Genomic DNA, 72,089 nt, shown 5'->3' with positions numbered 1-72,089 from the left:
GAGATAAAATGTTGTCTACATTTGTTAGCCATTTTTGTTTTCTACGTTGTGAGCTCGATGTCCTGTCCGTGTCTTTGGAAATGATATCCATATTTAACTTTTGGAATTATGGACTTTTTTTCTTTTCTATTAGCATGAATTTCCTCTATAACATAGATAGTAATTCTCTTTCTGCCATATTTAATGCAAGTGTGTCTCCAATGTGCTGTGGTATTTTTATTTTGCTTCTTATCCTTGGAATATATATTCTGACAGAACATTTTTTGAGGGCTTTAAATTTAAGTATGTTAAAATGCTTATGTTATTTAGTCTAGGACAGATTTTTCTTATAAAATATAATTATTTAATTAGTCTATAATTTAGTATTTGGGGATAAGGTATTAAGTGAGGATTTATATATACATAATATATATATAGAGAGAGTATAATATATAATTCTACATATGAGCATGCGTGCAGGGGAAAATGTCTTATTAGAGAGTTATTCTCCAGCTATCAGAGTCCAGAAATTGGTTTAACCAAGGGCCCTAGAGATATGACTGGATAAAACAGTCAAGAGGGGAGATTTGGTCTTACTCTCTCTACCCTTTCTCAAGGCTGTACCGAATGGAGCTGCAGACTGTCACCTACACTCCTGCATGTCCCTTACCTGTCCTATTCTCCCTCTCCTTTCTCCCCTGGTTTTCAGTAGTATCTGTCTCCTACAGTCACCTACAAGTTCTATGAAAGTAGAAAGCCTTTCTGACTTCTTTCCAACGGCATCCTTGATGTCTAATATGATCTCTAAATTATCGTAGACTCCCCACAATGAAATTATTGAATTAGGGACTGTTTACCACACTAGACGGTAAACTGCTGTCTTTGCCTAGAATGTTCTTCTCTCTCCCATTACCTGGTTAAAGTACAGCTATGGTTAAGAACACAACCTCTAGGCCCAAACTGCCTGGGTTCAAATCCGGGCATACCACTCATCCTTCTTGGGCCTCAATCTCCTCTTCCGTGAACTAAGAGTAAAACTGGTGCCTACATCACTGGGTTATTTGAGGATGAAATGAGTTATGAGCACAAAATCCTTACAAAAGTACCAGACATCTCATTACTGTCCTCAGGATTCCACTTTAAAGGACATCTCCCAGAAAGGCCTCCTCCACCCTCCCCTGACTACGTTAGGTCACCTGTAACTCTTCCAATTCCCTGTCCTTCGTGTCATGCATTTATCACAGTAGTCACTTGTGAATTGCTTTTCTATGTCTTCCGTTAAACGTTAAGTTCCATGATGGAGAGATGGTTTCTCTCTTGTTTGCCATTGCATCTCCTGTTCTTAGTCCAGCTCTACCATGCAGAGGTCTGTCATACAATGGAAAAATAAAGTGAATTATTGGATAGATGAATAAATGAATGGACGTCTTCTGATGGAGGAGGGAGCTCATCTTAAGAGAAGAAATTGTGATCCTACATGTGACTCTACCAGAGACTGACAAACTATAGCCTGCCTGTTGTTGTAAAAAGCTTTATTGGAGCACAGCCACACCCATTCATTTACATACTGTCTATGGCTGCCTTTGCACTATAACAGCGTAGTTGAAGAGTTGTGACACAGACTGAATGCAATGGGCTTAAATGCCTTAACTGTTGTCTGGCCCTTTATGGAAAAATGTGTTGATTCCTTGTCTATAACACTGATTCTCAACATGATGTTTGATTCTTAAATTTGTTCAAATATAAGCAAGCATCAGGAGGAACATGCAGGCATGGAGGTCTTATTAAAATACAGATAGCTGGGCTCCTCCCCAAAGTTTCTGTAGGTCTGTGGTAAAGCCCCAAAATTTTCATTTCTAACAAATTTTCATGTTACACTACTCTGCTAGTACAGGGATGCATTTTGAGAACCACTGGTCTTCAATATTCAAACACACCTGTATGATTCCATGTGCATCTCTGGGCACATGCACAGCTGAAACTCCAGGGGCTAACATTGACATTTCCTGACAATGGAGTGACCCATGAGTCCCTTCAGTTTCAGTCAAGTAGACTACCCATTGCCAAGACAACTTGGAGGCTGATTTTATGGCCTCAGTCATCTCCAGGATTTCAAGAGGAGCTGACCCCAGAGACTCTATTGTAATACATGTATGACCTTAGCAAGACCTCTACCCACAAAATGCAGGCCAAGATATCTGCTGTCATCATGCTAACATCAAGATTGGAAAAGGTGAATGAGTGCTTCTCCTCCGTTCTCTGGCCTACTACTTATAACACAAATAACAATAATGTTTGCTAACTTTGTTGCATGCTCAAGGAAAAAGCTTCATATATATGAGGTATGCACAATAATAATTCCCATTTTACAGGAGATAAAATGCAGGTTTGGAGAGTTCAAGCCATTGTTCTAAGGTTGGGCATCTGGGAAGGGGCTTAGCCACCCTTGGAAGTCAGTTAGTCTAGCTTCAGAGCACATATCAAACACAGTGCCACTCTCTATACAGACTCCTCAAGCTTATAGGAAGGTGGAAGATTCCATAGCAGTCCGGGTGGTTAAGAGGTGTTGTGTGTGCTGATTCTCACCCACATTTCTGGGAAAGCAAGGAGTTACTGAATCTATTAACAACTAGAGCTTATTTAGAAAAATCTAGTAGATAACCCACAGTCAAACTTCCAACCAACCACACATAGACTGGCATTCCCAGTCCCCCAGCAAGACCACTGTGGGCACTGTGATGTGCCCCCACCACCACATTTCAGTTCCCCCACTACTGGGAGTGCCGTTGGCCACACCCTTCATCTGTCTGCCCCTCAACAGTTGCCTCAACTGCCCAGCTGACCCATCTCACTCAAGCTCACCCTGAAGCCAATGACTGACTGATGTCATATTGTAAAAGCCCAGCCCCTTACCCCAACTGGGCACAATTCTGAAGGGCCACTCTAGCTTCAGATTTTCCCACGTCATCAACCAAGGTTGTCCCTAGGGCTGCATCACAGTTGGACTTTTCTCTTGTCCTACATCTGTTTCCCCCTCACCTCCTGTCCACAGGTGCAAACCCCAAAGGCATTGCTAGTAAACATCCTCCTTGCTAACCTCTGTCTCAGTCTGCATCCCAGGGAAGCCAACTGGCAATGGACACCCCCTGTCTAAAGCCACTCTAGGCATCGCCTTGCCTTCTACGAGTGACAATCCATGTTCCACCTGCAGACTTCCCTGTGGCCAATCAGCATATTCAGTCACTCCCTGAATTCACCAGAGCTTTCCAGTTGAAACTGCCTCCTCCTCCCCTCTTCAGAATATTCACCCAGTCATCACCATTTATGTCCTCCTGTTACAGCGAGCAGCCCTGAGGGAGGTTAGTTCAAATGGTGCCCTGCCATGGAATCTCAGTCATAGATCAAGGCAAAAACTATCTGGAGTTTGCAGCTAAATATAGTAAAAAATGTTGAATATATCACTTTCCCACACCAAAATGGTCCTGCTTTAGCAAGTCTATTTCTTTCTCTGCTTCTTGATTTAGTGGCTTCCTCTGGTTTATGAAATATTTTTTACCCAGGGCCCACTGAAAACAGCTTTATAAAATAGAGTTCATCTTTGAACAGGTCACATTCCTATTGAATTTTAACATTTCAAGAAGGAAAAGGGGAGTATTTCTGACCCAGATATTCTTTGAACAAGTATTTAAGTGAGTTCCTAGATGCCAGGATTTAAGCTTCATTGACAGCCAATATAATCACCAGCTTGTAAAGCAAAATCTTAAGTTCATGCCTGTATATTGAGCACAGTGAACAGGCTCTGCTTAAATCACTCCAGTGACGTGGCACAAACAATTTCATTTCTGGCTATGGCCACAGTGCCAGTCTTGACTGCACACAGGTAGGAAATGACAAAGCCAAGATTTGAAAAGACCGGCCTGAATTCTGAGTCCACACTCTTTCAGCCATACTGTGCAATTCAACATGTATTTACTGGACATCGTTTATGTGTGTATCAGCATATTATTACAGAAATACCTGTGTGTGCTACCCCACAGATGATTCAGTTTCCCTCTCTCTTTGTTTTGTCTACTATTGTCACTCTAGGAAAAGGGGCAAAGGATGCCTCCTTGGGAAGAGGAAGGAGAGTCTCCCTCCAGAGTAAAGAGAAAGGGGAACCAGCCCATTCTTCCTTGGAAATTAGAGATAAAGGAGCCCTTGGCCCTGGAGGATTTTGGAAGAAGCAGAGAGGACTGTGGGAGGCAGGGATTTTTCCTTTTCTTCTCTGCGCCACAGTCTAAGTGGGGAAGCTGGGAAGCTGAGAAGGAGCGGTGACCCTGCTCCCCATTTGGTACACCTGCCGGAGGGAACCCCACAGGTTGCCCCACAACAGCATGAAGTGTAGCAGAGAAGTACAGGTGAGCGAAGAGAGAGCTACTGTTGGTACTCAAGACCACCTTGGGTCCCCTGTCCTGTAGCAGAAATCCAGAAGCTTCTCCATAGCCCAGGAGGGGAGAAGCAGCTGAGAGCCCACCAGGAAGGTGTGGTCAGAGGAGTTATATTTGGAGGGGTCCTTCCTGCTGGTACAGCCCCACCCTCATTCCCCCTAGTGCTACGGTCCCGCCAAAGAAGACGGTGGTTTTCATTTATTTCCCAGCCCAAGGAGCCCACCTGGAGCCCTCGGACCACCCCACTAGGGACCAGTCTGTCTATCACCCCAACAGGCTACCAGCAAAGTATTACTGTGCTGGATCAGTCCCGAATTTCTTTTAGAAACGCTTATGATGTTTATACATTATTTATGTATTTTATGTACATATCATTCCTAAGTATTTTATGTATATATAAATTACTTAATGCTTAACAACCTCATGAGTTGGGCACTGTTATCAACATCCCCATTTCATGGGTGGGGAATCAAGACACTGCAGGGGTGGTGCGTAAAGTGTCTTGGCCAAGGTCACGTATTGGCAAGAGGCAGACTTGGGATTCAAACACTAGAGTCTGTGAACTTGACCACCATGTTATGTCGTAGGCGCTGCTCATGAATGCCAAGTATGCCAAATACCAAAGTCTTCTATACATTTGACATTTTACCTTTGCTCTGCATTAAGAACTGCTTGGATAGCTTATTAAAATTCATATTCCTGGGACCTTCCCAGACAGCCTGGGTGAATCAGAATCAAGGCAGGTGAGCCTCAGGCAGAAGCTCCAAGTAATGCACTTGGAGTAGCTCCTCCCCAAACCTATGTCTCTCTGCGTCTCCTCGCTAAGTGTTGGGGGGTTGATGACGGGCATCTAGGGCACGGGCTCAGTCCCCAAGCTGCTCTACAGACAAGCAGACCTCTGAAGATGGGGACACGGAGCCTGGATAAGCATCTGTGCACAAAGAACCAATCTGTTCCAGCAAGTGTCTTATGGCTGTCGTGGAGGAGGCTGGGGTCCCTGGGGAATTCCTGACTCTGTGGGGATGTTCTCAAGAGCCCCAAGGAGACATCACCCTTCCCTGCCCAGGTGATGAGCAGCATTCTTGGGGGTCACAGTCACAGCCACTGGGCTCCAGACCCATATTTCCACTCAATTCCGTGGACCCTTTGGCTGTGCAAGCAAACATCTCTGCCTACATTCCCTTGGCATCTATATTCCCAAAGCATCTTCTGCTGATGCTTATTACCAGTCACTGTCTCCCTGACTATTTGTTTAGTGAACCACCTTCCCAGCTACCCTCAGAAAGGCAGCATCAGAAAACCAAGTGGTTTGGGAAAGAGGGGAGCCTGGGACTCCAGATGACAGTTTGGGTGCCTGGGCCACCCTGGCTCAGCCTGTGCTGAGTGCAGAGGGCTGAGGAAGTGGATTAGGAGTGGCATTGCCTGATGCCAGTAGAGGCTTCTGGAGTTCCTCATTCACCCCATAACCTCCCGAAGCAGGAGGCCCTCCCCACAGTCTTCTTCCCACTCTCTCCCACTTTCTCCAGGAGAGACCCCAAATAGTAAATGCCAGAAGATGACAGAGACCCTGGGAAAATGCAAAGGTATCCTGAGGAAGCCCCGCCTCCTTGAGTAAAAGAGTAAACTGAGGCCCAGAAAGAAGAGAAACTTGCATGCATTTTGCAACCAAAGTCAGGAAAGATCCCAGAGCTCCTTGCCTGTGTCCTACTGTGTGGAGGACACTTTTAAAAGAGGACAGGCTCCACAAATGGCAGGAGTTCAGCATGAGTGGAGGCAACAAGGAGAAGGATGGACCCATCTAACAGAATATTTCCACAGGAAAGTCACAGGCCTGAGAACACAATGCTAGGCCACCCAGGCACACAGCCGGACGAGACATCCATCAGCATCTGCTGGTGGTGACCAAGGCCAGAGTGGGTCAGAGGCTGGGACCTCTTGTGTACAGGGCCAGGAAGGCAATCTGCAAGACATGTCCCTGGGAAAAAACAAAGCAAATGCCAGGAGCTGTTGACCCAGAGCTGTAAGGCTGACAGGAGGCACAAGCAAGGAAGACTTGGAGGTGTCTGCAGTGGGTGGGGCTGGAGCAGACAGTGGGCCTCCCTGAGCCAGTAAGGGCAGGTTTCTACAGGGTTCATGGCCTTGGGTTTTGGTTAGCAAGAAGTGTCAACAGTGCCAACCTCAGAGAGATTAAAAAAACTTCCAGTGTTAACAGGGAAAAGTTAAAGCTAAAGCAAGACAAGGATAAGGAGAGATCTGGCTGAGAGGGAGGAACGAAAGGAATTTAATAAAAGCCACCTTGGCCATGGCTAGCCCTGAAATGCCCCACTTGGATTCGGCAATCTTATTTGGACTTGTATCCACAATAGGAAGAAAGAGCTGGGTAGGGCTTGGGCCAGAGGTGGGAGGGAATGCCCCAGCTACAAAGGCCGACCCATGCGCCCCCTCTAGAAGCAAGAGGATGAAGCCAAAGACACACTGCAGGCCTGGGAATGGTCAGTGTAGGTGCAGGGATAGCCCTGAGGGTGAGGTCTGCAACTCATCTGGGGACTGGCAAGAGACAAGGAGGGCACTGGATCCAGAAAAGGCCTCAGAACTGAGCTGGAGGAATCGGTGGATAAGGTGGTGGTCCACATTCAGGAGGGGCTACGGTTCTGTGCCAACCCAGGTACGTGGCAAGTGCCAAAGCAGCACCCTTCTCCACTTCAGGGTTATCTCGCTGTCCTCATCATCCTTGTGAGCATTTGCTGAGTGCTCACTGTTGCCAAAATTGTAACAACTGCTTCAATGACACTACTTCACGCTAAACGTGAGAAACAAGTACAAAGATGCTTGAAACCCTAATGTACTTGGATCCCGTGTGGAGACCGGGAGTGCGGATGAGGGACACCCATTTTCTGTTCCCGAGATGCACGTCTAACAAGGATGGGGGTGTTCAGGCTGCTTGAAAGCTGAGCAGGAGGAGGATGGGATCAGAACAGGGCATCCGTGGGGGAGTAGTAACTGGGAAAAGCAGCCGCTGAGAACATGGGCTGGGGGCTGAGGACAAGGTGCAGCCTGATCTTTGTCTGGCTTTCCTTTGCAGCACCAAGTACATATTGAAGCATCTCTGACTGCACATATCCCAGGCCTGCCAACATCCCAGCTCTTAAAACCATCGTCCACTTCCAGCCAGCCCCCACGGATGAACGGAGGCAGAAATACTCTTCCGACTGGCAGAATCCATCAAAATGAATCGGCAACACCGATCAGCCTGAAACAGCAGTTTGCGACTTGCCCAGTAACAAATCTTCCCTGGGACATTATCTCACTGGAAACAACACAGGATAAATTCTGCGCACGATATGATGTCTCCCTCTCTTTACCTCCTCCCCACTTCAAAAAGATTTAACATCTAATTCATGTTTTGACGAGCTGCTTCATCTCTGTAGAAACACTGTTGATCTCTGTCGGACCCCAACGGCCTTGAGCAGAAGCAGCTGAAGGAAAGGGGGAAGCACGGCCCACAGGCAGTGATAATACATTACCGCCGCCTCTGATGGAGCGCCGTGACCTCCAACACAGCTGCGGAGTTGCAGCTGTTTAACAAAAGTCACCCTACTTTCCTGCAACCTCAGGGTCTTAAAGTACCAGAGCGACAGAAAGATGCCCAAGCAAGCAACCCCATTCTGTCAGGCCCCAGGGACGGCTGGGCTTGCGGGCTCCTGCCAGAGCCTCTGCTTGGGATTCCACAACAAGACAAAACACCTTACAGGAGACAAAGCACCGGGGCAAGGATGTGCTGGGAAAGCTCTTTTCCCAGTGAGGAAATAGAGACTCCAAAGTACGTAAAACGGCCAAGGCCACATTGCTGGAAAGCGGTAGAGTGAGAAATAGAACGTCAATTTAAAAAAAAAATAATTCCTTGGGAGGAATGGGTTGGGGTTCCAGACAATCGGGGTTATTGTTGCCTTAAAGAAAATAGCAAAATTTTTTTCTAGTGAACCTGATCCAAGATACACCATTTCTTGAGTTTCAGTCTTTGCATACATGTGAAATTGTGTAACACTAACTGTAGGAAGAAAGGGATGAATATTAACTATTTAAATTGATTAAAGCACAGAGACATTCAGAGTCGACCCACATAACTGTCCCAGTCTTAGGGTTAATAACACGGCCTTAATGGAAGAAGGAAAAATACCCATTTTTTAATATGACCTTATGAACTGATAAAACATAGAGACTTTGAACGCCACAGGAAAGCCAGCATTTCTGTGCAGTTACCTGGGAGCTGGGAGAGATCAGGCCAAAATTCCACCCCATCTGATAAACTGAGAATGGAGAACTAGGGGAAAAGCGTGAGCTGCCCAAGGTTGGTGAGCTTGCTCGCAGCAGAGCTGGAAGGAAGCAATGGTCCCGTGACTCTGTGCTGAAGACTTTTCATTTGATCACTTCACATTGCCCTGTGTTCCCAGAAGAAAATGAAACACGAAGAACATGAGCTGCAGAATGCTTTCGTCAACAAGTGAAGCACCGACAGGTTTGTGACAAGCGCTGTTTTAACAAAGAGCCAAATGGGTCTGGGAAAATGTCCAGAAGGAAGGCCTTTGTCTATGGTCTTGACTAAGAACTCAATTAATCTAACAGCACCATGCCTGGCACACAATAAATGATCCACAAATATGTGTGGAATGCATAAATTACCCTTCACCTTGGACAAAAGAACAGGGCATGGAATCCCCCAGCAGTTCTCATTCTAGACAGTTCTCTGATACTGAATCTTGTGTATCCCCTACAAGTGTCTACCATTGTGTATTTCCCTGATTTTCTCCCCTATCTCCACTTGAATATTGCTCTAGAAGGACGGAACTGTATCACTGGTTCACCACCCTACCCGAAGCACCAGCAGTCTCTGGATACTCAAACATATGAGTTAAATGAGTGAGCATGCCCATTGCTCTTCCTTGCTGGGACTGTCCACTGATACTGTCTTTCTCGCCTGCTTTTGTTTGTAAGAGCAATCCATTAATCATACAATGCTAGCATCGAAAGAGATTTGAGTGGTGCCTCTAATTTTATAGTTGTAAAAAGTTAAGTTCATGAAAGGAATTTTTTTCAAGGTCATTTATCTTGTCCTTTGAAGATTTTAGACTAGAATCTGGTTCAGTGCTTATTCCATGATATACCGTATGTATGTGAATCTATGCGTGCTTTGTTTCTGCTTGTCTGTATACTCATGTATGCATACCAAGGAAATGTGTGTGTGTGTTCATTGGAAAGTGGGACCACTGGCTTTGTCACAGACACCTTCATGATCGAGGCTTCTGGAGAGAAATCATCTCCAGACGTGGAGCTGCCCTGCTCAGACCTCCTTTCCTGGGGACCTGCTGCAGGGAGCATAGATGATTGACAGCTCCCCTCTGCCACACCTTTGAGTCCATCTTGATGTTAATGTGAGACTCAGCAACCCAGCTGCTCCCAGCCAGTGACTGAGCCCAGCAGGGAGGATCAAAATAGGGTTTTCCTGGGTACCTGTAATGGGCAACTTTGGTACTGAAACTCCCCATCGACTGGCCTGGCTGGAGCTGGGGTTCCTCCTGCCACTCCTTCCCTCCCTCCATCCTTTCTTACGTGTCAGATCTGCATCATGCTCTGAAGACCCCCTCTGCCTGATTTTACTTCCTCACCTTTAATCTTGCACAGATGTTCCCTCCAATAAATCTCTTGCATGTCTAGTGCCCTCTTGGTGTTCTTCTCTGCAAGGACCCAAACTGACCCAGCGATATTAGCAGTCTTTCAGCTGAGCTCTGTCCTGGTCTCCCTGTTACTTGGTTCTCTGAGGCTCACAGGCCACCCTGCACACTAAGCCTGGGTGTGGGAACGTCCTTGCTCCCATGCTTGCTCTGTCAGTGTGAGGTGCCCTCACTCCTCCCCTCCTCCCCACCCACTGTGCCAGGCATCCCCCGTGGGCTCCCTGCCCTGGCACTGGGAACTGGGTGTGTCCTAGGCCCTCAGCCACAGTCTCCATGTCCTGCCTCATGACATGGTTCCTGGGACTTTGAAGGGATTCAGAGGCTGTACACTGGAAGCTGGTGAAATGATGGGAGGATGTCCCTCCCACACAGATATGGAGGGGTCCCCTCTCCATGGGGCTGAAAGCACCATGGGGCCCCTGGACCCCTCGCATCTTAGTCCACCAGTGACTGTTGGTGAAGGCTCATGTCTCTGTATGAGAGGAGGAAGGCAGGACATTGCTAAGCCTGGAACATCTGATAGGTAGTGCCAAGCACTGAGTGGTGATGGAATAAGAGACTGGCATATCCCTCGGGGATCTTATAGGCTGGTGGAGAAGAAAGAAAGTGAACTGGCATTCAAGTGCACAGCAACAGAAGTTCTGAAAAGAGCTAAACCCAGTCATTTATTTAAACAGCCCATCTTGAGCATCTACAATGAGCAAGGTACTAAGTTAAAGGTTTTGCCTGCATTTTCATCTTTAATTATTGCATCCACCTTATGAAGGAAAGTGTTATTATTATCCCACCTGATAAATAAAAAAGTTTAACTTGCAGACACTAAATTCTTTGCCCACAGACACCCACTAAGAGCTCTCCACATGTGACCCCAATACTTGTGCATTTGACTGCTACATCAAATTGATGTGTTCCTAATACAAGCCAGGAATAGGTCCAAAGGGGCCAACAGAGGCAGAGGGACCTAAGCTGGGTGACACCAGGCCTCATGTGGCTCCCTAAAAGGACAGGGAGTACAGGAAGTAGGGAGCAGAGCCTTAGGCCTGGAGAAGAGAGGCCCTCCATGACAAGGCTAAGGTGATGCAGGGCCTGACCCAGACCCCATGAGGCAAACATGGAAACATCTGCAGTCAGAGCCACAGATTGACATTGACACAGCCCTGGCCCGTGCATTACTGCAGCGATGGAGACACTGAGACCAGGAAGGGGAAGGGACGCCTCCCCAGGGACACACAGCTGAGCAGTGGCTGAACTCAGGACAGAGCTGAAAGGCTAACCCATTCAAAGTGTCCTTAGTGTCCTTCCAGCCCATATAGACTGACGCTGTGAGTCAGGATAAGTCTTTAGGGGAGAGCTTGACAACAGAAAACCTTCCTTCAGCCTGACAGTCCCCTGAAAATGTTTATGGCTCTGGGAGATTAAGTTAGACCCTGAGTAGCTTATTTCCCTCTGCTTCCTGGGCTTGTCACAGAAGGGCTCTAATGCTTCTCAGTTGTTTATAGGTCTTCCAGGGGCTTCTGTGCTGCCTCACTGCAGGACCCAGCCCCAGAGGGGGAGCTCACACCCCCTTGTCACTCCTGACTTGAGACATTCCTATCCTGGCTTTGATGCATTCAGAGCTTTTCCCCATTTGTCAGAGCAGAAGCCAATGGCTGAATCCTCTTTCTGAATCTGAACTGTGCTACCCAATACTGACCCCTCCTTGCCCACCCACACACACATGCATGTGCACATACCCATGTATATGCATAGACACACGCACACACCCACATACATACCACACCCACACAAACTCCAGGGCTCAGTGGTCCAGCCTAGCATGGCCCAACTCTAACAAAGTTATTTGTGAAGATCCTAGCTGCAGATCTCCTGGTTCACCTTGCCTCCTAGGTGAATGTATGTACCCTAGCACTCCCTTCAAGGCTGAGGGGACAGAAACCTGAGCCACAGTTACCAGGGAGCACTGTGCACTCAGTGTGAATTCCTTATATAAACTGTCTTGATCAGGTAGCACAAAGAAACCTTGGGGGCTGATGTGATTACTTCACTTTTGCAGGTGAAGAAATCAAGTCTCAGAGAGGTTAAGTAACTGACTCAGCATCACAGAGCTAGGAAGGAGAGGAGCTGGGTTTGGCTTCTTAACCCCAAGACAATGAGGCTGGAGATTTAGGAAGACTCATAGCTATGACAGGCTCCTGATAAAATTAGAGGATAGAGGAGTCTGGTTTCAAGGGTTTCTTTCTAAGAGAACGTTTTTCTGAAAAGATCAGTGAAACATGTATTTTCTCCAAAACCCAACACCGTAAGGAATTAGGTGGGCAAAGAGCATGGCCTCTGTGCCACAGCACACAAGGGACAGAAACCTGGCCCTCCTTGGGCTTTAAGGACAAGTTCCCAGTGATGTGAGATCCAGCCTGAATCTTGGAAAATAAATAAACACTTGATGGGAAAATTCAAAACAGGCGGCATACTCCAGGCAGAGGAAATGTCATGAGCAAAGGCTCTGAGGGGTGCCACGGACCAATATATTAGGGAAATAGCCTAAAGTGAGTAGAGCCAAAGGAGGGACAGAGCAAATCATAAGGGTTTAGGGTGCGCGGCCTGGGAGGCATGATAGGAAATATGACTTTTGTTCTGTAAGCAGGCACTGGGGCCCTGAGGCAAGACTCGGCATGAGATAATCTGTTCAGATTGTCGCTTTCAGTTCACTCCGGCAGAGATTCTGACTGAAACAGGGAGACTGGAGATCCAGACGATCGTGGTAGAAGATGATGAAGCCTAAGGAAGGGCAGCAGGATCAGTGATAGAGAAAGGATCCCGGGGTTAAAGAAGTCCATGACCTTGCAAAAATCTACACCGCTCTGGGAAATAAATTCAGGTTGACTGTATATATCAAACCCAAACTTTCCAAAACAAAGATGCTTCGATCCTGGGACAGGCATAACAGCAGACATTAATTGAATACTTATTATTACATAAGGATCATGTTCCACACAACAAGCCAATGAGAACTATTGTTATCTCCCTTTTACAGATGAGAAAACTGAGACTTGGAAATGTAAAGTGATTTTCCCAGAGTCCTATACTTACTGAACTGAAGTGCACAATTTCAAGGTAAGGTATCCTGACTCCAGAGCCCAGATACCAGCTCTCATCATTTTGTTAAGGCCAGAACTTGGAGGCCAAAGGAATGGGGAGTATTCAGGGTCCCTCTGCACTCGGGAAGAGTGGCCAGATGAAGACTCACCTTCTGCCGGGCTGTCTGGAGCTCCTCTGTCTCAGCACTACTGACGTTCTGGGCTGGATCCTTGGGAGGCTGGCCTTGCGTTCCTGGCCTCTACCCACTAGGTGCCAGTAGCACCTGCCCCCCGCCCCCCAAGCTGGGACTACCAAAACCATCTCCAAACTGTTCCAAATGCCCCTCTACCCACAGCATAGGGGAGTGAAATCCCCCCCAACCCCAACCCCAACCCCACCCCCCAACGCTGAGAGTCACTGATCTAATCTTATCTCAAGAGCTCCTGGCAGGAGAGAGCTGCATTTGACATCCATTAAAAGCAGAGGCTGGTGCGGAGCTCCCAGAGGTAACTGATAATTTCTTCTCTCACCAAGAGAGCCCTCTGCTCTGCATGTTATTACTGGAGAGTTTCTGGAAGGGGAGAACCACTCTACCAGTTCTCCCTCAGCCCTCTACCCTGGCCATCAGAGAGCACCAGACTTCAAAGGAAAAAAAAAAAAAAAAGTCATCTCCTGAGAAGCACGTTCTGGAAAGTATTTCTGTGAATTACAGGGTCAGAGTTTAAGTGGGCAATTCTGTGTTAGCCACCTGAGAGCCCGAATGAGCTTTGCTTCTCTGTGTTTTAACTCCCCTCGGGTGTCCTGTTTAATGATTTAATGATGTTCCACTCAGAAGTTCTTCAAAGCTGAGGAATTTGTACACCCCCTAAGGCAGTTTCTACCTCCCTGGAGCTGGAAGTCCACTGAAGCACCATTCTGAGCCCCACTCCCTCCTGCAGGCCTTGCCTTTGGGGCCTCCACAGGCAGAGTTAGGGAAGCCCAAGGCTGTGGGTTAGGTCTCAGGGAGTCGGTCTGTAATTGAGAAGGAGGGCTTAGCAGAAGAGATGGAGGAGAAAGGGCAACATGCCTAATGAGATTCCCCTGCTCCGTTTGTCTGCTCACAGAAAGATTTTCATTTTATATGTGATTATTTCTGTAATGAGGATTTATTTTAGATTTAACATTTACATTTAAAGCGGCAGTATTTTCTTTGGCCTCTAAAGACCTGCTGTTGCATTGATGGTGGGTGCTACAAATAACAGCACCTTCGAATTGAAGACACATGGTATAAACCAGATAAATGCTTGTAGCATGTATAAAGATATATGTAAACATGCTTTTTACATTTATAGAGATAAATGGTTTTTACATGTAAGTGCTCTTACACATTTGCTATACCTGGAGGTTGGTCGGTTTGTCTCCATTTTACAGATGAGGAGATGGAAGCTCAAGGAACTTAAGTTATACTCCCATGTTCACTCAGTAGGTAGAAAAAAGGGGATTGGATTGTAGCCCCAGACATTCTTTGGTCACTGTATCCCATTATTTGGGAGCTATCTTTATTCCTCAACCAGTCCCTGGCTACCTAATATCATCCCTCTGCCCACACACATTGGACTCTTCGTCTTCACATATGCCATACATGCCAAGTTCATTCCCACCAACACACAGCATCTTTGATCTTCAGCCTCTCCTCGTCTGAGTCTGCCCTTCCCACATAGATAAAGTAGTTCTGACAAGATGGCATGAAAGGAAAATTAAATAACTCTGTGAAGGCCCCCGGCACAGTGCATGGCATCTGATAAAAATAGCAATGACTTTACATAGCCCTTGATATGTGCCAGTCTCTGTTTTAGGTGCTTTGAGCATATAAACTCATTTATTTTCAAAAGAAACTTCTGATGTAGGTATTTCATTATGACCATTTGACAGATGAGAAAACTGAAGCATAGAGAGGTTAAATGACTTGCCAAAGGTGATGTGGCTTCCAGGTGGCAGAGTTGGGATCTGAGCCCAGACCGTCTGGTCCCAGCATTCACACCCTTATCAGCTCTACAGGTCTACTCGGTAAGTGCTATACTCCTCCTTGCCCCTCTCCTTCTCAACCTCCTCTGGAATTTCTTGTCCTTAAGAGTAATTTGACATCTGCTGTACAAAGCCTGATACAACAGCTCCATGTGTTTGTCTCCTTTACCAACTCCTCCACAATATTTATATTGACAGCAGCCTAACCATGTTCTGTACACCATGTTCTGTACCTGAGTTGGGCACTAAGATGTTAGATGCAGAAGTACTCAGGTTGGGCTTCAAGAGCCTCAGGCCCAGGGAGGATGGTCCCTCTGCTGAAGTCCCTGGGAGCCTTCCCTCTGGGAATGTTTTGCCCCAGCTTCCAGCAGGGAGTTCTCTTCCTTGCCAAATAGTGGGAGTTCTTATAGCCAGAAAGCAGGGGCTCACTGAGGTGAATGCTGGGAAGAGAGCCGCCCCAGCATGAAGCCACCAAGGTATAAAGTATACAGAGTAAAGGCAAGGAAAACAAGAACAAGTACGACACTGCTTAGATACTCAGCATAAGCATGTGTTACAAGGCTCTGCCCAGCCCACCCCAGGTGGGTTCGCTCTCCGAAGATTTGTCTGTACTTACAAGGCAACCCAGATGCATTGAGATTTCAAACACCTCATCTCTGGATGGAAGTCATCTCTGGCCACTTCTACATTGTAGCGTGTAGCTCAAATATTGACTCCCAGTTCTAATGTTATGCTGTTGCTACATAGATAGCTATTATCTGGGGAGGCTTGGGAAGTTTGTATTCCGTGCAGTTAAACAATAGCTAACATGTACTGAGTTTATACCCCATGCCAGGATCTGCTCCAAGTGCTTGTATACATTATCTCCTTCAATTGCCTCTTCAACTCCATGATGTAGGGGATGTGAGCAGTACTGTTCTTGGACCTGGGCAAGAGAGGACCGACCCCTGGGCCCTGCTCTTTAGACCCTGCATTCCACAAACATACACCCAAAAATAGTTGTATTAAAATCTCGAGGTGGGGCTCCTTAGAAAACCAGCTGATTCTAGGTCAGGGGCAGAAAATATACAAGATGAGTCTGTAGCATCATATAGTGCCAGAAAGTAAGAGCTCCAAAAAGGTTAAAAAAAAAAAGACAAAAACAACCCACAATAGTGGTTTTGTATGTTTAAGGAATACAGGAGTCAATTGAAAGGGCTCCCAATGACCAAAACTAGAACTACTTGAGCAAAATATTTTTAAAAGTAGTATTGGACTATAACCCAAAATATAAGATAAATATCCATGAGTCCACACGGATATAAGTAAATGATATAACATATTTTAAAAATGGAAGTGAAGAGACTTATCTCCCATGCAGAAGAATCCCAAATAATTTAAGTAGATACTTAGCCCTTAAGGACGTAAAGTATAACTTCCCACATCTAAAGTGTGGGCTGCTCAAGGTGACTTCCTTCCAAAGAGCACAGTACAGAAAGGGACACCAGTGAGTACCTTTGCACAGAGAAAGCTGCAAACACTACCCCAGCCAGGTGACCAAGTTCAACATGAATGGTGATGAGACCGGTTAATAGCATGTCCTCTTGACATGACAAGAATGAGATGGCATTTCACCTCTGTGGTCTTCCTTCCAAAACCTGTAAGCTGAGTAAAAGCATAAGAAAACATCAGACAAATCCCAATTTTATTTCAAAATTCAAATCTCAAATTCTTCTAGGCCATCAAAAGCATGGAAAGTCTGAGAAGCTGCCACAGGCAAGAGGATGCTAAAGAGAAAGATTAGTAAATATATGTGATATTCTGGAGAGGATCCTGGAACGGAAATAGGATATTAGGAAAAAACAGGAAATCTGAATGAAGTATGGACTTCAGTTGATAATCATGTACTAATATTGGGTCATCAATTGCAGCAAGAATGCCATGTTAATGAAAGATGTTAAAAATAGGGCAAACTGGATGGCTAGGAATAGTCGGTATTAGCTTCACAGTTGTTCTGCGAACTTAAAACTATTCTAAAATTAGAAGTTCATTTAAAATTTTTAAAAATACCTCACAGTGCCTGTGTCATGTGGGAACCAGTACCTCCATGGCCACTGTCATGATTAACACTGTTAAGATCCCAGGGAAATGCCTGTCCCTGCTCCTGTCCAACAGATGACTTTGAAACCAGGGGAGACTGTGTCTGAATGTCATGAGGTCTGTGGGTTGTACTGACACTGTCTTCAGAGATGAGCACTCCTCTGGAGTTTGGGAGGATTTGAGAGGCTCAAAATGATAAGTTAATCAGCTATCAAATCTTTCTTCTCCGCCTGAATGCAATAGATCCTTCTATAACAAAATATTATTTCCTGGTGGTGACAAGCATCCGTTTTCTTGCTTCTTTCAGTGTTCCAATTTAGAGTTCCCGAGTTATTCACAAATCAGCACAGTATTCACAACAGTCACACATAGCAGCTTTGGAAGGTTGCAATGTTAAGCAATTGGTATTACTCTGAAATCTGAATTTACATGACTCTAGACATAATATGTATAAGGCATAATATCACTTTGTTTACAAAGACAACTGGAAGGATATTAAATCCCAGAGTGGAAAATTTTTTTTTCCACAAAATTTTAATTAAATTTTCAATCAATAAAAGAAATGCAGCTTTATTTAAATGTTACTAAGTTATTGAAACTTATTTATTTTTATTGTTTGCCTTTTGCTTTTTAAATAAACTTTTATTTTGCCTTTTGCCTTTAATAAGTACTTTTCAATATTTTAGAATACTAAATTTTTAAAAAACATTTCTTATACTTTTTTACCTTTGCTTTTTTATTTTTTGCATTTATATTTACATTCCCAGCATTGACTTTAGTTTGCATTTTGACAGACATGAAATATAAATGTAAGAAAATATATACACACTTTGAATGAATTACATTTTATGTTATAATCATTTATATCATTATTGCCAATAGAACAAAAATTATGTGAAAATCTTATTATAATAATACCATTAGCAATTTCTCTGACAAATCAAAGCATAAATTTTGCAGAATCAATATAAAATAATTATGAATCACATATGCCTTTATTTTATTACTTATCTGATATCTCTGCTCCATGCACAGCATATCCAGACCCATGCAAATAATTAAATTCAGCCATCTTTTATATTTTGATGTCTTTCAGTAATATAAATATAACTTTACATACCTTCATTTTTAAGATGTATTTGTCAAAGTAGGAGGACAGAGGATATTTGCTTTAAGAGTTTCCTAGCTCAATGTACAGCTTTAAATATTTAGTCATTGGTAGAAGGGTCTCTGTTTGTCTCCATGCCCTGGCCTTGCAAACATCATGGGCCCAGACTGTGAGTCCATTTTACAGAGCAGAGCACTGAGGTACAGAGCAGTTACACTACTTGCCCAATGTCCTCCATCTGGGAACCCAAACAAGAGGACATGAGGTTCTTAACCACCAGAGAAGAGCCTCTCCGGCGCTTTGAAGCACTTGCTGTTTGGAGATATTGCACCTGCTCTCTGACTCCCGTTAAAACATCTGCCTCCTTGAGAAGGTTCTCAAGGCTTCCTTTTTAATAGGAATCCTGGGTCCAAGGAAAAACACACAAAGATATCCTGGGGCTGGAGCAGAGAGTGAGGAGCCTCCCTGGCACCCCAAACAACAGCCACCCTTACTTTTACAAAGTTTAGAATCTGTCCCAAATAGCTGTAGAGAAAAAGAACATATAAAAGCCCCCAAGATCACCCTTGAAGTAAGAAAAAAAAACTCTATTCAAAAAGTGAAAACATACATATTTTGTCCTTCCTCTCCCCATGTGAGGGCCTTTTGCCATCTCCATTCTCCCAGACCCGTCTCTCCTGGCTATGCACAGGAGAGGCAGAAGACCCCGTCTCCTTCCCCACCCCCTCTACTCCCAGTTTCATTCCCTGACAGCCCTGGCAGTAGCAGGTGCTGTCAGGCTGTAATTTAAAGCAAACCAGTGCAAACTTGAACCAACTTTATGTGGGTGACTGATGGGTTGAACTGGATTTTTTTTTCCCCACTTGCATGAGATTCTTGCAAGTAGGTATTGTGATCCAAACACATCTAATATGATTCCTTAATCCACTCAATAGCAATGTTTGGCGTCTAGCTTTATAATAAAAGGTATCAATTAGGCGCTGTCGATGTTTTCAGAGGCAATATCTAATTACAGTCACTTGCTATAGGCTATCTTGTTAAAAAATTTGAGCAGAATGAGTAAGTACGCCTGACAACTTCAATGCATTATTAAAGGTGTAATTACTCAGTTATTGCTCATGTAATCCTGAGTTAATTATGTGACTTCAAAATTCATCACTTTTATGTTTATTGAACTTTGATAAGTTCACCAAATCTGATTTATCCCGATGATCCATTCCCTTTCTTATTTCATACTAAATCTTTCAGATCAGTTGGTTAGAAAGTGAGCAGACTTTGGAACACTTGAGACCCAGAACTGTCAGCAATGGTTACCTTGCAGAAAAGGAAAGCATCCAAAATGGCTATTTGCAGGGGACCCCAATACAGAGGAAAGGTAGAGGTGACCTTAAGAATATTTTCAGGTAGCCCCAAAGCCAGTCATGCCTCATTTCCAGAAAGTGGACACATATGTCCTTTACCACATATTTCTAATCTGTTGGCACTTTTGGACCATGGATGCTCTAGCCAAGAAGGGGCCAACCTGTGGTCATGGCTTTGCTTCTGAAAGAATGCAAATGCTGAAGCACTGTTAGGTAAAATCCGCAATTCTGAGTTACACACACCTTGAGAAAGGGGGCTCTAAGCAGCTTTTGCATCAATGCCAAAGGGAGGAGCATGGCCCAGAAGGAGCTGGGTAAGACTGGCCTCCTCATATGCCACGTTCCCCCTGGCCTGCCCTTGGGTGTAGCTTAAGAACTTTCTATCCTTCTTCCTCCACCTTTTATTGTCATCACACTCCCAGTGAGCATGTCATCTGAGAGTCCCTTCCGCCCTGGAGCAGAATCCTGCCTGGTAGCCTATCTGAGCCTGAGTTTGCACACCTGCAAGTGGGGTTGGGCATCCTGCCTTGCCTGCCTCTGACAGTCCTTGCGAGCAGAGGTCTTTGCAAATGCGGCTGATGAATGAGGAAAATCTTCCCCATTCTGTGGGAGGTCCATGCCTTTCGGGTCCTCAGTGACTGGCAGCTTCACATTCACATCCCATCCCCAAATACTCTGCTGCCTATTCTAGAGCACAGAGAGCTAATTGGGGATGAGAGGCAGCCCCTAAAGTGGCTCCCATGACCCCCACCTCCAGATACTCCTGTCCTTATACAGTCCTCCCCTTGAGTGTGCTGGACCTCAAGTCTCCCTTCTAATAGAAGTGACAGGATGCCATTTCTGCCACTAAGTTACACAAAGATTGTGACTCCTGCCTTGTTCAAGTTCCCTTGTTCTCTCTTACTCTAGCCACTGATCACAGCTGCATAACATGAGTTTTCCTATGGAGAGACCCATGTGACAGAGAACTGATGTCTCTGGCCAACAGCCTCATAAATAGGCTTGGAAGTGGGTCCTTTCCCACTCGAGGCTTCAGATGAAACCGTAGTCCCAGCCCCAGCATGACCGCAACCTCATGAGAGAACTTAGAGCAGAGACACTCAGCTAAACCATTCCCAGTGACCTGCCACACAGAAATTGTGAGATAATGTTTTTCTTTTTTTAAGACACTATATGTTGGTTTAATTTCTTAGACAGAAATAGATAACTAATCCATGGCCCCATCCAAGAGGCAGGTTTCTGAAGCCACCTTGGATGGCCTAGGGAGATATTATCACATGGTGCTGAAGAAAGTGACACTTCATGGCTGATCTGGGTTTGAACCCACATGACAACACCTTAATGGTTGTGTGGCTATGAAAGTAAACTCTGTGAGCCTTCATCTTCTACTTTATAAAACAGGAATAGAAGGCCTTATCCCATTGTATTGTGAGCATTAAACTGTATCTGTCAAAGCACTTAATTAGGTAGTTGTCACCATGTTTGCCTTAATTAAACGGTATTTATTCTTTGTTATTTCATCTCCCAGTCTTCACAAAGCACCCCAGGCTCTTTTACAGCTCTTGATCTGCCTTGGCAACCACAGTTGATGTCCCTTGGGCAAATCTAAAGTCCCTTTAACTCTTCTCCTTGATATTTAGCTCTCCCCTACTTAACTCCCCAATGTGTAACTCATGATATAAGCTAATTTCTACTCATGTATTTCTAGGCACAAACGTCCTGCAAATAAGACCTACCCCTCCAAGCAGGCCTTGTAGACTTGTTTCCAAACAAATAGTAAGACAGGATAATTTTCTTGAATAGAATCTTATTCCAGTGACACATAAATAAAAACCCACAGCATAATACAATGAAGATCATCAGAATGGTGTTCTGGGTGCACAAAGGTAAAATAATGAGCCTTTAAGGATGAATGGCTTTTTCCCAAGGTAGATGGGAGAAGGAATCTCTGAGCTGAAGGAGCGGGTCGGCAGAGGCAGGCTGATGAGAAAAGGCTCAGCAGCCTTGGGGAGGGACTCTGTGTCACTGTGTGTGTCTGTGGAGACATCTTGTAGGAGAAAGAAGGGAAGGACATGACCCTGAGGGGAAGGCTAGAGCTCTTGACAGTTGTTCCTCTGGTTCTGTAGTTTCTAGATGAGCCGTGATTCTGGTCACTATTCCTGGGATGTCAGGGCCCCAGCGGGTTCCCGCAATTGCTGATGGAACTCCAGATTTGTCCCAGCAGATGCTAGAGATCTTGGCTCAGCACTTTCCAGGAGTCTCAATGGAGTAGGCAATAGAAGATGCTTTAGATAAATAAGCAGTCCAACAGAGAAGTTGCTTGAAATTGCCTACTGGAAGAGAGAGACCAGCAGGTCAGAGTCTCCTTTAGCCTATCCTACATTCTGAGCATTTATTTCTCACCATCCTTTAGTGGAGCAACTTCTGCCTGCATCCTGAGTGGATTCATCATCCAAGTTAGTGCCTTCCTGAGGATCCCCAGACCCTCCAAAATCAGCACATGTGGTGCTGCTAACCTTAGATGCTGGAGACATCTTACCTACCCTGGAAACCCAGGCAGACAAAAATGTGGTACCCAGGCTGCAAGGCAACTGAGGTGATAAATCCCACTTGCTTCCTGTTTGGAGAAAGAATCTTCAATGAAGTAAAAATTGATTTTCTAATGATTTTTTTTCTCCCACTGGCCATTGGTAGAGTGCTTGAACCAGCTCCAGCCCAGCCTTGCAGGAGGATAATTAAGTCGCTACTGCTGACAAAAGAGCTGGCCTCAAGTGTGAGCAACAACCTAACTCTTTTATTTTGGGCAAAACAGAGGACAGTGCCCATGATGGAGGTGGAATGGCTCCCCTGCCAGGCCCTCAGTTTACAAACATGAAGCTCCTTGGGCGCTCAGGGTCCTTTTGTCACCTGGTGGCGTTGGTAGCACTGCTGGTCTCTGGACACCGAATTATCAGGTGCACCTAACACAGCATGCAGAGGCAAAGGAAACAAGGCAACGCAGGGAGAACTGGGTGAAAAGCATGACACTGTGACTTGTCATAAGCCATTTCCCACCCTGCTTTCTAAAGGAAGATGCCCTGCATCACTAGGGCAACCATCCGGTCTGGATTTTGATGTTCAGGCTTAGTGAAGGGTGGAGAGGGCAGCTGAGAGGGAGTCCTGCCCGGGAGGCTAGCTGATCCGCGTGAGGAGGGACCGGTGGGCCATGGGCCATGTGACCGGGATCCGCTGTAGAAAGCTCTTCCAGCCTGCAGTACGTGCCGGCAGAGTGGGGCTAGCGGAGCAGCTCTGGGGCAAAGACGCACAGCTGCTGATGGGTGGAAATCTTTGAAAGTCTCCAAACAGGTAAGGCCCAGAGAGTGAGGGGACCACTGACAGCACATGCTGCCCTGGACTAAGTCGAAAATAGAGCACTAGGCAAGCACGACATTGCCGAGAAAATAAGGACCATTCTGACACATGGAGTTCAAGTGCATGTAAGGCACTAGGTCGGGAAGTGACTTGGGAACAAGAAAATGTGTTGAGAATTCAGTTTTAATGAGTATTAGGGTATATACCTTAATATTACACATATATATGTGTATATATATATATATAATTATCTATTTGCATTATATGTTACAGAGGTTAAATATGTAAGTATACGTAATACATTGATATATAACATAGAAATTAATTTAACCAATATAATGTATAATGTTAACATATAATTTAAATATTAATGTGTCCTTTTATTAACACGTTGTATTAACGTATAAGTTAATATACAGCCAGACCATGTGAGGAAAACTTACTTAAGCTCCTCTGCAGAGAGAACTGGCAACAGCAAATAGGAGGTCCCTGCTTCCGGCAGGTCACACCCCCCGAGAGACTGCCGCTGGCCGGGACCTGGGCTTTAGCCTCCTTCGGTTAAGGAACCTCTGAGTTTCCCTCCAGAATGTGAGACTTCCCTCTCCCTTTCCCTCCACTCTTCCCTTTTGAGACACCCTACATTTCCTTGATGGTTTTGCTGTTAATTAAGAGTTAACATCCCAGACTTCAGGGACCTTACTGGCACTCAATCATGCAGGTGAATGTAACCTCCTGAAAAACATAATTGTATTGCCAAGGTCAAGTTCAGCCACCAAGCCCCAACATCTCACGGTAAGCACACCTAGCCTGGGAACAGCTCTCTGTAGGTGGGTTCAGGTGAGCAGATGGCCCTCAGGAAATACAGAATCTCATGCTCACTGCCTTTCCCATGGGGTTCTGAAAATGTCACTTCCTGTGTCTCTCCTCGGAGTTAAGAGCCAGCAGGAAATGGACTGTGGTATCCACTCGCCAGCATTTCCTGAGCACCTGCTGTGCGGCAGCTCCCATGGTGGCTTGATCTTGCTTCATGTCTTCTCACAGCTCACAGCCTCACTCAGGAGTCCAGACTTGAACTTTAAAAGCAGGGTTCCATCACAGATGAATGCAATGGCCTCTAAGCTGGTTGACAAAACAGACATGTCCTTACTCGATCCTCCCACCAATCGCTCTGATAATCTGCTTCTCATGTTTCCTAATCTACCTCCTCTAACCTCAGGTTCCAACCACACCCATCCCTCATGGCCTGCTTCTCGTGCTAGATGGTTATTACAATGCCCTCAACATGCTCCCCTGTCCCATGCCCCATGCAGTGGGATTTTAGCTCCTCCCATTATTTCTCTACCTCCTGAACCTGGGTTGGCCTCGGGATTTGACTTGACCAATAGAATGTAGCAGAAGGGACCTCGTGTGTGTTCCAGGGCTTAGTCCTTAGGAGGTCTTGCAACTTCCACTCTTACCCTCTTGGAACCCTCAAACTGCTATGCTCTGAAGAAGCCTGGGATGAAAGGCAACACCCAGACAGATGCATCCTATGTAGCAGTCCTGGCTGACCCATCAGCTGGAGGAGAGGAAGTCATGGCATGTCGTAAGCTGCTATTTTGTGAAATGGCTTGTTATGCAGCAAAAGGTAACTTACTTGCCCAACTGTGCAACTCAGACTTAGAATGGAAAAACCTCCTCCAGCTAACATGCCCTCTAGCCCACATGAGTCTCCCTACAGCAAAATGAGTCCCAGACCTTCACCCATCCTCTCCCATGCCCAGGAAAAGATGCCCCTCTTTGCCAAGGTAACTGGTCCTTGTGTTTCTATCATCTGCTCCTTGCTCTGAGACCTGCACCCTAGGTTATCTTTGCCTTTGTGAGTCTCTCTCTTCGTGTCTTTCCACTCCAAATGTGCCTATTAGTTCTCCTTAAATCATCTCTTGACTTCTCTAAGCCCTTGTCATACTCATTGTCTTCTCCTCACCTTGAATGTGGGCTCCAGCAGCTCGAGTTGGAGCTGAAGTTCTTCCAGCTTCTCTCTGAGTGCCCTTGGGTACTTGGTTGTTTAACTTCTCTAAACTCAGTTTTCTGGCACATACAATGGGGATCACAATAGGCCTAGGTCATAGCATTTTGCTTGTTTCTTTGTAATATGCATTGAGAGGAAAAAGCCATGTGCCTGACTTCTGTGGTCACACCTGCTCCCAGACACCAGCACTGTTCTCTTGCCACCAATGGCAGCAGTGACCTTCTTTTCTGAAGAACTAAGGTTGAAAAATAAAATAGGGCTGGACCATGGTGTGCCTTGGGTATCTGCTACCGCCTTCATCCTTGATAGCACAGGCTGCCCTATTAGCCCAGCCCAGTGCTCCCAACACCTCCTGTGAATCTTTTGTGTGTGAGCCTACCTTTAGCCAATGTTTCCCTAGCTTGGCTTCAGAGTGGAAGCCTCCCTCTTTCTCTCATCTTTACTAGAACTTATAAGGCACAAGGCCTTGCAGAAGTGGCGAGAAGATGGAATGGATCATTTGTAGATGTAAATGAACCCTTGTTGATTGAGTGAATAACTGGCATGGCATGTGCTTAGTCTCCCATGACAGATGTAAGCATTTAGAACATATAAATAAGTCAGGTGAATATCTCTGCTTCACAGATGTGCTTTTTTTTACCTGAATTATTCAGTCTTTTAGGGAAAGGATTCCTAATCTTGACCATATGTTGTTTGAGGGCCTTGAGACACATGATTCCCCATAGAGAGAAAATGGGAGTGAAGGCAGAAATGGGAATCCCATTGCCTGTGCCTGTTTTTCCACATTTTGCTCAAGAATGGGGCTCAAGAGGGTAGGACTACCCTGGAAAGGTGGGGCGCCTGGAGTGTTCTCTGCACAGCTGTGTACCACGTGTAAGTCAGGAGCGGGAGATGGTTCTGACCACCCACAGGGCAGAGCAGAATAAGTATAGGAACGCTGAGCACCTGGGCTGGTTGAGGAACAGCCGGTTCCCAGGGTTTGGCTCTCACCCCCACTAAACAAGCATTGAGCCACAGCTCCTTACAGTAGGTGAACGGAAAGAGGGAAAGTTGAAGTTAAAGAGGAAAGTACACAAATTTTATTTCAGCTACAAAGACACTATTTAATTCCCCTCTTTTTACTCTGAAACTTGGTATCTGGAGTAAGTCAAGCAATAGTGACAATCTTAGGTATTTCTTCTAATTACTCCAGTTACCTCACTGCCCAACCCAAAGGCCTGAGCTACTCCAAGCAAAGCCATTCTGACGATTTCGATTAAATCCTGGACTCCTCCCAATTGCACACAAATTAAAAGCATCACTGGGCGATCCTAGTTCCAGCCCTTGGAAGTGTTGTTATATAAACAAGGAGGAAGTTTGCCAAAGGCTCGTTGGCATTTCCTCTGTCACAAGAGAGGATTAATACCTTGGGTTTCTGGGATGGAGAGATTTATTTGTCCTTCTCCCAATTTCAAGTCTTTTTTTGAACTTTTCCTTCCAGCATGCTTTAAACAGATTGGTGGTGTGGAAGACACGGATGAGTGTTTAAATAATGCACACTCTCCCCAAAGCCTTAGGGATGCTAGCTTCATGTTTCTAAGATGATGTCTTGCCTGGTCACAAGTTGATCTGTCCCATTTTGTAGGGGAAAGGCCTGTCTCATTTGTCCGGATACTTAATATGGGACTCAGGGTCTGCCATGACTCCTCGGCCAGCCTCCCTTAGCGACATCCTAGAGAAATCTAGAGTCATTGCTCAAGCGTCTGCTCCCCAGAGCTACCTGATGCCACAAGCCCACAACCCCACCTCTCTCTATGCTTGCAGGCAGCAGGCTGACAAGAGGAATTAGGGGAGAAGGAAGGGACCCAAGGAGAGACCCAGTCCCAGTTGCCAGTCCCAGGTGAGGGAACTGGAGCTGGGAGAAGGCATGTGGCTTGCTTGAGGACACACCTGCAGCAAAACCTGAACCCAAGTCCAGGTCTTGACTCCTCTTCCAATTCTTTTTCCACTTCACTGCATCACTTCTGCACAGGAGAAATGCCTGTTGCAGGTCACACGAGCTGAGAGGGCGAAGGTGCAAGCAGAGGTGAGCAGAGGCAGGGAGTCAGGATGACGGGAATTCACACTGGCCGATAGAGACTTTGCACCCTTTTTACTGAAGTGCTCTTACCACAAATGTACAGCTGGAGGTGTTTTTCCAAAACTGGATACACCCACCAACTAGCACCCATTCAGACCACAAAACATCTCCACCTTCCAAAAGGCTTCCCCACATCCCCTCCCAGTCACGGCCTTGCCCCAGGGCGACCCCATCCTCTATCTAACACAGAGAAGTTCCACCTTCTGTTGCGCCTAATTTCATGGAACCACACAATACACCCTCCGGTGTGTGTCTGCTTTCACTTAACAGCATCCTGTCCAATTTGTCCTCACTTACGAGCGCGGTTGTGGGCTGCTCAGTCTCTGAATTGTAGTATTCCCTCGTTTAAACGGGACACACCATACGCATGTAAAATTTATCTGCTCACTGTTGATGGGCACTTGCTACCCCAAGTACTTTTTATTGGCTTGATCCTCATTTTGGGCCATCACAAGGTATTTCTTAAAGCCTGAACCACCTCCACATGGTGTCAGGGAAATGCCGTTGTGACAAATCCTTCCCCTCCCATTCTGGGCTGTCGTGGCCAGTTTGGTTTCCCAGTAATTCTCTTATTTCTGAAGGGAGTTCACTTGGGTGATATGGGTGATTTTATTTTTTTTCCATCCATCATGAGAGGAAAGCTTAAGGCTGAAAAAGATCACTGATTCCAGGGATGCAGAAAAGGTTTCAATTCTCCTGTACAACCCTCAGCTACTGGAAATGGCCTCCCGGGCATTGGGATGAGAAGACGCCTTCATAGGTCAGCAGCTGTGATCGATTAGCAGCGTCTGCCGCTGGTGAGGGGTGAGGGGAGCCGTTGCCATATAATGTTTTGTCCGACCTCCATTGTACAAACAAATAGCTGAAACCTGGTCAAGTCAGGGGCAGAAATGTGCACGGGCCTGTTCTCTCTGTATGTTGATGAAAAATCATTGGAAGTGTTGGTTCATTATATGACAACATGGAGATCTGTTAGAATCTGTTAGGAAAAGACTTCTGGAGGCATAAATTATCCTTTCTTCTAAAAGAAGTTAGGAAATAGAAAAAAAGAAAAAGGAAAGAGGGTGAGCCTGTGGGCTGGCACCACAGCCACCCCATTGTCACTCCCGCTCCAACTCAGTGCCCACGTCTAGCCTGGCTGCTCTTGCAGGGGAACTCAGCTCTGTGGCCCAGGTCCAGAGGCAAAATCGCTGCCTGCCTCACTTCAGCAAACACTCTCCTGTCTCCATCAATCAGTGGGCTCCCACTCAGAGCCCCTCTCAGCCCCCGCACCCTCCCCGCAAGGCCCAGATGCTTTATTTATGGGCTGGTCTCTTTAGCGGGGAGCAAGTCAGATGCACATCTTGCTTCCTGTTATTCACGAGCCTTAGGTAGAGGGAGGCCACAGAGGCAGATGAGAAAAGCCTTCAATCAAATCTTGATGAAATAAACTAATTAGGGAGATTACACCTCCATAATGATGTTAATTGTACAGACAGGAAATCACAGCCTTCTCGGCTGACTCTGGCTTTGCCTCCACAAAAGCATCTTTCAGCATCTCCAGAATTCAATGGCAGCCCTTGTCTGATGTGTGAAGGGGGCAGCCACTGCCAGGAGCCCAGGGCTTCCATCTAGGAAGACCAAGAGCCTTGGTTCTGGCCTCTCATGCTAGTTCTGTGGCAAGGAATAGGAGTGTGCCCCGGGAACTTAAGATGGATTTACTACTTTTGTTGTCATTGTTAATAGTCCACTGGGAGCAGAGTATCAGATGACTTAGTAAGAGTCAGGTTTACAGAAAGTTCCCCAAAGTGGACACAGGGTTTCTACCCTCCTTCCTCTGTTCCCTGCCCACCCCAAGACTCACTGAAGCCAGCAGGTGTCCATACAAAGTCCCTAAGTGGGAATTAGAATAAAATCCATTCATTCATTGATCCGTTCATTGTTTCATTCAACAAATACTTATTAGGGGGCTACTCCATGCCAGGCACCATTCCTAGGGGTGAACAAATCAGAGCTCCTGCCTTTGCAGATCTTACAAGGACTGAAGGAAAGAAACAATAAGCAAATATGTACATGAGTAATATGTTGGATGGTCATAAGTGAGTGCTATGGAGGAAAATAAAGCTGGGACGCTGGCTAGAAGTGGAGCCTGGTAATATTTCATACATGGTTCTCACAGCTTTCCCTGATAAGGTGAGATCTGAGCACAGCTGGCTGAAGTGGAGGAGCTAACCATGGGGAGAGCCGGGAGAAGGGCTCCAGGTAGCTGGAACAGCATGCATGGATTCCCTGAGGCAGAAGGGAGTTGGGTGGGCAAAGACCACTGGGGGGGTAGGACAGAGCGAGTGGTGCATGGTTATATGTGGTTACAACAACTTCCTCTTCGGTTGGGCTGTCGGATCCATGCAGGTAAGGTCTTTTTGGTCGCTTATTTTTTCCCCCTCAGTACTGTACCCCTGCCCAAGCACATTGCCTGGCATATATATGGTAGATGTTCAATAAATACCTGTTGACTGAATGAATTGTTAATTAACTAATTAGGGACATGAGTGACACGGAAGGCTCCCTCTACCAAGGTGAGGGTTGATACAGATGCTTACTGTCAGTGAGGCTGAGACAAGGGCCTGAGTGGAGAGATGTAAGAGGTAAATGTGCCAGGACCTAACCCAGGCCCTAGACTGGGGAGCAGAAAGGTCTGTTCTTCTAGCTCCCCCAGCTTCATCAGAGCCTTGCCAGCCCCAGTCCTCGGGATGGCAGCCTTTAACAGAACACAGCTGGCTTGGGAGAGCAGCAATGGTGTTCTCCTCACCTGAGGTGCTTCCTAACGTAGACCCCGTACCGTTATTCCAAAGAACAAAAGTCTATGTGTGTCAAACTGGTGATAATACTACCCATGGGAAGTTTATGCAGCATGCAGGTGGTATATATGTTTAAAGTACACTTTGAAATGCAGTACAGTGACTATGAAGCACCACATTTAACTATTAAATTAGTAAAAATACAAAATAAAATATTTACACTCGATGCTAGCAAGAAGGTGATGAAACCCTCTTAATTACAAGTTGGCAGAGTATATATTGGTGAAGATTTTTCAGAAAAAACCTGGCAGTAGATCTCCAGAACAATAAAAAGAGTTTGTGAATATAACTCGGAGACAAGTCTGGGAATGTACTCAAAGTAAAATTCCTAAATATAGAGAAGCTATATGTTTGAAGATAGACATTCCAGCATTATTTGTAACAGTGAAAAAAACTTATAAGCAACCAGAATATCCAAAAATAGCCATATGGATAATTTCATTTAATTTATAGGCAATTACAATAATTATTAACATTTGCTCACTACAGTGGAAACACAGACACATGCTTATAAAACAAGAAACAATTAATTTATGTATGTAGCCATTCGTGCATTATATTTCAAGTATATGTCTGCATACGGACAAAGACACAAAGTGAATGACCAAAGATAAGAATTGTTTTGTTTGACTAATGGGAATACATTTATTTAAGAAATGCAAATGCAAATAAACTTCCAGTTAAGCATTGGAGTCACCAAAAGGCTCTACCTTATCCTGATACAAAATAGCAATAAGGCCAGGTGACATTAGGTAAAGGAGGAAGAGCTGAGGTACAGAGAGTAAGCTGCTTGCCTGTCTCCCAGTGAGATTTAAAACAGATTCCAGACTGAAACCCCTGAGTAATTTTGATTCAGTGAGGCCAGAGAATTAAAAAGCTTCCCATGTGATTTGATACCAGCCAGGACTGGTGACCAGGAACAGGAGGAGCAGGCCACAGTGGAAGTCCGGTGCCCCTGGAGGCGTTTTACACAGGGAGCCCTGAATGCAGCAGTTACTGTGTACTGGCACGGTTCCCTATTAATCCTTCCAATTGCCTGAGATGTAGGAGCCACTGTCATCCCATTTTACAGATGAGAAGACTGAGGCATAAAGAAGCACAGAAACATGCAGACTATAGACCCCAACAGCTACTTTACCTTTATGTAACCGGACCTTCCTTCAAGAAGGGCCTACCACACTCAGGATGTGTTGCCTCCCCACAAACCAACCCAGGGACACCGGCTGCCATTCAGGCCACCATCTCAGCATGTCTGGGACCCTCCCCCTATTTGCACAACCCTTGACTAGGCCCCTTCCTTCCTATGCCTTACATCTTCCCCTTACCCAATCCCGGCACAGACCCATTGGATTCTGAGTGAACAAAGGGAGAATAACACACACCAGCCCCTTGGGGAAGGGCAGGCAGGGACTGTGCACTCGGAGGTGTGGGGGAAGAGGCCCCAGCCAGTGTGTAGGGTTTATAGCAGCCAGCGTGACATGCCTTCCCGGACCAGACAGCACTCTGTGGCTGAAGATTGATTACGTGCAAACAGTTTTCGTAGCAATCAGCACCTGTTTTAACAAAATCCAATGCAGCCCAAATCAGACTAATTGTTTCAGAGCACAAGCCACCACTCTTGGTGACCTAGAGGCCCCATGGAGCCCCACGGTGAGTTTGAGCTATTCATGGCTTTTTGTCACACAAATCCTAGGACTCACTTTGCAAGACCCAGAGAGGGGATTTCAGTTTCCAACCCAGGCAGCAAACTGTTTTCACTAGGAAGTTACTCTTTTATTCATCCATTAGGTGCATTCAGTAGAAACAGAATGATCACCCTCTCTGAGCTTGTCACAGTGACGGCCACAGGGCCAAAAGGAGGACAAAATTAAACAGGGTCTCTGCCCTCCTGGAGCTCACAGTCGGGTTAGAGGAGACAGGCAATAATTCAAGAACTGCATGAAAAACGCAGAAGCATGGACAGAGGTGAGAGCTATAAAGTGCTACAAGCACTTAACAAGGATTTCTGACCAGTTGGAAGGCCAGCAAACTTCCCCAAAGGAAAGGTTACCTGAAGAGATCTGAAGAATAAGCAAGACACTGACCAGAGGAAGGGAGAGAAGAAGCAAGTTTTCTAGAAACAGGAAAACACCTGACTGGCAAGAAATACACAGAAATGCACAGTTCATGGGAAAGGGAGCTTTGTAAGCGTTACAGATTCTCGATGGGGCTTTTGCTGGGAATGACATCATCAAATTTGCAGTTTGGAGAAGGTGGCTCTGGCTGCTTGTGGGTGACAGATCTAGGGGTGGGGAGCAAAAAATAAAGTGGACAGAAAGAGGAGACTGTTTCATTCAAATCACGCTCAGGGGAGGAAACCTGTACCAGAATGGGCATTGAGGATGTAGAGAGGCGCAGATGGAGTCAAGAGGAAAGTAGAAAGTGAAACTATCAGGACTTGGTCACAGAAGAGTGTCAAGAAGAGGGACATGTGCATAATCTCCAGCGATTACAGTTCGTCGTTCGTGAGGCTCCACCCGGAATAAATAAATTATCAGTGTTTGGCTTCTATTTGTGATTATTTTTCAACTTCACAAACCTGGAGAGAAAGTTCCAGGAAATTGGCCCTTGATAACTAGGACCCAAGAGGAATTCCTGGGGTTTCGTAACCTTCAAACTATTTTCTGGTCCAGAGATACTGAGAGAGGGAAGGGGGTGGAAGGGGTTGATTCAGGAGGAAAAGAACCTTCCTGGGCCTGTAGGACCACAGAACAGGAAAGTGGCTGGTGGTCTGCTGTGGGGTTCACCTGTTCTCCATTGGAAACGGAGCCACTGGGCTGGATGTCAAAGGTGATTCTGGTTGTGCCACCAGCTCATCTGTGACATGAGACAAAGAAGTCACCCCCTAAAGCTGTATAACTGCAGTTGGTGCCGTGACAAATGCTCTATGGCTATGAACCTGGCACTGCCAGTCCACAAATGGAAGGGCCAGTGTGGGAACCTCCCACCACTTAACAGCCACCAGCTCCCTGTGCCAAAGCCTCCCTGAGGGGCCCTGGGGGATTGTAAAGAACAGGCAACACACAAACTCCAACCTTAACAAGGCTGCAGAAAGGCGGGGAAAGGTCAACGCCTGCTCCTTCTGCCCCCAAGCAGGGGAAGCTGTGACCCAACCTGCAAACAGAGCCCCAGGGGCTGCTCGGAATAAAACTGGTCACAGCTTTTGAAACACACTTCAGAGTTCACGTTCTCCCACACACTGGCAGCAGTCACAGTTATTGAGAACAATGGAAACTGGGCTGGCTTGCCCCGCAGAATAAAGCCGGAGGGAAAAGGCTGTGTGGAAATGAGAAATCCATCACCCTTGCACCTGCAAATGAGCAACCTCCCCAGCCCTCCCCTCCCCTCCCCTCCAGCATCTCCAGCCCCAGCAGGACACTGGCTTTACTCCAAACTCAGCTCCCAGCGAGATCATAGGGAGTCTGCAGTCCAGGACTTCAGATGTCACCACCACTTGGTGCTGGAACCTTGCAGAACAGGGATTTTAGTGAGAAGAGTATTTGTTCAAAAATGCAGATTCCTGGGTGGCACCTGCCAAAGTGCCAATTCTAAGCTAGGGCCCAGGACTTTGCATTTTTAACAAATGCCATCTGTGATCCGTGGGTCCATGTTCTGAGAAATACCTCAGGATGAGTCTGGATGCAGTAGTATTAACATTGTACAGACTTGTTTGAGGATCTGCTGAAAGTTATGGATGTACTCTGCAAAAAATAGCGTGTCCATTTTTTTTTTTACCAGATTTTGAACAAATTACAGGATTGCTAGACCGTGCTTCAGCACAATTCTTGTATCTCAGTGAGGAGTGAGTAATCTAAGGTGGAAGTCCAAGGTGTGGGGGACAGGACCCGATGCCAAAGTGACTACGTGATTGATGTCCCAGAGGAACAGACTCCAGGGCTCTGAGCCCTGTGCCTCTAACGCCTGCCATGCTGGGTGCTTGACTTCCCACATAGAAGCCTGAAGCAGCCAGAAAGAAAGCTGAACAAAAGCAGGGACCTGGCTCCCCTGAGCTGAGGGTTATGGTTTTGAGGATGCACGTAAGTGCGTGTCTGCTAAGGAAGAGTTGCTGGGAAATACCTGTGCTGTTCTGTGGATTGCAGAGCTGGAATGAAGAGCATTTACCGGTTTTTAAGAGATAAGGACGTTGGACATATCAGTGCTGCCTCCGGATTCTGCCCTTTATTAGCCTTGTGACCCTGGAGATGTTACCAGATCTCCATGAGCCCCAGCTTCCTCCCATTGGTAAAATGCAAATAATAACACCTAACTCACAGGGCTTTGTCATCATAAAATAAGACAATGAGGTGGAAGCACTTAGCAGACGGCCTGGTGCCTGAGAAGGGCTCCATGAAGTGTGGTCATCAACGTTACCTTTCTTCTTCTTGAAATTAAGACTGTTCTGGCCTCTTCTAGTAAAAAGATGGCTCCTTCTTCTCCATATTGGTAACCTACAATGCACCTAGTACTTAATAGAACAAGTATAAGGTTTTAATAGACGCTGGAAAGGAAGGAGAAAGAGAAAATAAGCAATAGATAGAAAGTGAGTAAATGAATGAATGACAAACATTTGAGCGAGCTGATCCCATATCTTGTGGAGCATTCCCGGTGTAAGTCCTTTAGCATCACCATTCCAGATCAGAATTAGATTTTCTAAGCAGAGCCAAGCCTACTTTTTGCAGGCCTTTCATTTGCCAAAGAAGTGCTCAGAGCTCATTGAACCAGCTGATTCCGAAAACCATCGACTGTATTTTAGGGTAAATTGTCTCAACACCGTGGAGCCTGCCTATCTCCGTTTCCTGCCATTGACAATTAAGTGGGCACTGTTAATTAAATTATCATCACACTTAATGGAGAGTCAGATAATAGTGATTTTAATGAACTTGAATTGCTTTTGGGTAAAACTATGCAGTCATTGGAGGAGCCACCTTCCTGCTATATTGCTAATCGAATTCAATCGTATCTGTTGGAGTGGGTAATAACAATCATACCAATACCCCGAACCTTCCCTTTAGCATGTGGAGTGGATTTGGCATGGGGGTGGGAGTTAGTTATCCAGAACTTACTTCATTGGGATGGGAGAAGGTGTCCCCAAATTTTGAATTTTCCAGCAATCTGCAGTGCCCCTCCAATCAAATGCGAACTAAGTCATATCACAAATGCCAGTGTAAAAAACATTGAGGCCTGGGTTCATGGAGTCTGCTAATGTCAGTTGTCCATTCCAAAAGCACATTCAGATTTTTCTATCAGGAATGACAAAGGAAAAGACCAGTTGGAGTTATTTGAAGTCAGAGTGAAGGAACGTTTAAGTCAGGGTTTGGCAAACATTCTGTAAAGAGCCAGAAATGAAATATTTTAGGCTTTATGGGCCACATGATCTACTCGGCTTTGCTGTTATAATGCAGTCTTAAATAAGTGGATGTGGCTGTGTTCCTATAAATCTTTATTTACAAAAACAGTGGGCTGAATTTGATGGCCAGAGGTCATAGTTTAAAGGAAGATAATTTTCCTATAGAATGTGTGGCAGAAACTGGCAAGATTGTTTTACACATACATAAGAAACAACAGCTGCTGTTTAATTAATGAATAGATAAAAATTATTTGCAATTGTCCATCAACGTTTTAAGCACGTAAGTAAGTAATTCTATGGGTCTATTCCTCTGTATTTTAAGTCTCAGAAATAAAAACTCATTACAGAAAAATTCTAAAGCAGAGATGATAAAAGAGATTTCTTAAGAGAAAACACAAATATAACTACCATTTTGGCATATTTCCTTCCAGCCAGGTTTCAGTGGAAACTTAACATAATTGTCATTATAGTACACAATTTTCCTAAACTTGTGCCTTTTACTTATCATATTACAATCATTTCAATGTTGGTACCTAATGTTCAAGGTCATTCTTTTAAGCAGCTGCATAATATTCTTTTTATGTATACACTATAAATGTTTACTAAGTCTTTCCTCTGTTATTGGACATTTTGATTGATTTCAGTTCTTTTACCATTATGACATCCTTGTGGTAACATTTTTGCATCTTGAGGTTGTTTTCAGGATAGATTCTCAAAAGTTGAATTATTGAGTCAAGGTCTCCATTTTTATAGATACTGATAAAAATGCAAAACTATTTCCCAAAAGTGTATGTTAAAATAATCTGCAAATGGCAGTAGTCTAAGAGTGCTATTTCAAATTGAGTGTCTACAGTTATGAAAATTGTTCTCTTTTGTAGTTTTGAACATAACCTTCTATGAGGTTCTAGCCTCATCCAAGTCAGAGAGGTCAGTCAACTGTTTATGGAGGAGCAGACTTCGCGTGCAGCCCACCTTAATCACATCTAGGGAACAGATGTTTGCTGAGTGCTGACTGGTTAGGACAAGGCTCCCCTCTGCATGGCCTCCCCACAGCCTCAGAGAGAAACTGAGCTGCATGCTTGGTTGTGTCCCCACCCGGTGGAGGTGGGAGTGACCTTCCTCATCCAAAATGAATCCAGGAGGGGTTTGGCTGGGAGAGAAAAGGGCAAGAAAGTACTGGAAGTTGTCGTCCCAGCCTCAGTGTAGATCCTAGTGAGCACTGAAACACAGAGGCTTGCTCTGAATCAAAATTCAAGCTTGAGGCTGTAATAGTTTCTTAGGGATGCTGCAGCAAAGCCTACAAACTGGGTGGCTTAAAACAATGGAAATTTATCCTCTCACAGTTCAGGAGGCGCAAAGCCTGAAATCAAAGTATTAGTAGAGAAGAACCCAAAGACTCTAGAGAAAAATCCTTCCTTGTGTCTCCTCACTTCGGGGGGTTGCCATCATTCTTGGGCATTTCTTGGGCTGTAGGTCCATCCCTCCAATGTCTGTCTCCGTCTTCACTGGTCTTCTCCTCTCTGTGTCTGGGTCTCTCTATTTTGGGGCTTCCACATGGCCTTCTTATATGGATACCTGTCACTGGATTCAAGGCATCCCTTCCAAATCAGCATGACCTCATCTACCTTGATTACATTTGCACAGCGCCTATTTCCAAATAAGATCACATACACAGGCACTGGGGTTTAGGGCTTGGACATATCTTTTGTGGGGCACAATTCAACCCACACAGGGATAACAGGAAAAATGAGTATAATCAAGACTTTCCTGGGAGATCAAGAGGTCTGAGTTATTGTATGTTTATAGTGCCAGCTTAGACCACATATTAAGCTCATCCCTTAACAAGAGTCACTCAATATGTCTGTCAGGGAGGCTGGTGGGGGACGTTAAGTAGTCACATCTTCTGGGAGCTTTTCCTCACTTCCCCTCCACCTGTGTGTGTCTTCTATAATGGAAAGCAAAGCCCTGAGCTGTCATGATTACTTGGATATCTATGCTCCCACTAGACTATAAGGTCCAGGAGGAGAGAGGGTGGGTGCTCTTGGCTGTGTCAAGCCTTGGTAGCAGGCACATTGTAGGCATACAGTACACTTGCATTAGGTAGATAGATGGGTGGCCAAGACCATAGGTCCACTTGCAACATCAATTTGAATTTATTCTTCTTTATCCACCTTTGCATTCTACCAGTACCAGACCGACCACAAACCAGAGAATTAAGTTCATTAATATTCATTATTCCAGCACACCCATCCGCATCCCTTTGTTTTCTGCAATAGCTTCTCAGCCTGAAGTCAAATGAGCTCAAGGAAAATGATGTAACTTGGCTTTGGAAATAGATTCCTCTGGCTGCCAGAATGGATTTAGCAGACCCCGAGCTCAGTTTGTCACTCCTTCCACGACGGCCTCTGTGCACACAAAGTACTATGACAGTCCCTGAGTTATGACGGGCCATTCCAAGGCTGTGATGGATTTGATTGTTTTATGCACTGACTTAAGATCTCATTTCCTGCCACACTCAAGAGTGCTTTCTGGGCCGCTGCAGGGAAGCCCCTCATGTTGGTTTTTGCTGCCCCTGCCTCCCCCCTGCTCCACTGAAGACAAGATTGTGGAGCCCTGAGTTTCCTTTCCTATCTGAGCAAAAGCCTCAAAAAGATCAGATTATTTAAGAGTTGCCAAAGGTGGTTGCTGTTATCTCCAAGCTAACCTTCCTGGATTATAAAATATCTACATATTTTTTAACTCTTCTTTTTTTTGGTTGAGTCTCACTGAAATACTCTGCAAAAGATGGGAAACCAAGGGGTAGGCAACTCTATTGGGCAGATAACAAGCTGACATCTGAAGAGCACTGTGGATTGGTTTACAAAGGAAAAGAATCCTTTTTTGCTGGAATGCCTCATTTGAAGAAGGCTCTTTGGACGTCCCAGGTGTTGGGGTATCACTTGACTATCGATCTGATGGCTTCAGCATCCATCTGCATGTTTCACCATCATGTAAACAAACTCTGTTATGTTTTCTCCATCAATAGTTAGGTGAAAGCAACGCTTTCACCCATTTCAGGGCCAATCGCAGTTTGATGCTCTCCCCACATGGAGTGGGGGGTCCCTGAAGGCAGGGTCCAGCTCGGCCTTGTTCACTGCTGAACCGACACAGTGGTGCTCCAGGGCCTGGCTCATAGTGAGTCTCTGTCCCCAGCTGGAGAGGCCAGAGGGCACCTGTGTACATGAGATGGGCAGTTAAGAACGCAAGATGAGTGAGTGTAAAGTAGTCACTCAAAGTGGAGTCCCCACACCAGCAGGATTGGAATCGCCTGGGAACTCATTAGAATGCACATTCTTTGTCCTAAACCCAGTGAATCGGAACCCTGGGGATGGGGCCCAGCAATCAGGGGGTTAACAAGGCTTCTAAGTGCTTCTGACACAAACAAATTTGAGGACCACGGAATGATAGAGATACGTACAAAGACGCAAGTCCGTGTGCTAAGAGTGGGGAAAGTGGCTCATAAATTGACTCCAAGATGATGCAAAATGTGTTAAGGAGACCAGTGAAGTTTAGAACAGTCAAGGGGGAGGCATAAAAGTCACTGTGAGCAAAATGTGGGGTTGCCCCATCCCACCAGCAGCCAGAGAGAAGCAGCTCTCAGTGTCATAAACATGAAAAACTCTGTCAAAAGCACATAAAACATGCTGTGAAACAGGTGTTATGGGTCTATTTGATTTGGAGGATGGTAAAAATGGTTTCTATTCATCCATACAAAACATTAAACTTATCACCTACAAACCCTAAGCAAATCCCAATCCTGCCCCTTTTCTACCCCCTCCATCACACATCCTTCCCAAGGTATCCTCAGATGTAGTGGTTGGTGGGAAAGAAAGAAAATAATTTCAAAGTCCAGGAATTTGGTGAGGCTGGAATTTACACAATCGTAAGTACAATCACGTGTACACATTACGATTTTTCTTCAGGAGGACTTGCAGACCCAGGAAGGAGTGGAGAGAGAAAATGGCTAGGTTCTGTGGGAGCTTAAGAGGGTGGGTGGGTGGGTGCAGAAGACAGGGTATGAGTCTGAGGAGAAGGACATGGGTGATGGGTTGAAATGGCTGGTTCCAGACCTAGGTGCCGTGGCATTTAATCCAGGGGAGGAGGTGCATGCCTGGAGACGTGGGGACGGAGCCGGGCGTCCGGCCCTGCATCAGCTTCTGGACGTTCGACAGGCACGCACACAGCTGCCTCCCTGGTCAGGGCCATGGCCTGACCACCGCTCTTCCCCAGGCAGAACTAACTTGCCCTGAGCTTCCTCTTCTGCCCAGAGGAATCTTCACGGTGTCGTCTGACGCTCTTACTGCCACTAACCAGTTCTGGGTTGCAGGAAAGATGCTGAGGATGAAAAATGCCCCAGGCGTTCCCCTCGCCTGGCCTGGGCAGCAGAGCCAAGCCGTGGTGAGTCCGCTCTGCCGGCTAAGCTCGGTGAGCTTCCCGGCTCTAACCCCCGTGCCACCCTGGGCCCCTTACCCTCCTCACTAGCGAAACGGGGGCGCTGGTGAGGATTAAGCATGCTAATCCAAGTGAGTGCAGAGCTTGGAACCCAGTAAGCACTTCCTCAGCACTGCTGTTATTGGCCTTCATGAAGAGAAGACATTCAAACCCACACTATCCCAGAGCACCTGTCCACCCAGTGCGAGCACCCCCTCTCTGCCCCCACCCCACTTACCGCCTGCCTTCTCTCTCTCTCCGCCTCCCCTCCCCACCTTTCCCAGCTCTTCCCCTTACCAGGTCTACAGACGCATCGTCCTTTTCCCAGATCAGACCCAGGATCAGGTGCCCTGGAGGAAGGAGCATCAGCCCATCTATGCTCAGGAGTAAGAGTCAGGAAATTTCTAGAAAAGAACTCTAACCAGCTCCAGCTACCATTCTAGGAAGAAGGTCTTGCGAAGGCGACACTTCAGTCATAGCCTCAGCATATGCAGGACTGTGGTGATGGGCTCAGAGGCTTAGGGGTCCTTTGGTCTTTTTCCTCCAGCCCCTGGTCCAACCTCCCATCACACTGGCTGCCTGCTGCCCTAATATGTGTGGATTATTTATTGCCTGTAGTTGTGAGACCTTGGAAAATTTCTAAACCTGACTATTTCTCTATTTACTCTCCTGTAAAATGGGGATGGTGTAATAGCACACATCTTATAAATTCTAAATTGTAAAGATTATTAGGCAATATGACACAGGCCTTAATTGCACCCCACACAATAAACAGTAGCACTAAGTTACTGATTTTGCCCCTTTAAGGCTTGGTTGTGCACATTTGGGCTTCCGGCTTCATGATGGACTCAGCTGCTATCCCATAGGGAACCTTTGCTAAGAATTGTCTTGGGCCTGAATTCTGTGAAATACCTGTATGCCAAGGTAAAGCTTCCTTAGACCATGCCAGGACTCCTGAGGCTTTACTAGTGAGTCCCTTAACTTCCATCTCCTTCCATGAATGAAGAAGGTTCTCATGGAAATAAAAAAGAAGGCCTCACAGAAAATGTGACTTCAGGGCTGAGATGCTCCGTGGGAAACTGCGGGAGGCAATTTCAGGCAGAAGGAACAGGGTGCAAGGCTCCAACACATTGAAATGTTCTGCATAGCTGAGAAAAGGGGTCCGTGAATGGGGGAGCAATGGGATGAAACCAAAATGCTCAAATTTGGAACTGGTGTTGCTTCACAGAAAGGATAGACTTCAGGGAGCCAAGGAATGGTAAATTTACCCAGAAGGGAATCATCTGAATAAACACCATCCCCACCCTCAGGTATTGTCAGCACATCAAGACGCTGTATTGGATTTGTTTATGTATTTTTTCACTGTGTTTCTCTGAAATCTTCCTACCTTTTACACCTGCTGAGAAGTCCATAGCCCGGCTGATCTAAGCCAAACTGCCTCCTGAGCAGGTGGGGACAGGGGGTAACCCGAGCACACCCCACACCGTGAACGTGGGTGAGGAGTTGCCTCTTCTCAAGGCTTGACTCTGAACCTCTTGGGTGTGCATTTTCATGAGGGAATGTATAGTCTGCCAACTTCATTGTCATTTATCCCTGGACAATTTGTTAACTTCAAGAATCCTTGAATGCCAACCTGGATATCTTTATAATTGCTGTCTCTGTCAGAGCCTGTGTGAAAAATGTCGCTGGAAGAATGAAGTCAGAAAGCAAAGTTGCAGCTTGTTCTTCACAAAGATGACAACGACCGAAAGCATTACTTGCTTTCAGGACAGTTTTGAGAACATTTCCAGCTCTTGAAAGAAAAGACATTTGTGAAATTGGAAACACTAGCTTGCTGACATTGACAGCAAATTCATAATGCGCATGTTAATCTACTTGAGGGGAGCAGGCTCATGCAGCAAAGGCAGGCTGAGACCCAGTTCGAAAAGGCTTTAATCAAAGGCAGGAAAGTTTGAAGACTTCTGTTACAAACCATAAAAATGATTGTTTTTTCCCCCTGTCTCTTGAATATGCAGATATAAAGAAAATAAGTGACACTTCAGATTGTTTCAGCAATAGCACACACCACTACCTAGTTTTATATTTGGGGGTGAGTCCTTTCATTTTGAACTTCATTTTCCTGTCAGTAGAAGAAAAATTGAACTAAGTCATCCTTAATAATAAGTTCTAAGTTCTCTGCAGAGACTGCCCACAGTTACAGCTGTCTACTCATGAAGATCCTTTTAGAGCAAGCACTCAAAGGTGCTGAGTAACTTCAGAGGTGGGGCTAGTCCCACCTCCTAAACACCTGAGCCAAATCCCACCCTTGGGCCTCATACTGCCCCCCTGTCTGTATTTGTAAGCAGTTTTACGGGAACACAGCCATATCCATTTGCCTACTGTCTACGGCTGCTTTCCTGCTACAAACCAAGGGTTGTGTAATTGCCACAGAGACCCAGTGATCTGAAAAGCTGAGAATATTTATCTGGAACCTTGACTGAAAAAACTGGTCAACCCATGTGCTAAAACATCTTCTTAACTGTTTTTAGCACTCTAAATATTATACAACCCTTCCTTCCCTAAAGAGCATTCAATCAGAGAATCAGACCTCACAGGGGCAAGAAATGCTATAGCGATCCCACTTCTGAGTATATAACTCTCAAGGTCATCACAGCATTAGGTCTCACTAGTCAAGACGTAGAAACAACCTAATAGCCATTGACGGATAAACAGATAACAAAAAAGTGGTAAATGCCTCAAACGCAATATTATTCAACCTTTAAAATAAGAAGGAGGTCCTGCCATTTGCAAAGACATAGGCAGACCTGGAGGACATTATGTTAAGTGAGATAAGCTGGATACAGGAAGACAAAGCCGTCTGATCTCACTTACGTGTGGAATCGGAAATAGTCAAGCTCATAGACGTGGGTAGTAGAATGGTAGTTGCCAGGGAATGAGGGGCAAGGGAAACGGGCAGGTGCTGGTCAAAGGCACAAAGTTCCAGTTGTGCAAGCTAAGTTCTGGAGATCTACTCTATAGCGTGGTGCCTGTAGCTAACAATATTGTATTGTATACTTAAAATTTGCTGAGAGGGTAGGTCTTATGCAAAGTGTTTTTGCCACAAGTAATAAAAATAAAGATGGCAGGAGGAAACTTTGGGAAGTGATGGATATGTCTATGTTCTTGATGGTGGTGGTGGTTTCAAGGTTGTATACTTATCCTCAAATTCTTTGAGTTATGTACATTAAATATGGACAGATTTTTATGTGTCAATCATGCCTCAGTAAAGTGGTTTCTAAAAAAAGAAATAGAAGTGCTGCTACGTTATTGTCTCTTATCCAACATGTGGCTCTTTTATCAAGCCTTGAGAAGACAATTCCTGTCCTTTCTTATACTCACCAGAGATCTGCAACCTGACTGTTGCCCTTTGGACTCAGTTCTGCCACCTAGTGGTTAGTTTCTCTTCCGCGCTGCAGCTGTCTGGATAATCAGCTGGTGAGGTCCCTAGGAGAAGCAGTCCTAATACCTCCCGAGTTCCTCATGCGTTTTGGTTTAGCACGTATCCTGTATAGGACCTCACCTTTGGGCATTCACAGCTTCTCTGCCATTTGTACCGTGGATCTTAACACCTGAGTTTATAGCCTGACTGTATTTATTGTATTGTGTGAGCTGATGAACAGCAGAAATCGAGTCTTATTCATCACTGTATCACCAGCATGTAGCACAGTGTTGGCCGCAGACTGTGAGTACATTTTGTAAATTAGTGAACAGAGCGGAGATGTGATTTGGCCCCAGACTGAGAGAGGAGGGTCCTTCACACAAGGACCCAAACATCCTTGGACTTCCAGGCATTGTGTTTTGAAACTGAGTCCATGCAGGGACTCTGCTCCATACCACTGACATCAGCTCAGCTCTATAAACATTTTCCATAAGGGCTTCTGATGTCAAGCCACATCCTCTCAGCCTGTCACAGGGTAGTTAGGTGGTTATGTCACAGGTTTTAGGTCAATGTATGAACCTTTGCATTTAAAATGAAAACTGTGATCATTTATTTCAATGTAGTCAGTTCGATGGGATCTGGGCATTGCACCTACTCTACCCAAATCATGCCTAGAATTGTATTTACATTCATGCTTAATCAGTTCTCCATACTTACCTCTTCCACAGCTGCCATCCATGTGGAACTACCAAAATCTATCTGAACAAACTGTGTCCTCTCTGAGTGCCGCACCCTGCCTGCTGTATCTTTCTTTTCTCCCCAGCCAATTTCTCTGGCCAGTCCACCAGACACCACGTCCTCCAGGAAGCCACTCCAGCTCTAGCAGATCAGGTTGGAGGCCTCCTTCTATGTTGCCCAACATCTGAGTTTACCTTCTGACTGCGTTTATTGTATTGCATGAGCTGATGAACAGCGGAAATGGTGTCTTATTCATCACTGTATTGCCAGCGTCTAGCACAGTGTTGGCACATCACAGACTGTAAGTACATTTTGTAAATTAATGAGCAAATGAGTGGAGATGTGATCTGGGCCCAGATTGAGAGAGGAATCCAGCAATGGTGGGGGTATGGACTATGTTTAAGTGAGTTATGACCATCATATGCCATGGTCAGTTGAATTTTAGAAAAAAATTAAGTTTGCCCTAAATGGAGGCTGAATATATTGAAGAGGCAGAGATTAGAGGTTTTTAATTCAGGTGAGTGAGCCCAGCAGTGGCAGTGAAGCTGGAGAAGGGAGAGCGGAACTGGAGAGATACCCTGGGTGCAGGAAGGGTAGTATGTGGTGATGCGTCAGATCCCCCACGGGGAGGATGATGTCCGCAGATGACTCCTGAATGACTTGATTCCATCCAGAGTTGTTACGTCTTGAAAAAGTCCCTGAAAGCACTTTGCTGTCTTTATCCCTTCTGTAAATAAGTAGTTGCTTACCCCCAAACCTGGCTGATAATTCAGAATCTCCTCAATTCCTTTTAAAATAATACAGATGCTGAGATTCACTGAGTCAGAATAGTTTTTAAAGCTCCCGGGTGATTCACCTGCCACGTTTTGGAACTCCTGGCTTAAAGGTCCAGTTTGATTGAAATATGCTTCACTAGGTTCCCCTAAGTTGGGCAAGCGGCTTCTCCTCTCTGCCCACTCAGGCTGGAAGGACATCCCTCATTAAACCATTATATTCTTTATCTTGACTGGCTTACAAGATTTATTGATTTCTCTCTTTGAGCATGCTTATTTTTTGGCACATACCTTTTCTCTTTACCTCTGGCATTTACTAACAGAGGAATAGTGGACATGTTCCTTAAATTAATTGGAATTCAGTATCCTCACCTGTAAAATGGAGATAACACTGTTTCCTCTTTGGGGCTGTTATAAGATATTGAATGTAAAAATACATAGTACATGCATGGAGCAGACAGGGTGCCTAGTAAACATTTGGTCTCCCAAATCTCAGTTAAACTGCAGACACTTTTTAAAGCAGAAGCATTTCTTAGGTGAGTGTCTTTTATATCCCAATAGAGTCTAGTCCAGCACCATGTGCTTTTTGAGTGCTCAGAGGGTATTGAACTAATGAATGAATCAATCAATCAATGGGTGAAAAATAAATGAACAAAAATATGAGTCTCTAGCAATAAGCAATTGACTGTCCATATCTAACTATCTCTAGGCTCAGAGACTCCAAACCTGGCTGCACATTGTAACTGTCAAGGGACCCGTCAAAAGAAACCTCAGATCCATGAATCAAAATACCTGGTGAACAGGGCCTAAAAATTTGAATTTTAAAATGCCTTCTTATGTATTCTGATACTCAGTTCATCTGGGGAAGCCCCTGCTCTACAGAGCCAGTAAGAGCCCATCTTGCTTTGTTTAATATAAGCAGATACATTTTCTTGTTCTACAGTAGTTACTGAAAGTTTAATTTCAACTGATTGTTCAAAACATATCTATTAAGGTCCAACATCTGTTTAATAGGTATATCCTATTACATTCTTGTCCTTAAGGCCACAGTCGAGACCTGACATAATCAGAGACACAGCTTGAGCAAACTAATTACATAAGGGCACGTGGAGGCTAAGCTGAACAGGGGCCTTTGAACATGACATATGCCTTTAATCAAAACCAGGCGTCAGGCAAAAACAAGAAACCCCAAGCTCGAGTCAGGCAGCACACTGATTCTATGGCAGATATTCCCAAAGCCAGCCCAGTCTGTGAACAATATCGCCACTCCCCCCTCACCGCCTCAACCCATGACATCTCTGAGAACAGGCTGGGCAGACTCCAGCTGACAGGGGCAGAGCAAGAGAGCTTGCCCGGAGATAAAGCCTCTGTCCGCTGTTCTGAAGCATGCTGTTTCTGGACCACGGAAGCTCCCTGGCAGGGCCGAATGGCTGGTTCCGGCCCTTCATGACGCAGTGAAGGTGTTTTCTTCTGTCTCCCCGACTCTCTCTCTCACTGCTTTGGGGTCGCACTTTATCTCAGATTCCCATCAAGAGGAGTCACACAAGGACACTCATTGCCAAGCCCTTTTTTGTGCACTTTGTAAACAATATTTTATTTAATCCCCAATTGTCCATCTAAAAGAGGTATCCATATGCCCTTTTTTATAGGAAAGGAAATGGATAATCACAGAGTGAACTTACCCAAGGTAACCCACCTACTCAGTGTGTGATTCCCGAGGCCCCAGTAGTATTTTGCTTGTTTAGTGGTTGGTTCTGCTCGGTTTTGGTTCTGCTCTTCATCCAGTTAGGTATATCGAATTCAGCAAACACACTTGCTAATTGTTACTATATGCTTAGAGTAGTGTTAGATGTTGCCAGATTTGCAATGGAGAAAAATTAGGAAAAATGGAAAAATGAGGCAATGATTCTTGGCGGGTCCCCTGCCCCACACAGTCACACAGTAAAAGTATGGGGACCTGACCTCTAAGTCCTTTCTCTTCTCCTAGGTGACTCAGGGTTTCTCTCATTCAGTGGTAAAATTATCTTCCTGATTACATCTATGATATGATGACAAGCTAATTAATTTTTTAAGTAAACACCAGACAATATTATGTAATAAAAGGTCTGGGAAATTATGGGGCAAGGCTAGTGTAAATGTTCATATCCAGAACTCCAAATAGCAGCTAAGGTCGCTGGAAGGCCTATTTGAAGGAGGAAATACAAAGAGGCATGATATTGGGAAAATCACCCGACTTCTCTGAAACTTAGTTTTGCCACCTGAGAAATTGAAATAACAACTATAAAGTAATGTGTGGCCAAGTGTTTGATAAACTATAAAAGTTCTAAGCAGACATAAGTTATTACATCACACCCAGAGTTCAGAAAGACAATTAGGCACCCACATTATACCATGGATTCAACTTGATTAATATATTCACTTTAGAAAGTCTAGGAATTAATAACCATTTGCCATACATTCATTATGATCACATTAATCATTATAATTGATTAGTTAATTAGCTAATTATGGTTATAATATAGATGTCATATGCGTTTCCATAGGAATTCTTGGTAATTCATTAATTAATGCCTGACCTTATCTTGATGCTAAACAGATCATGGGAGTGACTTTCTAGCATTATTTTGATCGAAAGGGAACTTCACAGAAGAACATAGTGGGGCGAGCATCATGATTGCCTAGACACTGGGCTTTAGTGGAGAGGAGAAAGAATTTTTGAAAAGTCAGAAGCTTGGAACGTTTTTTTTTTTTTCAGTTGTTTTTTTTTTTCCAAGTACCTTTAAATTCTTTTTATTCCTTCTCTGCACATGTTCCATGTGGTAAATACAGGTCCATATCTCAGTTCTTGCTCCCCAGAGCAAGATTTTTCTCAAAATGGGAAAGGAAGCATTTGAGAGTGAAACAGGAAACAGTCATTGAGAACTAACTACCTGCCCACCGCTTTACTGGCGTCCACAGGAGCACAAGAGGAACGAGCTAGCCTCTGTCCCTAAGAATCCAGCTTTCTGGAGGCCTCAAGAGTTGCACAAGAAACATAGAAATTCAGTAGAGCATGTTTTCAGATAGATTTAGGCAAGTAAAATCTTATTTGTATTGTTTATTTGTTTACAAATTCTTTTGTCATACTCTACAGATTTGGGGATGCTTAGAAAGGAATTCAAGGGAAATCAGGACTAATTGCTCAACTGGAAAAAACAATCAGTGTTTGCTAAGGTGAACTGAGGAAAAATACTATACTTTGGAAACACTCAAAATGTGGAGGTTAGCTAAATCTAAATTAATTGAAAACTGGCACATAACTGCAAATAAAGCTTGAACCCATTGATTGCTATGTTACCCTTCTGGGTATGCATTGTCCTAAAAGTGAAATATCTTTAAAATACAGAAAGTTAAATGAGTGGAAACTTTGCTATCCCAGTTTCCTGGATGGCAGAATCATCTTAGTCATTATTGAAATTTAAGGTACATAACATTTGGAACACATCACAAAAATCCATGAAATATGATGTCATGGAAGATTAATGTCTAAGATTCTAACTGCTACTGTGACAAAAAGTAAGATTTTTAGAAATAATTTGAATGTATCCATTAGCACAAAAAATTAATTTCCTCCAAAGACAGAAAGTTCAAACATAATTATGTATAATGCATTAACAGAAGAGTTCTGTGATTTTTATTGTGATCAAGTGATTTGAGCCAAAAGTTGATTTTTTTTTCCCTTTAAAAAAGGGGAAATAAAACTCTGCTAATACATTTGGAATGGTCACAGTTAAATTAAGAACTTGTAAGTAGAGTCACTTAGGATGATAAAAGGATACAGATAAAATCAATCATCCCTATGGAAGCTGACCAGACACAGGTAATAGGGAACGAAACCCTTTTCCTTGAGAGGGGATTTGTGTTAGCTCACATCTTCAGAAAAGCAGACACTAAGATCAGAAATGCAAGAGCTTTATTGGTGGTAAAGGAGAGTGAACTAGAGGAGGCAGAAAGTGCTTCCAGATCGTGATGCAGGTGTGACATCTGTGACGGATTGGATAAGACTCTCAGACTTCTGAGCAGTTCCAAGAACATTCCACCCATGCCAGTAGATTACAAGGACAGCAGCCATTCCCATTCCTCCTTCACTGTAAGGCAGGTGTCCTGGTCAGATGCCATGTCACATGGGGTTCCACGCCTTAAGGTCAGGCACTCCACAAGCCACTGCACAGGGGTGCTGGCTGGAGCTCTGCAGGCAGGAGAGGCGGGCTCAGACTCAGAATAGGGTCTGTCCCTGCAAGAATGACCTGTTCACCCTCTGAGATGAGAGGGGCCACATGAAGCCTGCTTGCTAGCAAATGGCTTGGGGGCCTGCTCAGGAAACAGTGCCAGACTTGGGCATTGCTGCTGATGGGCTGGACATCCAGGGGCCACGGCAGCCAGCTTGGCCTGTGCGAGTACAAACCCACACTACAGACCCAGAGTGGCCCCCCCGCTGTCACCATGACCAAGCAGCCCAGGTGCTCCTTGTATCACTTCTGGGGCAGCTGACAGTGCAAGTGACCGATAGCAACTGGCTGAATCATTTTGTCTACTGGGCTGTTCAGTGCCTCTCCCACAATTAATACTTTCCAGTGGGGCTGATACACTTCGACAGAAATCTTACCTTTTCTGCCCAGTCCCACATGTCCATCCACATGCCTCTCCCCCAGATCTCTTTGCTCAGATTTTCCAGTCTTTTTCCTTGCAAGCCAGTGACCGCCTCAGGATTTAGATACATTCTCTGAGCTACTTCTCTTTTTACACAAAGTAGATGAACAGACGACTCTGTGATGGGCTGATTCATGTCCCCCAAAATCCAGATGTTTGAAATCCTAACCCCCAGCACCTCATAATATAACTATATTTGGAGATAGGGTATTTAAAGAGGTAATTAAGTTAACATAATACATTTTTTTAGTGGGTCCTAATGCAGTCTGACTGGTGTTCTTATAAGAAGAGAAAATCTGGACACACAGAGAGACACCAACCAGGGTGCCTGCACACGGAGGAAAGCAAGAGGGTGGCCATCTGCAAGCCAGGGAGATGGGGCTCTGGAAAAGTCAAACCTGCCAACACCTTGATCTTGGATTTCTGGCATCCAGAACTGTGAGACAATAACTTTCTGTTGTTTAAGCCACCTAGTCGGTGGTGTTTTGTTATAGCATCCCTAGCAAATGAATACTGACTACATCTACTTCAAGCTCTATCCACTGGGAAGAGTCCTCCCTCTCTACCATCTTTGTAGGCATGGTTCCCTTGATATGTTTCAATGTCTAAGTCATTGCACTGAAAGGGTTTTCCCTCTACTGTGACAATCTCTCAGGTCACCACTGGTGACATCGTTAGCAGCTGGGCTGCCCGCTTGGGTCAGGGACTGTCTCTGCCCCACATACCACTCAGGCTGCTATGTTGTTTGCCAGCTGAACAGTGAGTGAGACAGTCCCCAAGCCCCATGTTCCTGCCTGTCACCACTTACATGCATCCAGGTGCTCTGAGAAGGCAGAATTCAATGTGCATGAGCTTTAGTTCGGGGAGTGCCTGCACAGAAACAGGAAGAGGATGCGGGAGGAGGCAGGAAGGAGCCTGACACCTGTGGAGGAGAGGGGTTAGCAAGAGAGAGAATTGGACAGAAGAGCTTCAGCCCACAGTGCCGTTCTGAGATTCTCAGCCAGGCGAATGGCAACTCTTCAAACCAAAGTCCTCTAATAAAAGCATTCAAACTTTCAGTTAGATGACTAAGATCTGAGGATCTAATGTATCACATGGTGATTATAACTGAAAAGTCTGTATTGTATCATTGAAATTTGCTATGAGAGTAGATCTCAAGTGTTCTCACCAAAAATTTAAAAATAAATAAATATGCAAGGTGATGGATGCATTCATGGACTTACCGGGATTCCCTTCACAATGTGTACTTATGTCAAATCAACATGTACTCTTTAAATATATCAGTTTTGTTTGTCAATCATGCCTCAATAAAGCTAAAAAACAAAAAGAAACATGAAGAAATCACCTATTAAAGGAGTCCTGAATCTTGCAGGAATGAATCTCTATTATAGTGTTTGTACCCCATACTAGACTCAGTCTTTGCCTGTCCTGGAAAGTATGGCCCAGGTGCCACCTTTGGGGGGAATTTGGAAGCACAGCAGCTGGAGGTCATCAGTCGGTTATGGCCACTGCAGCCGGGTATCTAAGAACTGCATGTCCGTGGTCACCAAGGGGCAACAAAAGTAACAACAAGGTGCCACCTTGCTGTCTGCACACTGTCTGGGAGGATGCACGTGGCACCATTATCCGAGTGGCATCATCACTAAATGTTGGTAAGCTTTGGGGCAGAGCCTTGAGTCCTGTGAGAGCAAAGGAGCAAGGAGAGATTAAAGGATGACTTCTCTGAAATGCCTCTTCCTTTGTTCTTCCATCAACTGTGATCAGCTGTTTGGCAGGAGAAAGAGTGAGAGAGAATGAATGAGAATGAGTCATTGGACTCCCTCCTAGCTCACGGAAATGTTTTATTGGATTTGCTTCGCTTTGATGCCTATTAAACCCATAAGGGTAGAGCAGGCCAGAGAGTGAATGTGAGGGCTCAGGGGTGGGGGGTGGATACGGGGTCTTCCTACCATTGCCAGGCCGTGCTTATGAGTTATTAACTTAACTATCTTTTCTGCACCATGGTCTATTGGACCCATCCAGGGGGCCAACGCCTGGGTCCAGGACTGTGATTCATCCAAGCAGATCAGATGGAACGTTTTATTTATTTGCTTCTTTTCTAAATCTAGAGTGACTCAACCTGGCCCAGGGCAGAAAATGTTTGCCTGACCTTGACTGAAACGGTGAACTTTGGGAGAACTCAGAGTTAGGCTACTGGTCACACGCTCTTTACTCATCACCTGACAAGGTGCCAAGAACGTGGTGGAAAAGTCTGATTCATACCTTCGATGCCATGGCCTTATTCTAAGAATCAAAATAAAAAATTTTTTTTAATGCCGATCATCTAGTACTCAAGACACAGTATTATGCACCTTGGTTCATTCGTTCACACAACAAATATTTACAGAGAGCCCACCTCCTGTCCACTGCTGTACATACCAAGTGCTAGAGACGCCGTGAACAGAAGAGACGAGAGCCCTACGTTTGGTGAGGGGACGGGAAGAATGTAGAATATGAGCAATATCAGGCTAAAACTAAAATCCAATAAAAATACTAAAATTTTTTAATTTAAGTTTTTTTAATTTTAAAAATTAAAAATGAAGCAATTCTCTAAAAATTAAAAAAAATGAAATTAAAACAGAAATTAAATACATTCAGATGACATTAGGCACCCTAAGGAAAATGAAGAAAGAGATGTGAGCGACTATGTCATAAAATGTGATCTCAAATCATCACTTTAGGCGGTTGCTATTATTCCCATGTTATCAGTGAGGGGAAGGATGTTTGGAGAGGTTATTTAACTTGTCCAAGTTCCAATAGCTCCTAAAGGACAAGAACAAGGATTTGAATGTAGGCAAGTACCTGAGCCAACATGTTAACCTCACTTACTGACAAAATAGTTTAAAGTTCAGATCAGCCCCCAAGTACAGTGAGAGTCCACTCTCCCTGGTCTTCCCCTTACATTGAATGTTCCAGCCAAACAACTTCCTTGCAGTTTCTGGGAGTCCCCGGATCTCTGGCCTCCAGTCCTGTGCACCCCCAAGCACAGGATGCTCCCCACAGGCGGTTCTGGGAGATGAGTGTGCATGGCACACAGACACATCTTTGAGTAACACTGACTCACATAGAGAAAAAGTGATTCTCTTTTCAAGTCTTTCCTCTACTTCTGATTACACTGGATATCATTTAGTACTAGACAAACATTTCTGAACACTTTCTGAGTTCCTCTTTTTAAAAGCAAAGATTTATCGAGGAATGTAGTTATCATATACTTTTTTTTATGTTCCTGCTCTTTTTAACTGTGTCGGGTCTGGTTCCGTTTCTATTTGTTTTTCTCCTCCTCATGGATCAAAATCTGTTACTTCTTTGCATGCCTGGCAATCTCTGACTGGATGCAAGACATTGTCCATTTTACCTTGGTAGGTACTGGTGATGTTTATATTTCTAAAAATATCCTTAACTTGTTCCTGAATGCTTAAGTTATTTGGGAACAGTGTAATTTTCTGGGATCTTCTAAGCTGTGTTAGGTGGGATCTGAGAAGTACTTACTTTAAAATAGGACTGATTACTCCCCAGGACTGAGGCAGGATCCTCCGTGCACTTTACCCCATGCTCCATGAATCTTGAGGTTTCCCAGGCTGTGTGATGAGAGCAGGCACTTTCCCCAGCCCTCTGGGGAGGACAGAGGACTCTTTGATCCCCTCTTCATGGGAAAGGACTGATGGCCGCTCACCTGAATGCCTGAGGGCAGCCCTCTGCAGCTGTCCTGGGTTCCTGCTCTCTGCAGCTCTCTCTCTCTCTCTCCAGAACTCTGCCCTTGAATTCTAGCTGCTTTCATCTCCCTGGACCCTCAGCTCCACCTCCTCAGCTGCCAGCCTCCACCTGGGCTTCTCCTCTGCTCCTGGAAGCCTGGTGATTTTTATATTCCTATAAGTATTCTTTAGCTTTGCTCTAGTATGAAGTTAAATTACTTGGAAACAATTTGGTCCTTTGGGGTCCTGCTTCTAAGATTTGTTAGGTGGGATCAGAGCCATACACACTGAAGGGCAGATTATTCCCTAAGCAAGAAGCTGGGGCAATCTCACAGCTCAGCTCATTTTTTACCACCTCTCAGGGATCACTGTCCTCTGTGGCCTTTGTCCAAGTCTTGAAAACCATTACTGCACATATTTTGTGGCTCTTTTGGTTGTTTTAGTAGGGAGCATAAATACAGTCGCTCAGGTTCCATCTCAGCCTGAAGCAGAAGTCTCCTCACCTCATACCCTTTTTTTTAAACAAACAAAGCAGACCCCAAAACTTTGCACAGTAGAAACTTGGTTTTTGTTTGCTCAGTGTTTATGGTTAACTTATTTAGAACAATCAATCCTGCTTTTCTATTTATGCTAATATCAAAAAATCCCATAGTTGAATGAATATAAGTTTAAAAATAAATCAACTTAAAGAAACTAGTAAAGAAGTAGCAGGACAAGTACAAACAAGACATGAAGTCAGGTAATCAATCACTAAGGGGGTAGGGGAGCATCTGAGGTCAGGGGGACACTGACCTCATTGGCCCCTGCTTTCCAACCTAACTCCCTCCCAGCCTCCTGCCCATCCCGTCGGCCGAATGAAATCCTTCCTCAAGGCCTTTGAATTCCTCCCTTCACCACTTCTTGACTCACCCTGTGCTGGTCTTTCTGAGAACAAATGTCACACTGTAGTGATATGTCCACCCCCTCGCATCAGCCTCCTTTGTTTTCCTCTGGACCAAAGCCGTCTGGTCCAATGGCCACAAGCCACATGTAGGCACTGGGCCCTGGAAGTCCGGCTCGTCCTAACTGCTATAGATACACAGTGGGTTTAGAAGACAGTACAGGAAAAGCACTCAGAATATCTCATTAATACTGTTTATGTTAAGTACGTGTTGAAATAAATATTTGGGATATATTGGGTTACCTAAAATATGTCATTAAAGTTAATTTCATCTTTTTCTTTACCTTCTTTGTAACTACTAGAAAATGTCACATCACCTGCGTGGCTTGCACGCCATTTCTATTGAACAGAACTATACATATGTCATCCCGGCTCCCAGCACAGAACAGCAGTTTATCAAATTCCTGTGACACTTTAATGATTGAATGAACATGTGAATGAGTGTCTTTAACTGGATTGGGAGTTTCAAGAGGGAATATTGAAGCGCACCAGGAGATGCTTCAGTTTCTTTGTCCATGTAATGGGGATAATGATAACACATACTTCACAGAGATAGTGACAATAAAATGAGATAATTCATGGAGAACCCTTACCTTTTGGCCTGGGTGGGTGGATATGCTCAAGAGAAGTTACACATTATGGGGAAAATTATGTCCACGTAGAATCACACCGTGCAAAAGACCTTAGCAACTGAGTACCAAGAATTAAGAGAAAAGATTCTTTTCAGTGGTTTTTCTCTTGCTTATTATGCAAATGTGCTGCAGACACTTCACATGGCTCATGTGTAAGGGCCCAGTTCTGTGGCTTAAACACCCTTCACCTCGTGCCCATCCCCCCTACTTATTGGTGTTCTGATATCTAGCTACTTACAAGCCATGGTGTGTGTGCGTGTGTGTGTATCAGTAAAACACTTTCTTCCAGGTCTTATCTTATTGCTAAAAATAATGTACTTGTAAATTGCTTTATAAATTATTTATCATGAGGGGCTTCATCATTGAACAAGTGCTACAACGTACTGTGAAAATGGGGGGCAGGGGGACTGGCTGCAAAGGAGGGAGAGAAGAAGGCATAGGAATCACTTATAAATAATATATTCATTGGTCAAAGAAAGTTATCGCCTTTTATGAAGTGTTTGGAATTCATCTTGCATACTAAGTGGGCATCCTCTTGCTGACTCCTGGGCGATCTGGCCCAGCCTCCTTGCTGCTCCATCTCTGATTTTGGTGATAGGATGCTGTTTATTTATTTCAGCCAAAGCCACAATTGCCATGTCTCATCACCTGGAAATAAAAAGCAAACCGGGCTGACTGGTGCCACTGAGGAAATGTAAAGATGTGTTGGCATCTCCTGGGAGTGAAGCCGGTGCCCCTGAGTTGGGCTCTGTATTTGGTATTCACCGTGTAAGTGCTGCACCTAATGAAGGCATTTGGTATTCATGTGGGTGTCACATGTATTTCCAGTGACGCTGGGCTCTAATTGAGCGCGGGTTAATGGACACCTCTATTAAAGTGTTATCGAAAGTTTGACATTCATATGACCCAGTTTAAAAATCAGACAAACCTAGACATTAAATCCGAAGGGGACAAAATGCAGGAGAAGCCACATATATAATGCCGACTTTAGACAGAAACATTAACCTGCCGGGGAGAGGGACAAACGGTTGATCCAAGTGCTTCTTGCTCCTGTGCTTCCCCTCACCCCTCCTGTGCTTCAGCCTTGGCATGTTCCCCATGCCCCGAGGGCCAGTATCTCTGCAATAAATGCGTGGGGTGGAGGAACAGAAGGAAGGGCACAACCACTTTGAATGAAAGGTGCCACTCACCCTACAATCCCCACCATACCCTTGGCTGTTCAGTAACTATCTAAGGTATGTTTCATTTTTCCTGTATAAACTGAAATTGAAAGCTCAGAGAACTTAACTGAGTCTTAACCTGATTCACGGAGCCTCACAGTTCACAAGTAAGTAACAAGCAAAGATTAGAACATTCATTATGCTTGCATGTGTTTTCTCTACTCATTAATTCAACAGATATTTATTGGGCACTTACTTTGTGCCAAACTCACTTACTAGCTGATTGATATTAGTAAACAAAACAGACCCTTCCTGCAACTACTTTGGGGAAAAGTCCAGCAGTGTTTCATGAAAATAAACTTGTACTGATTCTACAACCCAGCAATTTCACTCCTAGGTCTTTACCCAAGATAGATGAATGCAATAACATGTAGTAACAGAATACTCATGGCCTCTTTACTCATAATGAGCAAAAAAATAAGATAAATGAATGCAACAGAATATTCATAACCTCTTTTTCATAACAGCCAAAAATAGAAAATAGCCCAGGTGTCCATCAATGGAAGAACAGATAAAGGGTGGTGCATCCACACAATAGAATTCTACATAGCAGTAAAAAGAGTGAACTATTGATTATGTTACAACTTGGAAGAATCTCAAAAACAGAGTGAAAGAAGTCTTGCAAAAAATGAATACAGGCCCTCTGATTCCATTTATATGAAATTCTAGAAAAAGAAAAACTAATTAATGTTGAGAAAGACCAGAATAATAGTTGTCTCCAAGGCAAGTGGAGTTGGGGTTTAACTAAACAAGAGACATAGGAATTTTGAGCGGGGTGACAATAAAGTTTGTCTCGATAGGGGTTTGAGTTTGAGAGGTGTATGCATTTTCAGAACTCACCAAATTGTGTAATTAATACTTGTGCATTTCATGAGCACCTTACCTGAGAGAAAAAAGATTCATAAATGAATATTGAATTCTGGTTAATAATGATGTGCATGCTCAAGTGCTTAGATGTGATGTCTTCAACTCAGTTTGAAATGTATGAAGAAATAAAATGGATAGATGAATGGAGGGAGGGATAGGTGGATGAATACGTGATGAAAATAATATAGCAAAATATTAATTGTAGAATCTGAAGGATATGTATTTGGAGGTTCCTTTGACAATTCTTTCAACTTGTTTGTAATGTTTGAAATTTTCTGCTGTAACGTATTGAGAAAAAATGTCTTGAAATGAGCAAAAAGACTCTTTCCCTGTGTTCATGTTGCTGACATTCTAGTACTGAAGACAAATATTCAACAGATGAACACATAGGTAAATAAGTAACTGCATATTTTGGTGAATGTAAGAAGGAATAAAGAAAGGGTGCAGTGTGAGAAATATAATAGAGGAACTTGTTACATGGGTGGTCAGGGAACAGTTTTGTCAGGCAGTAATGTTTGGAAAAGTGAGACAGGAAGTTGAGAAAGAAGCAATAATGAAAAATGTGTGCATCTAGGTGGGAAGTAGGAACACACCCCAAAGAGAGGACAGCATAAGTGACGACCCCAGACAGGAGAGTCTAACATAGGCAAAAAATGGGAGGAGGCCAGTGTGGATGGAGTGTGGCCAACAAAAGAAAGAACCAGTGAGAAGAGAAGGTGGAAGGTAGGCAGGTTCTAGATCATTCAGCAGTTTACAGGCCCTGGTAGGTTTTCATCATCTCTAGGTAAGTCAGAGCACACCTAAGGGATTATGCTCGAAGCTGAATGATAAAACAAGGATGATGGCTATTATTTATTAAATGCCTGCTATGTGCCAGGCACCGTGTCAAGCACCTTATAATTTACATTTTTTAAACTTCACATCTCTCCAAGCCATATACCACTTTAAACAAATACACAAATAAACACTTTCCATTCTACACATGGGAAAACTGAGGTTTGGGAGAGGTTAGGTACTTTACCCAATGCCACACAGTTAGTCCAAGGTGGAGCTGGGATGTGAGGCTGAGATAATGAAGGGCAGGTAGTCACGTTATCTGAGAAGCACTTGCAGGGAATGGAATGTTTAGCCTGTAAGTAGAGAAATCTCCATGGAGCCACAACTGTTTTCTTTGAATCTGTAAAGCGATCATGGGGAAGATTTCATTTGTACACTATAGTCACAAGGATCTGAATTAGCATCGGTGAGAAGATATTCTAGAAAAGCAAATTTGTGGCTAAGAAATAAAAAATCATAATGAATAGATTTGTCCAGACGTGGAGAAAGCCACATCAGGGATTATGACTGATGACAGACTTGCTTCCACTGAAGCCAGTGAGGCCTAGGTTGGATGGCCACAGCACAGGACTCAAGCGCAGAGAAGGCTTGGACCTGCTGACTTTTCAGTGCTTCCAAGCCCTGAGATTTTGGGTCAACCAGCTCTGTATGTGGCCATGGCTTTTCCAGCAGGTTGGCCGCAGCCATCGTCCTAGAACTGCATTAATACATCTTTATCAACACGTCATGCACAAACAACATTTTCCCTGTAAGCCACATTCATTGCAGTCCTCCTGAAAACTGTCAGTGACTTAGGAGCGCCAGTTAAAGAGAAGAAGGCTGACGTGGGAGTGCAAGGGCATTACCACTCACGAGGGGCAACCTGTGCGACCCCCCCGAGTGGGGAAGCTGTCTGACATTTGCTGGTCTACCATACTGCTCTACAGGGCTAACGACAGAAAACCTGGAGGTGCCCAGTGCCAATGAACAGATCCCTGCGGACTCAGAGATTTCTCAGGGTCTGGAAATACAGGGCGTGAAGAATCTAGTAGCCTAGGTGGCACAAGTAGAAAAAAAAATTCAAGGGCATGTCAGCCCTGAACCTACCCAGGGAGGCCAGCAAGGGTTGTAATTGCCATTCATGTTGTAGGGATCTACTCACGGTTTTATCCTTCACCAGCATCCTAACATGTAAGGGGACAGGAAATGAAATGACTGGAGGCTTGCTGTGAGCCAGGCACTGTGTTAGATGCTATTGTGACATCTCACGTACTCTTCACAGTGACTCTGTGAGCTAGCTGCCATGATTGCCCCAGTTTATAGATGAAGGCAGAGCTATTGAGTAACTTTTCTCAAACTCATGCAAATGCAATATGGTAAAACCAGTATGCAGATCTACCTGGGTCAGACTCCAAGGTCTTTGTTTTTAACTACTATAGCCTATGAATGAGTGAACTGAATGGCAGCTAAAAGTAAAATTGTGTATCCAATAAACCTGAACCGTTACTTGGGATTAAAAAATTAAAAAAAATGAAGGGAAAATTATTACCAAAACAGCAAGGCTGAGGAAATCAAAAAAAGCCAGGCACATAATTTTGCTCTATGCTTCCTAGTAGCCAAGAGAAAGAGAAAGAATACGGATGGGTTACATGGCTCTCATACTCACTGAAGGGAGGAAGATGAATTCATCTGGAGCCCCGTGTGCGTGAGCATCTCTGAGCAAGGTCCCAGCTCCAGGGATGAGCATATCTAGGCTTAGAATCCTATGTTTGCCCATGTAGTCCATTTAATAGCCCTTCAAAATGATTTCATTCTGGATATGAAGCGTATTATTTCTTATGTAGAAGTGGTCCTGGCCTTCTTAGAAACAGTTCAAATTCAATGACACAGAAGTATTACCATTATTAGAAAACAGAGTTGGCAAAGGTTGGCCAGCATATGCACACATCTGTGGAGCAAATTGTGGGGTTACAGTAAGTGCACGCTACTCCATTTATGCTGCTCAACCCCAGAGCCAATTGTCCCATTGTGGGTATGATCTAGCTAGAAGTACCCTGATAAAATCTAGTCCCCATTGTCAGATCGGTTCAGCTGATTCCAAAGTTAGGCCTTAATCGCCCTGTCTTGGCTCCTGTTAACAATACACACCATCTCCTACATTTCTATCCCAATAAGATGGCCTGTGGCTCATACGTAATATCATGGTTCCTCTATCTTGCTAGGAAAATGATATATGAACAGTTCAAATAATAACAATGTGTTCCAGTTTCTGTAGAAAGAAAACTGAGGCTTAGAAGAGACAAGTTAATGTCCTCAGGTTCATATATATTGTAAGCGATAAAATTAAGTTGCAAACCCATGTATGTCAGGCTCCAGATCTCTTCCCACTGCAATACCCTATCTCTCTTATAAGCACAATTAATAGCCTACTCTTAATGAGGTGCAGGCACAGTGCCAACCCAAGCTTCTCTGTCAGGGCTCACATTTTCTGTGTTATTTCAAAGGTATGTGAAACTAAACGATTAGCCTTCACACTGGGGTCTGCAGTCTGTACTACTATCTCGTTAGGTAGATCTCTACTAAAATAGCAAATGCCTCCTATCTTCTTTTCTTGTGCTTATTGTTATTATATTGCCCATAATAAGACTGTCCCTTTAAGAGTTGAAACCCCCATACTTCCCTATAGATTTCCCCCTGGAGACTCTTAAGGTCCTGCCCAAGGACCTCTTAGCATCTGATTAAATATGAATGTGGAGGTGGGGTGCTCACTGACTCGTGATCCTTTCCCTTGAAACCCCCATTACTAAAATACAGCTGAAGAGGGCTGGAAACCATGCCATCCCATTATCTATTAATTCTTAATAAACTGGTGAATTCTAAAAATGCTTGGATGATGAAAAGGGATGGGTAGACAAGATCTTGTCTGAACCTAAGATCCAATCTGAAAGAAAGCCAAGCAGCTGAAATGATACCCTAGACACCCTAGGAGAACATACAGTAGCCCATCTGCACTCTGCTTGGATAATCTGAGTGGGAGACTCCCTCGCCACATCTGACGGGCTCCCTATGCTCACAGTCTGACCCAAAGCCACAACCTTAAACAGGTGCTCTTTAAGCATGTTCCTGCCTCTGTCTTTGCAGCTCATATTTTTTCACACTGGGTCTGAGAAGCAAGTTTCAAACTGCTTTGTCATCTACCACAGGAGGATACTAAGATCACATTCTAGAAAGGACTATGGAGGAGACAACCCAGAAGCTAGTTTGGGAAGTCAGTTTCATCTTAAAAACCATCTTTAATGGATTGGTACTGCTACTTGGAAGGCTGTGTTGAAGACTCTGAAGCTATGTCCAACCCCAGTGGGAAACGGGCAGTAATTGATTAGTAATGTTTTCCACAGACACAGGGAATAGGAGTGAGAGCAGCAAGTGCGTCTAACGTTCACCACATCTGAGAGATGTTCTTTGTCTCTCTGAAATGGAGAAAAATTTCCAGTCCCTGCAATTAGATCAACTTTCTGTGGCAAAGATGTGAAGCAGGCAGCCTCTGCCTCATGAAGAAAGCAGACTCCAGGCAGGACTTGTAGGAAATAACCTTGAGATTCAGCCCCATGAAGACGCACATGGCTCCTGGTCACACTTTGATGCCGTGAGCAGACTCACCAATATTCTCTCTTCCCCTATCAGTCTGAGACACAGACACCTGAGACCCCTTTGAGCTTCTGGCTCCTAGAGCTGGCTTCTGTCTTGATATCCCTGTGCACAAGCCCAACATAATTGCCTAATGACCTTCCATGCCCAGATCAGAACCTGACTTCTCTAAGAACATCAGAACTGCTCTCTAGTACCTCTTTGTTCTCCAGTCTTAGCATGAATAATGCCCCTTCATGTTTACAAGGAAACTTGTAACACTCTGCAAGGAAAAGTCTGAGAGATACAAAAAGCAAGGGATTTTTGAGAGGCCCCCCACAGATACAGTAACAGGAGAGCTGTGATGCTGACTCAGGGTGATGTGTGTGACTACTCTGGTTCCAGAACCAACACCAGAGAGCAATGTCATTACTGCAAGGTGACACCTGAGACTTATGACATACTGGACATATGCGCACTCTCATAACTATAGTGGGAACCCTTAGGTGAAGACTTCGGTTATGTACTTTTGAGAGCACCTAATACAGCTGGGGGGCACTGGGAAAAAACATCATGCGGTGAATTTCATATAGCCCAAGACCTCATAAAATAGTCCAAGCTGGAACTTTGAGGCTGAGTACTAGGATATACAGGCTCTCAGGAACAAAGACTGTCTCTGAGACCTTCAACCAGCCCATCCTGAGGCATATGAAGAGCAGAGAAGACCCTTAAAGTCTTCTTCTCCTGTGTATGCATTCATATGAAGGCATTTGAATTCTTTTCAGAATCACTTGTTTAATTGTGCAGACATTCCCTGTGTGGACAGGAATCAGGTCTGCCTTCCAGACCCCTGTGGTCCCCACCCCCAGCACCAAGTGCCTACAAAAAACCCAGACCTGTGGCTGTTGTCTACAAACGTCATGTGGAGGTGAGGATGAGTGGATGATTCTGTGGAAAAATGTGTGGGTTAGACAGCCTGGAGGGGGAGACGGCGCCTGGATACAATCTAGGATTAGTCCAGAAAATCATGGGAAGCCAAAGGCATTGTGTTGCCATGGCTTTATGCAGAGATACAACTTTTTCAAAAGCTGGAGTGTGGTGGGAAGGAAGGATTTAGCATCCAGTCTGCCTCAGTTCCAATCTCACCTTTGACCCAGGTTGAGACAGGTCACTTAACCTTCCCATCGCTCAGCTTTCTCCCTGCAAGATGGAGATAAGGACAGTACTTACCACCTAGAGTTACTGAGAAAATCAACGGAGTTAATGTAGGAAGTGTTTGGAATAATTCCTGAATTCTCCAGGCAGGCTGAAGGAGTGTATGTAACAAGATTCAGTGCCAAAGGAGAGTGCGGAAGTGAGTGACGGTGAGCAACAGGCCTTTACCCAAGGGCTCTTCAGCATCCAGTCTCACTACTTGGCTAACGGTTCTAATTTTAGTTTAGAGACCTGCCCCTCACCATCCTCAGCCTTCAAAATTTGGGAGGGCTGTGGGTGGAGGACATAACCCATAGCGTTTTCCTTCCAGACTAGAGTTAGGATGGGCGCATGTCCTGACTCAGTCTGATCGGGAAAATTCTCCAGACTCTTTGGCTATGACCACCTAGGACTGCTTTCCACTGGAGGTAAAGATGGAAGGAATTGCCGGCAGCCACTTTACAGGATGAGGAGAGTCAACCTGAGAACGGAAAGGAAGCAAAAAACATATTTATTTAACTTACCTAAAAAAAAATCTCAATGACATCATTTGACCCCCTGTATCAAGCCACATCTAAAGGCTGTTACTCATGGAGTTTTTAGTTATATGAGCCAATAAATTCCCTTTTTGCTCAAGCCAGGTTGGACTGGGTTTTCTGTGACTTAACTGAAAAAGTCTTCAGTTACAAATATTTAAGAGCTTAAGAGAAATGTCTGAGAGTTTGGCTTTGGATAAACTTTTAAGAGCTACTGCCAAACCTATCACTGTGGGGTGACCAATAGCTCATCAAGGTTTTGGGTATTTTATTCAACCTATGAGACATGCTATTCCTTGCTATGGGGAAAATGGGAGTGATAAAACTAACCTGAGGGGTTGCTTTAAGAATTTAATAGTATATTAGAAAATGATTAACACAGTGACCTCCACACTGTGGGGGTCTCAGTCAATGTCAAGTAGAATGTCCCAGAAATGTGGGAGCTCGTATGAGAATACATTTGCAATTCAGATCATAATTATTGCTAGAAGAGTTTTAAGTGGCAAGATAACCAAAGAGTGTGCTGAAACCTGGATGGGTACTTGATAAAGTGTGGAAGTTTTGCAAAAAAGAAAAGGAGGCAGGATGTAAATTGTTTTCCTTCTAAGAGTACAGCAAAATAAGAAAGCATCCTGGATTTATCAAGAAGTTTTATATTCCAAAGCAGTTTTTCTCAAATTTTCCTAGAAACAAAAAATACATGGTATACTGGATCATAATCCAGGTGCCTGGGCCTCACCCCAGATGTGGTCAGTTGGAATATCTAGGAAATAAACCTGAGAATCTAAAATTTATAACCACTATCCAATGCAAATTTGGGAAAAACTGTTGTAATATTCAAAATGCTTCATGCATATGATGCAACTTTTCTTCCCACTGCTTCTCTGATGAGCTAAAGTTGGTATCACCATTTTAGAAATAGTAAGCATTAGAGCTGAGAAACTTGGTTAGTGCCAGGGAATGTTTTAGAGGCAAAATTCCCTATAACTCCAGGGTGAGAAACTCATAAGCTCCATCTTTTGACTGCGCCCCAGATTCTGCAGAAAGGAGAGTGGGAAATACACTTTGTCCAAAGCTTATTGCTGTGCTGCTACATTAGGAAAACTGGGAAACACCTTTAACTAAACCCTGTGATGCCTCAGCCAGATGGTTCTGCAGGGACCTGTTAGCCCACCCTCAGTTTCTGCCCTCTTTGGGAACCTCCTTGCCTGAAGAAGCTGCCTTGCCCGAGGTGATAGCCCATATCGAATGGCTGATTGATATGCTGATAAAAAGGCCCTGTCTTCTTGCCACAACTTGAGACAATTCAGCAAAACTACCCCAGCCTCAGAGCTCTTTCTGGGGTCGGCTGAGCCCTCCATTGCAAAGGCATGACAGCTCACCTTCTCCTTCTCCCAACCCTGCTTTCCATGCCTGCTTTCCTAGGGTGTTGCCCCCACTCCATCATTAGCCTTCTGCCTGGTCACCCCCTCTTCGAGCACGCTTCCCATGGAGACCCACCTGGGGCAAGCCTCCATGTGTGGGAGTGGGAAACTAGTTAGCTACATTGTTGTCCAACCATTGGATGGAATACTTTGTTGCTATTAAAAATGTTGCTTGTGATAACCATGAAGAAAATGAAAATGAAATATAAGTGATAAACTGTAATTGATGAAAGCACAATACAGAATTCTATGAAGGCCATAATTACTATTACGTACAATGTCTCCACAGGGTCAGGACTGGGAGCAATGCACACAAACTGAATTGTTGTTTGGGATGGAGAGAGAAGATGGGTCCTCTGATTTATTTTGAGATGTTTAAAATCATTATTATGACATCATTTCCATAGCAGACAGAAAGGTATACTGAATAATGAGTCAGAAATTAACCTGATAAAGAGAAGACTAAAAAAATCTCAATAGTATTTATCTTATTTTGTAGAAAACACTTCTTCTTAGGGAGAAGAGTTGGATCAAATTCTTAATATGTTCTTCTGTCCTGTTGTTGTTATTCTCACCCCTCGTTGGATGACAGGAGGCAGGAGCTATGAAAATATAAAAAAGTATCCCCGCCCATCCAGCCTACATGCCCAAGAAACCTAAGTGAAATAAACATTCCCCTTTCACCAAATCATCATCCTGGGGTTTCCTAAAAATAAGATCAAAAAGAAACCCCTAAACTGAATGTCATCACTTTCATCTTATGCATAGTTTTTTCTACCTATTTAAGATCTTTGGCATTGGAAGCATTTCTTAGGCTTCCAGGAGTTTCCCCCTTCCTATGAATTCAGTTGCCTTTCAATCTCTGATCCCATAGGACAGCCCTGTTCTTTCGTCAGAGGCATCTTCTCCACAAGGTGGATAATGGCAGACCCTCACTGAGCTCGTCCCCCTGCAAGACCTCTCAGAGTGGGTGCCCTCTCAGGCGTGTCCCCACCACTCATTTCCCTGGAAAGCCAAGCTCATCAGAGGAGAAGCTCAAGGAAGGTTAAGACAGGTACATTCTGGTGTGACAATTTCTCAAAAAAGTGAACATTGAATTACTATGTGATCCAGCAATTCCACTTCTGGATATATATACAGAAGAACTGAAAACAGGAACTCGAATGGATATCGTACACCCGTGCTCCTAGTGGCATTATTTGTGAAAGCCAAAAGGTGGAAACAACCCAAGTTCTGTTGGAAGATGAGTGGATAGACAAAATGTGGTATATGCATACAATGGAGTACTATTCAGCCATAAAAAGGAAGGAAATTCTGACACATGCTACAACATGAACCTTGAAGATATTAAGCCAAGTGAAATAAATAGGTCACAAAAGGACAAATATCATATATTCCAGTTGTAGGAAATACCTAAAGCTGTCTAATTCATAGACACAGAATGGGGATCTCTAGGGATTGCAGAGAGGGAGGTATGGGGGTGTTAATGGGGATGGAGGTTCAGTTGAAGATGATGAAAACGTTCTGAAGATGGATGTTGGTGATGGTTACACAACAGTATGAGTGTCCTTAATGATGACTCTGGACTTTCCACTTAGAAAATAGTTAAAATGGTAAATTCATATATATATAAAACCACCACTTTAAAAAATATAAATAAATGAAAAAAATAAAAAAAGAGGAAGGCACCCTCCTTCCCTGCTTCTGTGCTTCAGTTAGCTGGTGACCAAAAATAGACCCACAGCATTAGCATCACGCCTGTCTTCTTGTTAATTGTCTTGTTTCAGATGCAGATGTTTTTCACTTACAGACAGTGTTTTGGGGGGAATGGGAATACAAAATGTGCTGGTTTCGCATTTCTGAACCCTGTAAAACTTTGATTAGCTGGAATGGTATTGCTCTGCTGGAGACAGACACCACTTCCAGGGAAGATGCAGCCCTTTTGTCTTGTCTTAGCAGCGAGGCCTCTTTTAAGCAGGAATGCCTGTGGAATCAAGCATTTTCTTTGTTCCCTGAGATTCTGTCTTTTAATGTTATGAGAGATGTGCATGCATGTGTTTTCTCTTTCATTCTTTTTCATTTTCCTGTTTTAAAATATCTTTTTGCCTTCATAAGGTGAAAAAGCAGAAATGATCAGTGGGCTAGTCACTGCTGGAGTCTGAGACGGGACGAGGAGTGAGCCAGCCTAGCAGAGTCTCTTACCTGTAACACCAAAGAAGAAACACGTCCCAGGGCGGGGCTTCCTCATGCTCATCCACTCTCTCGCCTCTTGCTCACACTCCTGATCGCTCATTGGCTGCACTTCAAAGACTCTGTCCACCAGTCAGGGCCCCAAGAAAAATTAAATTAGGAGAGAGCTGGGCCTCTAAGGAGGAAGCCCTAGGTTTGACTCTGAGCTCTGTCACTTACAAGCTGTATGACTTCATTAATCTACTAAACTCCTGTTTCATCATCTGTAGATTGGGGGTGATCGTAGAATCTACTATGAAGATCAACTTAGGTAATAATTAGTAGCACACATCTAGCACACACCACGGCATACAATAACAGTTCAATAAAGTTCACTTTTTGTGAAATAAAGCCCATTTTATATTTGCAACTACTGATTCTGAAAAGGAAGAGAACTGCATTAGGTTTATCTCCAAAGAAAAGTTCTGTGCTCCTTATAACTTGAAATACCCAACCGCACCTCTTGATAACACAATTCACACTGAAGGCTACTGAAGAGATGTACAATGGCATACAACAAAGTATATCTTATTTTCAAAAGGATTACCTCATCCCTGATGTTTGCCAATGGTGATTTTCCACACACAGGCAAGAATTTTATAGACTCCCCTTAATAGCGATATGCCAGGATCAGTAACTGTGACCATATATCGTTTCATGACTCCAAATTCAACTCTTCTTCAAAGTACTGGAGCAAAATGCCAGCTAAGTGTGGAATTTACTGATTTAGCTGTGGAGGAAAGAAATTCTGCAGATCAGATCAATACAGCCAGTAAAAACAAACTGCAGAATCCCCATTTTCTGCCGGAGGTCTATAAGTGAGGGCATTAGATGAGGGACCTGAATTATTTCTGAGCACTTCATCTTGAGTGGTTGGAAATGGTACTTTAAAACCATTACAGGGAAAGACTATGATTTTAGGTCACCATGATTAAATTAAACGTCCTGTTCAAAAAGTTATAGTTAACAGATTTTTAGGTCCGAAAATTAGAATCCATAAAAGAATAGTTGTAATCAGTCAAAATACCAAGACAAGCATGAACCCCCAATTAATTCTTTCATGACTTTTAGGAGCCACATCTCTTGCAATAAGAAGATGTACACTTAGAATACCATTTTTTTAGACAACGGGCAGCCATATATGGAAGGATTATTTTCCATGACTACTTTTAAAACTACTTGAGCATTACCATCACTATCATCATATTATATTTTTACTATTAATAATGCTTCAGCACTATAGTAGTTTTTCTTTGATCTGCCTCGGGAAGTTAGCTGCCAGTTTGAAGATCAGCCATGTACGATTATCAAAAAAGACTGATAGTGTCACAAAGGTATCAACAATGGTACTGATAAGACTATAAGTTAGTGGTTATTTTGAAGGGAAATTCAGCCTTGTCCATTATACTGTAAAACCCATATTTGCTTCAACCCAAAAGTACTACTGCTAAGTAATTCTCTAAGAAAAATATTCACAGATAGGTCGGCACAGGAAAATAGCCCATGAATTCAGAGAAATGCTGTGTGTATAAGTGAAAACATGTATATAATGTGAACACCTTCTTTCAGGGAATGGCTAAATGAGCTTTACTCATCCACGGTGTTAAAAGTTTTGCAACAATTAAGACAAAATAACTGTGTACAAATAGACATGAAAAGATTTCTATAATCAGCAGTATATGTTTAGTAACAGGCTCTCCAGGAAAAGAAGCTGATTTGCAACGTTTGCTCTTTCCTGTGGTGTAAATACTCCTATCATGGCCAATCTCAAGCTTCCAATATGACGCTACTGCATGTGAAGTTGGAAAGAGATGCACACAATTGGCCCTGGCAAGCTGGCGCTAGTCAGCTCCAGCCTACCACTCTCAATATATTGTTCAGTGAATAAGGAAAGGAGCAGAATACAGTATACTATACATGCACATCTGCATGCATACACACCGACAAGTAGGTCACCTCTGGGGAGGGAAGTAAACCTGCTAGTGGAGAGGATGTTAAGTAGTGACTTCTGCTGTGTATCATTTAAAGAGTTTTCAGCTGAAAAAGTATTGCCTGTGTGATTAAACTGAATGTAAATGAACAATGACAATCATATATGCCATATCCTAGAAAAGATTGGTGAGCATTTGATAAATTATCCTGAGACTGGCTTGAACTCGGATGGATGGATGATAGATAGACAGATGATAGATAGATGATAGATAGATGATAGATAGACAGATGATAGATAGATAGATAGATAGATAGATAGATAGATAGATAGATAGATAGATAGATGATAGATAGATAGATGATAGATAGATAGATAGATAGATAGATGATAGATAGATAGATGATAGATAGATGATAGATAGATAGATGATAGATGGATAGATAGATGATAGATAGATAGATAGATAGATAGATAGATAGATAGATAGATAGATAGATAGATGATAGATAGATGATTGATAGATAGATAGATAGATAGATAGATAGATAGATAGATAGATAGATAGATAATAGTTAATTTTGAGGAGTGAGGAGAGGAGCAAGAGAGACAGAGAAGTATGGGAGCCCACAGGGGGTGTGCAGGCTTGTCCAGGTGAGGCTGGGTTGGTTAAGGTGTAAGATAAGAGAAGGAAGGTGAAGGGAAGGCTGGAAGTGGGAAAGGGAAGCAACTTAGGTAGGAACAAAGGCAAAAGCAAGATCAGGAGCCCTCCATGGATCAGCCTGGTAAGGGAGGAGAAGGGAAGAGAGGCTAGGGAACGGCAGCAGACTGTGACCCACCTGGGCAGGTGGGCCTGGTCGGCACTGCGCTGTTCCGCTTGGGAAGCAGGAAGGCGGGGCTGGGGGGCAGCCTCAGGGGCCTGCTGGTGTGTCCTCTTACCGGATGGTGAGGAGAGCTTATCTAATGCTGGACATTCCACTTCCAAATCAGGAGCTGAGAAGCAGGATACAAGGTTCAGAGAAGTGGGAAAGGTTTGCAATAGCCCTTCGTAAGAATGGAAATATGGGCTGAGCCATTGCACAGTTGCAGGGAAATGTTAAGGGCCAGTCTGAGTGAGGGGATATGAACTTATATTGAAACCAGTTTTCCCTGTTAGGTAACCTTCTCTGACTCTGAGACTCTGGAGCAGACCTGCAGAGAAGAAATAGGTGGGTTAGTTAGGCAGAGGAATCCAGCTTAACACTCCGATTCCCACTCACCGCGAGACTGGGTAGGCTTCGGTTTCAACATCTGCTAAAGGGCGTAATAGCACATATCCAGTGGCATTCTTGGGCTGTGAAAGAAACAGGCAGCCGTGGGGAGAGAATGGGTTGTGAATAAATGTGCTGGGTGTGTCTGAAAATATCAGAGCCCAGGCCACGACTCGTGTCTCTGCAGTCCTAATAAATCTCAGTGGAAAACAAAGGATCAGTCAATAATGGAAGGCAGCTAAGTGAACGGGACCCAGTCTGTGCTCAGGGCAGGAGAAATTCCCAATAATTGGTGTTAAAGAGGTGTTTGACCTCCCTCAAAGGCACCAGAGGAGGTAACTCCCCAGAAGTACAGGGAAAGAGGCCTGGTCCCAGGCCTACAGACTGGCCAGAAGAAGTCAATAGCTTCTCCTCCAAGCCCTACAGCAGGTCTGAGCATCTACACCGGGAGAAAAGTGACTCTCAGAATTTTTGCTTCCACTCCCGATGAACTGAGGTGGGGTCCTAGCTTCTGTTCAAGTTCCCTCTATTCTGGGGGAACAGAATTGTGCTATAAAAAGTATCCGATCCTAGAGTGTCACGTGCACCACAATTATTATGCTGATTAATACATCTCAGAAAATGCCTAGAATCTTCCTTCCTAATATATCCTGGGTGCATGTCCATGTCAGACCCAAACAGGAAGAGGTGATTGGTAACTGGTTGATCACTACCCACCCCACCACACACCTTGGCTTTCTTTCTGTTCTCTCAACACATCACGATCTTTTATACCTCAGGGCCTTTGAATCTGCTATAATGCCTTCCTAGAATGTTCTTCCTCCAGGTTTTCTCAGAACAAGCTCATTCTCATCTTTCAGGCCCAAGCCAAAATGTGTGACATTTGTAGGAATACAGGCTGGGGCTAAGCCACGACATGCCTTAAATATTGTACTAAGGAGTTAGGACATCATCCTGGAGGCAACAGGGAAGATCAAACAGATTCTTGAGCTGAGGAGAGACTCATTTTAATCAGAGCTTTATATAAATCATTTCTGTGGTGTTGGTAGGATGGACTGAAAAAGGACAAGGCAGGGGAGCAAGGAGATTGATTATGAGGCCATAGCAAAGGCTGAAGTGAGACAGGAAGAAGATCAAGGGTAGTAATGGGAAGACATTGGAACAAGACTCATGAGTCAGCAAATGAATAAGCCCACATAAACACACCCGCACATATGCACATTTGAATACACGGCTCAAACACCATAGAACATCCTCAGATTAAAGCACGGAGAGAAATGGTGTCCAACAAACTTGCATGTGAAAGTGTGTAATGAGACCTGCAACTTGCAGTTTGCATTTGGGTTTTGGATTTTAGGTCCCTTCAGCACTGGGTGGGAGCAGTGCAGGAAGAAATACTGTCCTTCTCTTCCTTTAATCTACACATGAAGAAGTCAGGTTTGCATCTGAAAATCAGCTCGTCATTGATCTTCCTCCTGTTAATATTCATAAGGCTCCATCAAGAGGTAGGAGATTTTAACACAGTGGCCCCCACACTCTGAATCAATTCTCATTGATTTCAATCGGCTTGCGCCACGCGAGCATTGACATTGCCCCTCCCGTGGAGACCTCTTCCCAAGGTCATTTGGAACCATCAGTGGTGTAAGTAGCTAGTTGGCCCTGCTGGCCACTTTCTGCACTGTGGGAGCACTTCGGGAGAGAGAGATGGTGTTTAAGCAGCATCTGCTCCTTGTAGGGGCTCCGTGGTGGGCCTGGCTGCCCCCTAAATCCATTCATCCACAAAGGCATGCTCCCCTCAAGTCCCAGCCACCAGGATAGCATATAAGGCCTCTGCCACCATCAGCCACATGTCAGTTTCAGGACAAGGCAGATTTTTCCAAACACTTAGATGCTACCTGTCTTTAAAGGCTTCTCACAAATTCCGGTGCCAACCTACTCTACCCTCAAATACACTTACAAGCCAAGTTCAGAGCAGGATCCCACAAACTCGGAGCTCTGTCCTCTCCCTGATCTGCCCAAGGACCAGCCCTGGGGCCTGAACCTTTCCTCGCAGCAAAGTTTTCCTTTGAGGGTCTGGAAAGCCAATTCAAGCAACTGTCTTTTATTTTTATTATATTTTTTCCACTTTTTTTCTTTTTA

Source organism: Manis pentadactyla, chromosome 5 (genome assembly GCF_030020395.1).
Source record: "Manis pentadactyla isolate mManPen7 chromosome 5, mManPen7.hap1, whole genome shotgun sequence".
NCBI lineage: Eukaryota > Metazoa > Chordata > Mammalia > Pholidota > Manidae > Manis > Manis pentadactyla.
The sequence above is the reverse complement of the archived record's forward strand: the minus strand, read 5'-3'. Positions refer to the sequence as shown.